This window comes from Nycticebus coucang, chromosome 24, assembly GCF_027406575.1.
Source record: "Nycticebus coucang isolate mNycCou1 chromosome 24, mNycCou1.pri, whole genome shotgun sequence".
In the NCBI taxonomy this organism is placed as follows: Eukaryota; Metazoa; Chordata; class Mammalia; order Primates; family Lorisidae; genus Nycticebus; species Nycticebus coucang.
In genome coordinates, this window is record NC_069803.1 from 964,703 (window position 1) to 1,036,791 (window position 72,089).

Genomic DNA, 72,089 nt, shown 5'->3' on the forward strand with positions numbered 1-72,089 from the left:
ACCTTAAACAACAATAATTGCCATAACTCATGACCCATAATAAATAATATTTGCCATAACCCATGTCCCAAAATAATATTTTTAATTTAAAATTTAAAAATCTCCTATATCAATTGCCCTAAACTACTCAAGATACACACACACTTGCGCACGTGTGCGCACACACAGACACACACACACACATATGTTAAAGGTCAGTTACCGTAGGAGACCTTGGGAAAGTGAGCAAGGGACTTTGAACAGTGCCCGGAGGTCAGGACTGACATGGTGGGGTGGAATGGAGCTTTCATTGTTCAGCTGAAGGCTAGGTGCAACCATTGTGGGAGAGCTGCCTGGCAGGCTCAGCCCTCAGGATCCTAGAGCAAGGCTGTTTTTAGCACACCTGATAAGCAGGCAGCCACTTTTGGAGAAATCCTAGCAACACACACATTCCTGGGAAACCCACTGCTTAACCAAGGAACGTGGTTTGGAAAGGTCAAGGTGTGTCTATTAAACGGGCTGAGGAGAGATTCAGGTTCCCAACCCTGTGGGGTCTGAGGGCAAAGAAGTCAGCAGACACATCCTGTTTCCCTTTTATACAGCTGAATCAGCATTGTGATTAGCATTTCATACCCCAGAAGATCACCTGTATATATATATATATATATATATATATATATCTCTTGGTTATGTATTTATGTACATATAAACTTTTTTCCCCTAGACTTTTTTCATTTTTCTTGTGTAAATAAAATTTTTCATTGTTGTCTTCTTTAATGATAAGGGCTTCATTTTTGCTACTTTCTCTGTCCCTATTGTTTTTTCCTCCAATTTTATCCTTTAAGGTTTTTTGTTTGTTTTAGTTTGATTTATAGTACTTTTTGTTTTTCTTCTCTATTTGATGGAGGTGGGGCTTGTGTCTGTTCAGACTGTCAAAGAGCTCCAGACCCCCAGGCACCTACCCAACCCAGCCCCCCAGAGGTTGGGATTTGGGGGTGTGGGTGAAAGTACCATACTTTATACCATGACTACTTCTGTGTCTCTCTTTTGGTTCCTCCATTCTCTTTTGTCAGTCTTCCCTTTTACTCCCCCCTTTCCTTTATCTTTTCTCTATTTTTATTTTTTATACCTTCTTGCTCTTCACTCTTCTGGTCCTTTTAAAAGGAAACATTTCAAACAGACACTTCAGCATTTAATGACAGAGACAAAGTAAATTAAACAGGAAGAAAAAATGAAAGGAAAAAGTAAGGCAAGGAAACAGATAGCAAGAAAACATTTGTTTATTCCCATGGGACTGACGCATGGGAAGCAAAGATAACTTTTAAAACAGTCAACATGTCCTGGTCCAGCCACATACTGGGAGCTGGCATGTCAACACACGGCTGGAGTCTGAGGAAGCTCCTGATGGAATTTGCCTTTGGACCTTGGACCTTGAGAAAAGGAGAGGAGGGATATGATCTATGCACCCACACCACTAAGACAAGATAAAATGTGACTCCTTTGTAGCTTTTATGAATGCAAGTGGGAGATTGCACACATAATCACACACAGTACTCTATATGTGACCCAGGGAAAAGTGAAAACTCAAATGTATATAGGCACCCCACCACAGTACAATCAAGGCTTGGGTAGAGAACCTGAGAGGAGTCACAGTTCCTGAAATCTGAAAACTGGTCCAGACCAAAGAAATAGGAAAGCCCAGCCAGTAGACTCCAAAATTTGATGCCTGCAGCACCATACAAAGTTTCTGCAATAGAGGGAGCTGGAAAAGAAACTATTGCACAGATCAGAAATAACTCTATGGCTTACATTTTGTAGAAAAGTAATGTAAAGTGGAATGTGAAAAGTGGTTAATACTGGCTCCTGCAGAAGCAAGCTGATATTGGGAACTCAAATTAAAATATACATGATTTCTCAAAAGGGAGCGATGAGAGATGATACCTGGGAAGGGTGACTTCTAGGTGAACAGAAGTCTTCTCAAGGAGACCCCAAGAATACACCTACAAGGTCCTTTCCATGGTGACTCAGCTCTTAGGAATTTGTACACTTAACTTCTTGGGACCTGGAAATTTTCACTTCTGTGAAATCCTGTAGTTCTGTGGTGGCTGGAATAGCTTCTTCCATTTGATTCAAAATGACCAATGAGAAAGGTACCTGTGGGTTACAACTTTTTGAATAGAGATAAAAGGGGAAATACTAAGCCAGTCAAGGAGCATGGCCATTTTGAATTCTTCTATGCCATTTGCTCCGCTGGCTGAAATAAAGCACTTCCTCTTATAAACATGGTGTTTGGCTGCTCTTTCTGTCCATTGGGCCTCATCTTCCTGCAACATTTCTTTCTTTTGATGCCAAACCATTCTCTCACTCCTTCCTCCATCTTCCCTTCCTTTTGATGATTTTTTTTTTGTTTGTTTGTTTTTTTGTTTTTTTAGAGACAGAGTCTCACTTTGTCACCCTCGGTAGAGTGCCATGGCATCACAGCTCTTAGCAACCTCCAGCTCTTGGGTTTAGGTGATTATCTTGCCTCAGCCTCCCAAATAGCTGGGACTACATCTTCCCTTCCTTTTAATAATACTTATAGTTTTATAATCTTGGCCTATAGAAATTCTTTTCTTGCCCCTCCCCAACAGCAGCACCTACAAGCAACTGAGTACTTCTAAATCTATTAAAATAAACAATTCTTATTAAACAGTGCTGTCCTCAGGAGCCAAACTCACAGAGGGAGAAGCTGTTTCTCCAGAGCAGGAAGTCACAGTTCTGAAATATTGCTCCAAGCAGGGACTGGAGGGAGACAAATATACTGCCACTTTTTTCCTCTCCCTAACCATCCATATTTACAAAAGGCAAGGAAGCATGAAAAATATGGTTCTTGGTAAAACACATCAAAGCAGGGGATGAGGAGGAAATAGATCTGAAATGATTTATATCAGAGAATGTTACAGAATACAAATACAAAGAAATATTGGAATATGTGAACATAAGAGAAAAATATGAAAGAAAGTAGATGATGGATCAAAATGATGTAATATGTAATTAACAAAGAGAAAATAGAAATAAACAAATCATTGAAGATGTAATATAGTAAAATGTATCAGGTCAGTGTTAATCAGTATCCACATAGAAAGTGCTTCAATATAACAAGTGCATTGGATGACAAAAGCCACTGTACACAGATAAAAAGATCCTAAGTGTTTCTATAGAGAAAACAATGCCATATACAAGTAAATGAGAATAAGAATGGGTTAAGCACACTTAAAATTCCCATGTCTTTTTTTTTAAAACTAAAGGGTATATGTGAAACTTGGTAAATGGTCTGTAAAGCTAGTGAATGATGCCCCATGATCATATCAATGTACACAGCTATGATTTAATAAAAAAAAATAAAATAAATAAATAAATAAATAAAATTAATCTAACAATGTCTTTAAAACATTAAATACATTTTGATGATACAACCCCTACATAAATTACTTTCCATCACTTTTTGTCAGTAATTTATATAATCATGCAATCTATCAAAATGAGTGAGAAAATAATAAAAGAGAAATGCACATATCCCAATGAAAACAAGATTAATTATTCTTAAACCACACCTATGCAACAAGTCTAAAATAGGTCAGTTAAAAGAAATGTTCTCCAGAATGTCTCCAAGGTAGCAAAATGGAATTTCTAGAACATGTACAAAGAGAGCAATTTAAAATTTTATTAAGAATTTTGGAAAAATTCATATGATTATCACATTTAGGAAAAAATAAAAGTACAAAACCAAGTTAATTTTATCTTAGTTTATTATTTGGCTGACTAAAACACAATTCAAGTAGTTTATATGATTATAAAGGAAAAATAGAAGAGGTGGAATGTAGCTCTAATGAGCTCTTAGGATGTTAAATTTGAACTTTGATGATAAGAATAACTTAAATAATAATTTGTACTTGAATAGGACTTCCTATTGCTCAAATCAATAGACTGTGTTTACATAGTCATGGGCCAAGTGCTCTCCTTGTTGAAGCCACCAGGCACCCAGCTCTGCTAGAACTGTGTGCAGTGTCCTCCACCCTGTTGCTGGATCTCAGTGCCCCATGCTCCCAGAGCTGCTCCTACAGCCAGAGCTCCCTGGCTGTGGCAATTACCTGGGAGCTGTGCAGGGTCACTTCCCACAAAGATCCAGCAACAAAAGAGTGATCCTGATGGAGTCTAATCTTGTAGAGACACCTCCCCAACTCTGAGGACTGTCAGAGGAAACCAGAACTCGCTCTATAGGGATACTAGTGCTGCAGAGAGGCTGGGGCAAAGGTGCAGTGGCTGAGGGAGAAAAGCATTTGCTGACTTGTTATGCAGGATTAGACTTAGTTCAAGTGGAACACTCACCATTGGCTATTGCATACCCAAGGCAAGCAAGCCTAAGCTCCCCCAGCCAGCTGGTGGCAGAGGGTAGTGGCTGAGCCAAGGGGGCATTGACCTTCCTTTGACTCTGACAGGAACAAAGCCCCAGCAATCTGCTTATTGGAGGGAGCAGGACCACATTCATCTCTGTGGGGTCACCAGTGACTGGGCGTGAAAGAGGAGCACAGTGGAGAAAGAGACACAGGCCCCTGATCCAACTCTGCTACTGGGTGGGCCTTGGTGACTCCACAGAGCACTGGAGTGAGCCAAATTTTAGCAGCAAGTAGACCTCCACCACCTAGTTGCTGGAGACCTTTCAAACTCTCCCACTTAAGAGTTCGTACTGACTGGGTCAATTGGTTTGGAACTCCTAACCTGGGCCAATCATCCAAGGACCCTCTTGTGTAATAACAGGAAGGATTTATTTTCCTCTTCCAGTTTTTGTCCATGGTGGGTGGGGTGTCTTAGTTGCTTGTATTTCTCCACAGCTAAGACTTCACCAGAGTCACTAATCCACTAGGATCAGACAAGAACCAGCTGAATATAAGACAGAGTCACCTAACCCCACCACACCAAGAAGGTTTACTGTACGGGTCCTTTGCAAAGCTATAGGGGGAAAAGCTGCAGTCATAAGACCCAGATCCTTGACAGAAAAGTCTTATTAACCCCTCCAGGAACTCCCAATCCATTTCATCTTACCAGCCCATCTAGCCAACAGTAAAAAACAATCATAAGGCAGAATCACTGGAAAAACTCTGGAAACATGGATAATCAGAGTAGAACAACTCCTCCAAGGAATAATATGGCAGACACAGCACAAGATCCCATTCATAAACAAATGGCTGAGATGTCAGAAATCAAGGTCAGAATTTGGATAGCAAATAAGATCAACAGAATGGAGGTAAAAATGGAACTAGAATTTCAAGGAGTAATTAAAAAGATGTCTGAAGAATTCAAAGAATTCAAAGAAAAAAATCACCAAAGATTTTGACACATTGAGGCAAGAACTTGCTGCCCTCAAAGATCTGAAAAATATAGTACAAAACCTCAGTAACAGAATGAAGCAGACACAAGAAAGTATCTCTGATATTGAAAACAAAGCTTTTCAACACTCCCAAATGCTCAAAGAAGAAAAAAAGTGGAGAACAAAGTAGATCCTTCTCTCAGAGAGCTCTGGGATAATTCAAAGAGATGCACTATTTGTCTCATAGGAATACCTGAAGGTGATAAGTTTGCTGCAAAGGATAAAGATGCTTTACTTCATGAAATAATCAAAGAGAATTTTTCAGACATGCCAAGGGATTCTGAAATTCAAATAGCAGACAGTTTCAGAACACTGGCAAGACTCAACCCAAATAAAAATTCTCACAGACACATTATAATTAGCTTTGCCAAAGTTAATATGAAGGTGAAAATTCTGAAAGCAGCCAGATGTAAAAAAAAAAAAAAAAAAAAAAGAAAAGAAACATAACCTACAAGGGGAAGAACATTGGAATGACTGCAGATCTCTCTGCTGAAACCGTTCAAGCTAGAAGAGGGTGGTCAGCAACCTTTAATCTCCTTAAACAAAATCAATTTCAACCCAGGATCCTGCATCCAGCTAAACTGAGTTTCATCTATGATGGAGAAATTAAATACTTTAATGACAGGCAAATGTTGAAGAAATTTGCCATAACTAAACCAGATTTCCAGGATATTCTCTGACCTATCCTCCATAGTGAACAGCATAATCCTCCACCACAAAAGTAAACTCACTCAGAAACTTTTGATTAAATCCCAACTTCCATAGTGGCAAAAAGATTAAAAATGTCCACTGGACTTTTGAAAAACTCGATACCCAAAATACTATCTAGCTTATCAATACTCTCAATTAATATGAATGGCTTGAATTGCCCTCTAAAGAGGCACAGGTTGGCTAGCTGGGCAAAAACTCAGGTCAGACATCTGCTGAATTCAAGAACCTCACCTTACCTTAAAAGATAAACATTGACTCAGGGGGAAGGGATGGTCATCTATAATTCAGGCAATTGGAAATCAGAAAAAAACAGGTGTTGCAGTTTTATTCACAGATGCAATAGACTTTAAACCAACAAAAATAGGAAAGATAAAAATGGTCACTTCATATTTGTTAAGGGCAACACTCAACATGATTAGCTTTCAATTATTAAAATTTATGCACCCAACCAGAATGCACCTCAATTTATAAGAGAAACTCTAACAGAAATTAGCAATGTGATTTCCTCCAGCACCATAATAGTTAGAGATTTTAACACCCCTTTTGCAGTATAGAATAGATCCTCCAATAAGAAGCTAAGCAAAGAAATTTTAGATGTAAACTTAACCATTCAAAATTTGAATTTAACAGACATCTACAGAACATTTCATCCCAACAAAACTGAATACACATTCTTCTCATCAGCCCATGGATCATTCTCCAAAATTGATCACATCTTAGTTTACATGTCTAACTTCAGCAAATTTAAAAGAATAGAAATCATTCTTTTCATCTTCTCAGACCATCATGGAAAAAAAAATTGAACTCAGTAACAATAGGAATCTGCATATTCATACAAAAATATGGAAACTAAATAACCTCATGCTGAACAATAGCTGGGTCATAGATGAGATTAATAATAAAATTACTAATTTTTTGGAACAAAATAATAATGAAGCCACAAACTATCGGAACCCGGGATAGCACAAAGGCAGTCATAAGAGGGAAATTTATAGTGTTGCAAGCCTTCCTCAAGAGAATGGAAAGAGGAAGTTAACAACTTAATGAGACATCTCAAGCAACTGGAAAAAAAAGAACATTCCAACCCTAAACCCAACAGAAGAAAATAAATCACTAAATTTAGAGCAGAACTAAGTGAAACTGAAATCAAAAGAATTATACAACAGATAAATCAATCAAAAAGTTGGTTTTATGAAAAGGTCAATAAAAAGGTAAACCTTTGGCTAACCTGACCAGAAATATGAGTAAAATTGCTAATTTTATCAATCAGAAATGATAAAGGCCAAATAACAACAGACTCCTCAGAAATTCAACAAATCCTTAATGAGTATTACATAAAAATCTATTCTGAGAAGTATGAAAATCTAAAGGAAATAGATCAATACTTGAAAACATGACACCTTCCTAGACTTAGCCAGAAAGAAGTGGAAATGATGAACAAGCCTATAACAAGCTCTGAAATAGCATCAACTGTAAGAAATCTCCCCAAAACGAAAAGCCCAGGAACATATGGGTTCACATCAGAATTCTACCAAACCTTTAAGGAGGAACTTGTATGTATATTACTTACCCTTTTCCAAAACACAGAAAAAGAAGGAATACTTCCCAACACATTCTATGAAGCAAGTATCACCCTGATACCCAAACCAAGAAAAGACCCAACAAGAAAAGAAAATTATAGATCAATATCTCCAATGAATATTGATGCAAAATACTCAAGAAGATCCTAGCAAACAGAATCCAACAAAACATCAAACAAATTATACATTACGACCCTGTGGGTTTCATCCCAGTGTCCCAAGGATGGTTCAATACACGTAAATCCATAAATATACATCACATAAACACATTAAAAAAACAAAGACCATGTGATTCTCTCAATGGATGCAGAAAAAGCTTTTTATAATATCCAGAATCCTTTCTTGTTAAGAACACTTAAGAAAACAGGTATAGAAGGGATATTTCTTTAACTCATAGAGGCCATCTACAGCAAACCCACAACCAATATCATATTGAATGGAATAAAACTGAAATCATTTCCACTCAGATGAGGAACCAGGCAAGGATGCCCACTATCTCCACTATTTTTTTTAACATTGCAATGTAAGTCTTAGCCACTGCAATCAGGCAAGAGAAGGCAATCCAGTGGATCGAAATAGGACTAGAGGGGATAAAACTGTTACTCTTCAAAGATGATATGTTTATATATCTGGAAAACCCCAGGGAATCAACTACAAAACTCCTGTAAGTGGTTAAGGAATACAGCAACATCTCATGATACAAAATAACACTCACAAATCTGTAGCCTTTATATATACCAACAATAGTCAAGGGGAAAAGTAATCAAGGACTCTATTCATTTTACAATAGTTCCAAAGAATATGAAATATCTTGGAGTGTATCCAAATAAGAATGTGAAAGATCTCTATAAAGAGAACTATGAAACTCTGAGAAAAGAAATAGCTGAAGATGTTAACAAATGGAAAAATATACCATGCTTATGGCTGGGAAGAATCAACATTGTTAAAATATCTATACTACCTAAAGCAATTTATAGATTTAATGTGATCCCTATTAAAGCACCTTTGTCATACTTTAAAGACTTAGAAAAATTGGGCGGCGCCTGTGGCTCAGTGAGTAGGGCGCCGGCCCCATACGCCAAGGGTGGCGGGTTCAAGCCCAGCCCCGGCCAAACTGCAATAAAAAAATAGCTGGGTGTTGTGGCGGGTGCCTGTAGTCCCAGCTGCTCAGGAGGCTGAGGCAAGAGAATCGCGTAAGCCAAAGAGTTAGAGGTTGCTGTGAGCCGTGTGACGCCACCGCATCCTACCCAAGGGCCGTGAGACTCTGTCTCTACAAAAAAAAAAAACAAAAAGACTTAGAAAAATTAGTACTTCATTTTATATGGAAACAAAAAAACTTGAATAGCCAAGACATTACTCAGAAATAAAAACAAATTAGAATAAGTCACGCTTATAGATTTCAGACTATACTATAAATTAAAAGGGATCAAAAAATTGTACTGGCACAAAAACAAAGAGGTAGATATATGAAACAGAATTGAAGACCAAGAGGTGAACCAGGAAACTTATCATTATTTGATCTTTGATAAGCCTATTAAAAATATAAACTGGGGGAAAGATTCCCTATTCAACAAATGGTTCTGGGTGAATTAGCTGGAGACCTATAGAAGACTGAAACTGAACCCACACCTTACTCCTCTAACAAAAAAATTGACTATCACTGGTTAAAGGAATTAAACTTAAGACATGAAGCTATAAAAATTCTTACGGAAAGTGCAGGAGAAATACTTGAAAAAATTGGCCTGGGTGAATACTTTATGAGTAGGACACCCAGGGCAATTGAAGCAACATCAAAAATACATTACAGGGATCTGATCAAATTAAAAAGCTTCTACACTGCCAAGATCACACTAAGTAAAGCAAGTAGAAAGACCTCAGAATGGGAGAGGATTTTTGCAATATATTTCTGACAAAGGTTTAATATTAGAATCCACAGAGAATTCAAAGTTATGACTAAGAAAAAAACAAGTGATTGTATTTCATTGTGGGTAAAAGACATGAATAGAGGCTTCTCTGAAGAAGACATATGTATGGTCTACAGACACATGAAAAAATGCTCATCATCTTTAATCATGAGAGAAATGCAAACCAAAACCCCTCTGAAATAATATCTAATATCCAGAAATTGTAGCCCTTATTGCAAACCCCCTAAACTACAGATGTTGGTGTGGATGTGGAGAAAAGCGAACACTTCTGCACTGCTGGTGGGAATCCAAGCTAGTAGGTTCCTTTTGGAAGGAAGTTTGCAGAACACTCAGGGATCTAAACGTAGACCTGCCGTTTGATCCTGCAATTCCTTTTCTAGGTGTATATACGAAGGACCAAAAATTATTTGGCAATGAAGATATTTGCACCAGATTGTTCATTGCAGCTCAATTCATAATTGCCAAGTCATAGAAGAAGCCCAAGTGCCCATTAACCCATGAATGGCTTAATAAATTGTGGTATATGTATACCATGGAATACTATGCAGCGTTTAAAAAATGGAGACTTTACCTCTTTTATGTTTACATGGATGGAAAATATTCTTCTTAGTAAAGTATCTCAGGAATGGAAAAAGAAATATCAAATGTACTCAGTACTATTGTGAAACCAATTTATAATCACTCACACTTGCATATAAAAGATAAAACACAACTATAGCCTAGGATGAAGGAGGGAAGAGGAGGGAGAAGAAAACAGAGTGGGGGTGGGTTAACAGAGGGAGGGTTAGTTATGCTCTACACCTATGGAGCATATTGCAAGTACAAGTTGGATCTATCAGGTGTAGAACACAAATGTCTTAATGCTGTAATTGGGTAAATGAGGTGAAGGCTATGCTGATTAATGGATATAAGCACTCCAATTTGTACAATTAATCAACACAGTGATTCCCATAATGGCATAAATGTATTCATGATCTATGTACAAATGACTTAATAAAAAAATAAGAACAATGCACAAAATAATATGTTTATTATGGATACATATATTTATAAAAAAATAGCATAAAATGACAAGCACCAATTCATGACTTATCTTATTTCTTGACCTGGAGGCAACATGATTTTAACTTTCCTCTAATGTCTTATTTCTTTAAAAATCTGAAGCAAATGTTAGTATCTTTGGGGGGTAGTTGGTGAGTAGGTATAATAATCATACTAGTTCATATTATATCCATTCTGCTTAAAATTTATAATTGGATAACATTTTTAAGATTCTAATAATTTTGTCCCAACAAAATAAGGAATATATACATATATATTTATATATCAAGCTTTAAAACACTACCTCTTTAAATTTTATAAAATATAAGATTTAAAAAGTAATAATGCAAAGAAGGATAAAAATTACATACCATAGCAATACCGGCATCATAGTTATTATTGCATATCATGCCAGGAAATGTTGCTCCCACATATTTAGGATGTTTCCTGTAACTACACCATTATAGTATTGTCTTTTTATATCAAATAATCATGCAGAACTATTTAAAAGTTTACAAAATTAAATCTCATAAAATTAAAAAAGACTTTTTAAACACATAAATTTCCAAAATAGATGATATCTAGTAAATTACACAAATGCTCAAATCTTAAAAGTTGTAATTTATTTTAACACCAATATTTTTTTCTTGCCTAACTCATAGATTTGATATGACTCTATTATATTAAAATCAATTTAGGTTGGATATTAAAAGCTAAAAAGAAAATAATTTTTAAGTTGTAAGTATAGCAACCTTACTTGTCTCAAAGCTAATATTTAAATTAAGTGAAATGTTATCAAAATATTACCAAATCATCTTAGTCAAAAAATAAACATGAAATGTAACATCATATAATGGATAATTGTAATTGAATAGTGCTGAGTTTTTACATCATTAAAAAGCTTATGGTTATATGTATTCTGTAGTAAAATCAATACCATAAAAGATCATTAAATGCATATTTTTCCCACAATAATTGTACTCCAAAATATACCGATATTGATATAAAACTATTGCCATTATTATTATATTCCCAACTACATTGTCCTCTCCATGTCAAAATCTGTATTTTTAAAACATTTTCAAGGAGGCCTAAAAAAAGTTGAAGAACATAATAAATGCATTAAATAAACAATTTACTATCACTAATTGTGCATGCTTAACTCTTTAGTAATGTATAATGTTGTGCTTACATTAGCAAGTATGCTATGTCATGGGGCCGTAGGATAAGGTAGTTTCGTTTCCATGCCAAAAATCTTTGTAATATATCTTCAGCTTCTCCCATGGTGGAAATTTGGTTTTTATCTGACCACAATTCCAAGGAGGATAGTATAACAGTCAATTTGAACTGGGTAAACATCTAAAAATAATATTTATGTCATATTTTTAAGTAATATAATGTTTTAATTGCTAAATTAATAACAGGTGCTTGTCACAATGCCTGGCTATTTCTAGAGACAGGGTCTTGCTCTTGCTCAGGCTGGTCTAGAGCTCCTGAGCTGAAGAAATCCACCCATCTTGGCTTGCCAGAATGCTAAGATTACAGGTATGTGCCACTATGCCCAGCCTCAAACTACTTTTCATTAAATTAGAAATAGAAAAAAGTAAAAACTTACAGTGTTGACAAGCCCAATAACCTGTACAATTTTCTGGGTAACAGCCATCATTTCAGATCCCATATAGTCATACTGAAAAAAAAAAATTATGTTTTTTAAAAGATACAAATAAATGAATTTTTAAATGGTGAATATATCTTGGTGATACTAGGCAGAAATCATATGGTTTCTCAAACAAATTAAAGGATACTGCTATGTGTATACGATTATAATTTTTATAACAAAATAAACAACAAAAGAAAAAAGCATACAAGGACACTCAAAAAAATCCTCTCATTTAATGAAACTCTCAAGTACAAAAAATTGAAATCATTAACAAGTAATAAAATAAATATATACATATTTCTCTTTATTATAAAGGGTTTTATTGAGCTATATACACATAAGATAGAATTAAGGTCAAAAACTTTCTCTTGGGACAGCTGCAATACATTATGATAAAGTGGTAAAATCAACAGAAATATATTTAATTATATTCATACACATACACATAGAAAGTTAATATAGAAGCAGTGAACTGGAATAACACCATACAGAAAAATAATACTCCTGTGCTGGGTAAACTAGCTGGTGACCTATAGAAGACTAATATGGATCCTCACCTTTCACCATTAACAAAAATTGATTCTCACTGGATAAAAGATTTAAACTTAAGACATGAAACTAAAAATATTAGAAGAGAGTGCAGGAAAAACACTTGAAGAAATCAGCCTGGGAGAGTACTTTATGACAAGGACCCCTGGGTAATTGAAGCAATACCAAAAATACATTACTGGGATCTGATCAAACCAAAAAGCTTTTGCACAGCCAAAAGCACAATAAGTAAAGCAAATAGACAACCTTCAGATTGGGAGAAAATTTCTGCAGGTTATGTTTTTGACAAAGGTCTGTTAGCTAGAATCCACAGAGAACTCAAACTAATCAGTAAGAAAAGAACAAATAACCACATTTCTATGTGGGCGAGAGACGTGAACAGAAGCTTCTCTGAATATGACAGGCACATGACTTACAAGGATGAAAGAATGCTCATCATCTTTAATCATCTGAGAAATGCAAATCAAAACCACTTCGAGATATCATTTAACTCCAGTAATATTAGCCCACATCACAAAAATCCCCAAACTACAGATATTGGTGTGGATGTGGAGAGAAGGGAACACTTCTGCACTGCTGGTAGGAATGCCAGCTAATATGTTCCTTCTGGAAAGAAGTTTGGAGAACACTTAGAGAACTAAAAGTAGACCTGCTCTTCAATCCTTTAATTCTTATACTAGGTATATACTCAAATGATCCAAAATCATTTTACAACAAAGACATTTGCACCAGAATGTTCATTGCAGCCCAATTCATAATTGCCAAGACATGGAAACAGCCAAGGTGCCTATTGACCCATGAATGGATCAACAAATTGTGGTATATTTACACCATGGAATACTATGAAGCCATAAAAAATGGAGACTTCACATCTTTTATGTTTACCTGGATGAAGCTGGAACATATTCTTTTCAGAAAAGTATCTCAAGAATGGAAAAAATATATATCCAATGTCCTCAATACTATTATGAAATCAATATATAAGCACTTACACATTCATCCGAATGGTAAAACATAACTGTGGTCCATCCAGAAAGTAGAAAGGAAGAGAAGAGAGAGGGAAAGGAATGGAGAGGTGGGACAAGGGAGGATTTTGGTGGGACCTCACCTAATGTGCATGATGTAATGGTACATTTCAAAACTTTTAAGAAAATAATATAATTGTGATGGGTGTGTTAATAAGTTCAATGTAAGTATTTCACATTGTATATTAAATTAGTACACTGAACCCCATAAATACATCAATGTACACAGTTATAATTTAATAAAAATAAATAGTATATTAGGTCATAAATTTTTAACAAGTTTAAGAAGATCAAAATCATACCAAATATTTCCTCCAGTCACAATGAAATAAAAGTAGAAATCGGTGGCACAGAGAAAATGGGAAAACATATAAATATGTGAAAAACAAAAGAGATACCCTGAACATCCACTCTGTAAGAAAGCATCTAAAATGATTTTAGAAAGTATTTCTTTGTGAACTAAAATAAAAACACAATACAACAAAATTTATGGGGTAGTCTAAGAAGGAATTTTGCAGAGATAAAGGATTCCATTACTGCAGGCAGAATGGGAATTGAAGACCCCAATTCTTGGCAAAGGAAAATATCCCCAGAAAAAAAGGGGAAAATAATAAAGTCAGCTGAGTGAGGCAGAACAAAGAAAAGTCAGCTAGTTTGCTGCCTTTAAACCAGCCACTGCTAAATTTCTTATCTGATCAAGTTTCCTGTTTTTTCCTAGAACTCCGGCCTATTGAGGATACAGCTTACAAACATCTCTGCTAGGTCTGTAAGCACACTGAAGAAAATAATGGCCACAGAAGATGCTGGGACAAGGCCTGGCAAGATGCATTAACTAGGACATTTCCTGCCCAGTTAACAGTCAAAGCAAATACCCATTGTGGAGATTTGTGTTTGTCTGGGGCAGAGATCAAGGGAACAGCTCTAGCCCTGAAATATGGGTTGGAGGGCTTTATATCCTCTATTGCAGAGGAAGATCACTATGTGGTAGTGATGAGAGGAAAATTCCCCTCTCCCACAGATTCTTCAGAGGAGATTGATGCCAGTGGCATTTTATTCCACAATGGGATTAAAACCCCCTAAAAATCTGTGTGTGTATGTGTGTGTGTGTGAGAGAGAGAGAGAGAGAGAGAGACCTCAGACAGGAGGCTGTCCCCATACAAGGCTCAGGTTCCAGATTTCTCAGGACTGCTCAGATCCTTAAGATTAATGATTACAGAAATAATAGGAGTTTATATGCTTTCTCAGAGAAACTGCTGGTGTCTATGTTCCCTTCCTCAGCTTACCCTTTGGGCTAATGAGCAAATAGCCTTCAATGAAAGATGAGTGGAAATGACACTGGGTGGAAATGGCCCCCTGGGTTCCCACCTTTGAAAATTCTATTATGTGTGTCTTTTTTCATTCTTTCTCATTGTTTATAACTTTATATTTCTTCAGTCGGTTGTTACCATAAGTCTTCATGAACCCTACCCCCAGAGTGGGACCCCTGCATATTACAATGGAAGAAAGATTTCAAATGAACAACCTTCAACTTTATACATCAAGAAAGCCAAACATAACAGAAGGATAAAAATAAAAAGATCAGAAGAGAAATAAATCACATAGAAATTGAAAAAAACTATTTAAAAAAACAAAAACGATACTAAGAGAGTTTTTTAAAGCCACACAATGTTGACAAATCTTAGCTAGAAAATAAAAGGAAGAAATTAAAGAACCAAATAGGTAAAAATCAGAAATGAAAGAGGAGACATCAAAATGGATGCCATAGAAATAAAAATAATCCTTAGAAATAAAAAGAATCTTTAGGTACTATTTTCAACAATTATAAGGCAATATCTTTAATAATCTTGAAAAACGTTAAGTTCTAAAATGAGGCAGAAAGAAATCAAATAACTTGACCCAGGTTACAAGGCGTCAAGGGGCAATACTACTTTTATGTTAAGAGAAAAGAACAGTATAGAATTTAATCCATAAAATGTGTGGGCAGGGGGGTATAAGGTTCTTAGTACCTTTCCCTCTTTTCATTTCATGCAAAAAAAAAAAAAAAAAAAGAAAAGAAAAGAAAGGAAAGGCTATATATATTCTCAAGACAGGATGGCAGTCATGAGCCACACTCAACCAATCCTGTGTAGAGAGGCCAGTACCCAATTAGTGTGTGGGCAGCTGCTAATTTGAACTGTACTGGCTTTATAATTTATATCTAATTTGAATATTTTGCTTTATAACTTTACAAGAGCTTTAAGAAGAAGGCGGTTCTATCTAGTTCTACATTCATGCATATTTTAAAACATTAAAATAAACAATTTAAATCAGCAAAAAAAAATCAAGAGACCTCTCTTTAACCAAAGAAAGAAAGAAAAAGAAAGAAAAAAAGTTAAGCTCTAGGAAACATACAACCTACCAAAACTGAATCAAGAAGCAAATACAAATAGAAAGCCTGAATAGATTATTACAATTAAAGAGACTAAAACAGCAGTAGAATTAAAGACCACCCCCTCCCAAGAAAAAAGCCTTGCAACAAATAAAAGCTTAGGATAAATTTTACCAAAATTGAGTCAAGAACTAACAACAAATCTTGTTAAACTCTTCCCAAAACTAAAGCAGAGGGAACACTTCCAGGTTCCTCCTAATATTAAGAGGCCAATACCATCCTGATACCAAAGTCAGACAAACACACTACCAAAAAAAGTGAGCTATAGGCTGTCAGGGGGCTATGAATACTCCTGCTCTGGTTCAGGCTTTCCTTGCTAGTGGTTCCCAGAAACTGAAAGTGCTTTGACTCAGCCAGCACAAAACCACAAAGCAAGCAAGCAAGCTAGCTAGCTAATAGCACAGTTATTCTTCTAAGATTTATTTATAAAAGTGAAAGAGGGAACTGGCAGATACTGCTTTAGAGTACTGTTGGCATTACAGCAGCATTGCCTAACTGAGTTAGGAAGTCTCAAAACAGGGTTTCTAATTGTCTTGATCAAAACAGGATGAAGGCAGGGCAACTTCTCATTGGTTAACCCAAGACTGTTGGGGAACACCGCCCCTTCCGTGAATATTTCTCCCTTGTTTAGCCTATAATTAAGCCATTGCTTAAATAGAAGAGCAGCAGAAACCAGGGGCTAGTTCTCTTATGTAAGGAGAAATTGCCTCTACTCTGTCTATGGAGCAGACTTTCTAATTTTCTACAGTTTGTGAATAAATCTCTCTTTCACTTTATACTGTTAGCTTGCTCCTGAATTCTTTCTTGCATGAAGCCAAGACCTACTTGGACTTCAAGTGGCTCCCAGCATCAAAAGGGTACGATGCCTACTCTCAATTCTATTTAATACAATATTGGAAGTCCCAACCAGAGCAATTAGACAACAAAAATAAACATCATCCAAATTTAAAAGAACAGAATTATCCTTCTTTGCAGGAGAAAACCATAAAGATATCATTAAAACAAAAAACAACTATTGCAGCTTATAAATAAATTCAGTAAATTTTCAGGATGCAAAAGCAATATACAAAAATTAGTTGCATTTCTTTACATCAGTAATGATCTCTCTAAAATAGTATATTTGCAATAGCATAAAAAGTATAAAATATTTAGGTATAAATTAATATATTTCAAAAAGGAAAACATATTTTAGGATCCATAAACAAAACCAATAAAAATGTTACTATCACAGAAGTGAAATTTTATTTAGGGATAAAGGTTTAAAAAAATGGTACTTGAGAAAGAGGGATGGAGGAGGAGGGTGGGGCCTTGGTGTGTGTCACACTTTATGGGGGCAAGACATGATTGCAAGAGGAACTTTACCTAACAATTGCAATCAGTGTAACCTGGCTTATTGTACCCTCAATGAATCCCCAACAATAAAAAAAAAAAAAAATGGTACTTGAACAAAAAGCACTAAATCAGTTGAAAACTTTGCAGAAAATTGAAAATAACAAGCCCCTATGCTTTATAAGATAAGGTAAAAAAAAAATCTTGTATGTCCAAAAAATATATATATATATATGACCAGAAAAGCTGGTGCACATTAAAGAGAGGTTCAGGCTCTATTTAGTAAATAGAGATACACCAGGCTGAGCTGGGGCAGGGCAAACTGATAGATTATTCTAGGTTTGTTTGGGCTTTTACTTATTAATAGGTTGCAAAATGTTATTTATTTATTTTTTTATTATTTCATTATATCATCACTATCTCTGTGTACACACTTACATATGCAATTACAGATCTATGTAATACACTGAAAATATCTTTATTTACAAATATTAAAAATTTACATCTTTCAAATTAAGACAAAACTTTCATTAACTTATAAAAAGATAGAGTCAAGAAGGGAAGACAAATAGGAAGGAAGAGGAGAGGAGAAGGAAGGAAGGAAGGGAGGAGGAGAATGACATCAAGAAGAAGGAAATGGAAGGAAGGAAAGAAGGAAAGAGGGAGAGAAGGAGAATGGGAAGGATAAAGGATGAGAGGGTGGGAAGGAAACAGGAAGGCTGAAAGGAATGTTTTACTTACCAAAGCCTTTTCCACTATAATATGCACTTCTAGATACTGTGTTAATAGTTTTGAGAACATTTCTTTCTGGAAGAACAAAACAAAAACAACAGGAGACTTGTCAAATGTGCTGAATTTGTTGAGAAAAAAAATGACATGTAAAGAAGGCAAAATAAAATGATCATGAGGATTTAAGTACAAAAATTAATTTAAAAGCAGAAAATTTCACTTAGAAACATATTCCAGGCTTAAAATTTTTCTAACAAGTCTCGCAAAATAATGTAGAGGTCTAAGTAATCTCTGTTACACTGAATGAGAAAGAAAGTGAATATAAACATATACATGCTGTTGTCTTCATCTGATGACAAATCTATTTTACCATTCACACTTGAGAATACTTCGCTGTCTTCTGAAAGACTGTGGTACATAACACCACTGTGGCTCACTGGAAATCATCTCTTTATTCAGGGGAAAAATATAGGAAATGTTTGAGAACTTATAGTCTACATAGAAATTCATGTAAATAGTGTGCTTTGCCTATTAACCATGTTGGGTAGATAGAAAAGAGTAGAATGTAAAAGAGAAGAAATAATTCATTATCTCTGGAGTACAAAACTTGTGTCTCATTTGATGTGGTATAAAAATTCTTGATTTTGCCAAGACAGGTACTCATAAATCATCAAATCATTATATCATCGCTCAGCACTTTATTGGGGATTTTTACATGAGTAATATGTCTGTCACACTGAAGGACTTTTTCACATATGGAAATTCCAGAGAAACTAAAATATCATGCTTGGTTCAAGCAATATTGGCCACCAAATGCAACAGTAAAGAGAGTGCAATGATTGACTCTGTCACAGACCAATGCTTAAAGAAGCAAACAAACAAAAATGAACTTAATGAATAGAGGCTCTGCTTAAATAAGTTTGTTTCTATTTCCACTAGGAAGTAAAAAATGCCTATTTCCCCTCTATTAATTGCTGTCATATCCATACATCTGTCTATAACCTACCTATATCTGTGTACACACTTATATATGTAGTTTTTTAGGAAAGGAAACTTTCATAACTCTTAAAATCCTAAAATAAGTAAGCTTGGCTTTTTTATAGACTAAAATAATTTTATAGACTAAAATAATTAAACTTATATAAATATTGAAATTTTATATTTAACAACTAAAATGCTTTATTACTTTGGCATATCTAATATACTTCTCAAAATTTATTTTCAAAACTAGAATATTTTTTCTAAAACCAATGTAAATAGTACACAAAGCTAAAACTATAACTGTTTAAGAAAAAGAATATTAAAAATGGTGTTTTTGATAAATTCCTATGTACTTCATTTTTGTAACTGTATCTCCTTCTCATGCTGTATTTCTGCTATTTTTAGAACAATGTATTTATAATAGCATCTTAATTTTTTCATTACATTGCCTATGAATTTTGTACAAAATTACATTTTATGGTTAATACATTTGAAATTGTTGAACACTTTCAATTGATTATTTCCTGAATACTGTGGATTTTAATTAGGTGATGACACCACTGCTAAATTCAGAGCAAGTGCTGTTTGAAAAATATTCATAATTCTAGATGGAGGATAATCATAATTCTAGCTACATTTAATAAAAACTAAAACTATTTTAGGCAAAATAGAGTTTTATTAATACAGTAGAACTTCATTCAAAGTAACTTATTTAATACATTTTTCTTTTATTTATTTACTTTTATTTTTTTCTCCTAACAATTTTTGTATTAAATCATAACTGTGTACATTAATTTCCAGATCCATTTGTCAATACTTTTCTCCTACATGTGATCCTTTTGCTATTTTTTTATTCTTGAGACAGTCTCTCACCTGTGTCCACTGGGCTAGAGTGCAGTAACATCATTATATCTCATGGTAACCTCAAACTCGTGGGCTCATGGGATCCTCCTGCCTCAGCCTCCCGAGTAGTTGGGACTCCTGGGGTGAATCACTATGTCTGGGTAATGTTGTGTGTGTTTGTGTGTGTGTGTGTGGAGATGGGATTCTTGCTCTTGCTCAAACTCCTTGCCTCAAATAGTCCTCCTGCTTCAGTCTCCCAAAGTGCTAAAATTACAAGTGTGAGCCAGCGTGCCATGCCTCTCTAATGTTAAGCAGTTAAGTTAAAAACTATGTCTTATGGATATTGATATTTTTTCTTTGTATTCAGAATTGTTTTCAAAATTAATTTCTGCATTTATTTGTCTTGCTGTGCCTATATTAAAATATAAGCAAATGTGGATAAGCTATGTTTTTTTTTCCATTCTTATGATACTTCATCTAGAATATTGGACTTTTTAAGGAAAGCCATTCTTCCTGGGATAACATGACATCTCATTGTAAGAGGAACTTTACCTAACAAATGCAATCAGTGTAACCTGGTTTCCTGTACCCTCAACAAATCCCCAAAATAAAAATAAAAAAAGTTTACCCCCTAAGAACTGGAACAAAACAGAGATGCCCAATATCACCACTTTTATTCAACACAGTGCTATAAGTAACAGTCAGAATAATCAGGCAAGAGATAGAAATTAAGGGTATCTGATTAGGAAACATGAGGTCAAACTACCATGTTTGCAAGACAATATGATTTTATATCTAGAAAACCCCAAAGACTCCACAAAGAATCTCCTGGAATCAATACATTCAGCAGAGTCCCAAGTGACATACTTAGTGTACCTATACTATGGTAATTATAGACATAATTCAGTAGTACTCCTATGCACCAATAAAACTCAAGCTGTGAATTAAATGAAAGAGTTAGTAATATTCACAATTGATACAAAAAAATAAAATACCTAGGGTACTTAACCAATGAAGTGAAATATTTCTATAAAGAGAATCATAAAACAATGAGGAAAGGAATCACAGATAACACAAACAAGTGGGAAACCACATCATGCTCATGTATAAATAGCATCAACATTGTTAAAATGTCCATATTACCCAAAGAGTCAAGGCAATCCCCACCCAAATACCAATGTCATATTTCAAAGATCTAAGAAAAATAATTCTACACTTCATTTAGAACCAAAAAAAAGCCCAAATAGTCAGAACACTCTTGAACAAAAGAAACAAATATGGAAGCATCACATCACCAGACTTCAACTATTCTACAAGTCTATAGCAACCAATACAGCATTGTATTGGCACAGAATAGAGATGTAGAGCAAGGGTAAAAACCAGAAAACTCAGATATAAAACCATCCATATATAGTAAACTGATCATAAACAAAGAAGACAACACTGAGTATAAGAATCCTATTCATTAAATGGTGCTGGGAAAATTGGATAGGCACATGCAGAAGAATGAAACAGGATTCATGTTTCTCACCATGCCCAAAAATTAACTCAAGATTGATAAGGGACTTAGATGTAAGGCTCAATGTTAACTCTTCCAGATATTGGCCTATGCAAAGAATTTATTACTTCGTCTCCAATGGCAATCACAGCAGCAACAACAAAAAATAAGTAAATGAGACCTGATTACAGGTTTTAAAAGATTTTGTAGAGCCAAAGAAATAATAGAGCAAATAGACAACCTACAGAATGGGAAAATATTCACAATCTCTGCATCTAATCAAGGACTAATAACCAGAACCTACAAAGAAATCAAGCAAATCAGCAAGAAAAAGTCAAAGAACCTCATTTTAAAAGGACCAGAACAGATACTTCTCAAAAGAAGAGAGACAAATAGCCCAGAAACAACATTATTCATCAGATAAATACAAATAAAATTTGCAGTGAGATATCACCTTACACCAGTCAGAAGGACTTTTATTAGATGCTGGCATGGATGCAGAGAGAAAGGAACACTTATACGTTGTTGGTAGTACTGCAAACTAGTATACCCTCTATAGAAACCATATGAAGATTCCTTGAAGAACTCAGAACAGACCTTCATTTGATCCAGCAACCCCACCATTGGGTATTTACCTAAAAGAAGAGAAGTTATTTTCATCAAAAAGACACTTATATTCAAATATTTATTGCAGCACATTTCACAATTGTAATGATGTGGATTCAACACAAATGCCAATCAACTTCTGAGTGGATCAACAAAACGAGGTATCTTTACACCACGGAATACTACTCATCCATGAAGAAGGATGTCTTAATGCCTTTTGTAACAATTTGAATAGAACTGGAGATCGTTATCCTAAGTGAAGTGGCTAAAGAATGAAAAAACACCACATGTACTCACTTTTAAATTGGAACTAATTGATGAACACACATGTGCATAGAGAGAAGTAAATCTCAAAGGAAATCAAGCAGAGATGAGGGGGGATAAAGGTATGGGGAAAAACCTTCTTAACAGGTACAATGACACTTCTAGTTAATGCTCACACATTTAAACCTCACTCCAGCATAACAAAAATGATTCATGTAACCAAAAATATCGGTACCCCCATAATACATTGAAATTAAAATTATTTGTTAAATTTTTTTAAATGACATATTTTGGTACAATTTTCAGTCTTTGTGGAATTTGCTCCAGTTCCTTTCCTCATGAATTGAGAACTATCATCCTGCATTTGTGGTGAATACCAGTGGATAGGAAACATCTGAAAAAAGCAGGAAACATCTACTGAATTTCATTCTCAGAGAACTGTCATCATTTGACCTGGATGATACTGCCTCAGAAACACACTACAAGCTGTATTTGACTTAAGTTGGATCTCACACTAAGTGAGATATTTTTTTCCAAAAAAATATTTGTTACAAATAATTATAGTTTTTAGCTTCACAGTTAGTAAATAACAGTGAATAACAGTGGACCAAACAGTAGACTAATCAAAAACTTAAAAGGAAAATCCCAGAGGACAGGATGTCCCTGTGAGGCTGTGAAAAGCAAAGACAATTTTTTTGAGAATTTAGAAACCCACATACAAGCATAGCGGTGAGCACATGCCCAAGGCAGTCTTAGAAATGATGTGAAAAGATCCTACACTCCCATTGTCAGCTGATCTGGAAGCTCTCTGCAAACAAGAAGTGAAATGAAAAGCAGAGTTGTTAACTGCCTGGCTGAGTGATGAAGAAGTGCTCCAACATGTATAGAGAGGTTCATCCATAACAGAATAGAATAAAGACTTCAGTGGCAACACACAAATAAGAAAATAGACTTATTAGAGAATCAGTTCAGAGAATTCACCAAACTACAACAAATAGCAATAACAAAAATATCTGCAGAGGTAGAACTTGATTTCCAGAATTACAGCATTATTTTATTTGGAATGTCCACTTTCATTTTTTTTTTTTTTAAGAGACATACAATGAACCAAAAGAGTATGGCATATACACACAGAGGAAAAAAAAAAATCAAGAGACCTCTCTTTAAAGAATACTAAAGATGTTGAACTTAATATGAAAATACTTTACATTAGATATTGTAAATCATTTCAAAGAGTTAAAGGACACCATGTAAAAACAGTTAATGGAAAGTGATATAATCATGTCTCACTAAGGAGATAGTATCAATAGAAGGATAGAAATGACAAAAAAAATTCTGGAATTAAGAAACACAATGACAAATTAAGTGTTTGTTAGAGGTATGGGGCAGATATGAAAGGGCAGAAGAAGGAATTAGTGAATTTTATAGATCAATTGAGTTTATATCATCTAAGGAAGAGGGGGAAAAAAGGAATAGAGAAAAATGAACACAGCCTAAGAAACCCATGAGGCACTATCAAGCATATCAGTGCATACATAATGGAAGCACCAGAGGGAGAGGGGGCAAATTAAAGGAATTGAAAAAATATTCAGAGAATTAATGACCCAAACCATTCCAAATTTGACTTCAAAACAAAATTTATAGACTTCAAAAGTGCTATAAAATCCAATAGGATAAACACAGAGGTCCACTTCCAGATACATGATAAGCAAACTGTAAATTACTTGGTAATTTACAAAAGAAGAATCTTGAAGAAAACAGCAAGCAATGAGTCATTATGTATGAGTAATTCTCAGTAAGGGTAATAGTAGATTTGTTTTTAAATCAGGAACTACAAAGCCAAAATAGTGAAGAATTGAAATATTCGAAGTGTTGAAGGAAGGAAACTGAAGAACAAGAATTTTACATCTAGTCTACCAGAAAATTAATAGGTTTAGGTAAAATGTCATGATTGCCTATTTTAGAAAGATTTTAGTGTAAAGCCATATAGAAGAATATTAAAAGTAATTTTACAAAGTACTTAAAATAACAGTGACTCTGTTATCTCTATTTCTAAACGTTTTAAGTTATATGCATTTTATTTGAAAAAAATAGAAAATAAAGAAACATTGTATAATATGTCATAAAACAATAAATGTGAAATATATAATTTTGAAAATATTTTAGAAGTAATTTGCATGTTTTACTTAAAGGTATAGGAGAATATATAGTAGTTAATATTCCTACTCTACAGCTAACTAGATTCCTTTCATAATTAAAGAAAACTATAAAGAGGTAATTTATATTATGTTATAACATCAGAATAATAACAATTACCTGAGAATTTAAATGAACTTTATAGGGTTTGTATTTCTGCCAAATACTGGTGTAATTCTCTGCTAACACTGATACATTTAGATTATCATTTTTCACTTGATAAATTATGTGTTCAAATCTTGCTGATGATTCCAGGGGTTCAATTCCATAGCTGATATTTTCAAACTGAAGAAATCCCCTAAAGATTTAGAAGGTAGTAATAATAAAAATCCTACAATCCGAAATGGCATGAAAAATTAGGGAAATGAGTAATCAACATGCTTTAATTCCCCTTCTACCATTTTCCCTATTTTTTTAGTGTACATTAGTAACAGCTACTACATCTGCATCAATTTTGTTCACATTTTAAAGAACAAAATGCAGTAAAAGTGTATGTTGTAATCTATAGGTAGCTATCACAGTCATTCAAGATATATTAATAAAGGCTAAATTTACCAAGAACCAGGATATTTGTTGAGAATTCTAATAATAAAGTTCCTGTTTAAACAGAGGTTAAAATAAAAAAAAAAAGAGGTATTTAGAGTATCTAAAGAGGTTGATAGCTATAAAAAACACATTCAGAGAATGCCAATTTTCTTAATTCTCATTCTTATTAACCATTTATTAATAATAATTAATTATTTGTTAATAATTATCAATTATTCTCTTTGATTTTAGCTGCCTGAATAAATTCTGGAAATCAGGCAGCTAAACCAAAGGGAAGTTAGACAAAGTTTTTTTTTTTTTTTATTCTGCTCTAGATTCTTCTTCTTACATACTTATTGTAAGTTTCTCAGGATCAATGACAAAAATTACTTATCCACCTTCTTTACTTCTGTGAGATCTTTTTAATTGGCTGCATTATGTGTGACACTAAATCGAGAGCATACGGTATGTGCCTATTATATTCAAATAACTGATTAATATCATTTTCCATAACTATTTGATATTACTGTAGAGAATGAAACAATTATATTTAGAGAGATGTTCCAAAGTTTGCTTTCATAAAACTATGCCTTTCTTTTTTTTGGAGAGACAGAGTCTCACTCTATCACCCTCGGTGGAGTGCCTTGGTGTCACGCAGCTCACAGCAATCTCCAACTCCTGGGCCTAGGCTATTCTCTTGCCTCAGCCTCTGGAGCAGCTGGGACTGCAAGTGCCCACCACAATGCCCAGTAATTTTTTGTTGCAGTTTGGCCGGGGCCAGGTTTGAACCTGCCACCCTCGGTATATGGGGCCAGTGCCCTACCCGCTGAGCCACAGGTGCCACCAAAAGCTATGTCTTTTTTCACAGTATTATTGATATACCTCCACCCAGGATTCCAAGGGATGGCTTCTTTTGAATGGGCACTTGGGTCTAGGTAGTAATATTGATATAAATAAAATAAGGCTAGTATAAAGGAAATTTTCTGATTTGGATTTCCCTTAAACCTTTAACCTTCCCAGATTTGGGTCTGCCAGCCATGAAGTTTAATTTTAAGTATATTCTAAGTTTTCCATATATAAATATCCTGTAAGAAACAATTACCTGAGGCCTGAACATATACTGAGTGTCACAAATGAATTTGGAAATTCTACAACATGTCCTTGGTAATGGCAATGCATCTGAAAAACAGTATAGAGAAGCAAATATAAAATTATTTATGAATAAAAAAGTATTGTGAAACATTTCACAAGACTCAAAACCTTAAAATATTTAAAAATAATAATAATAATAAAGATTATGAATCAATGCAAATTTGTAAAAAAAAAGCTTTTAGGCACCTCTCATTACTTTGTACCACCTGAGTATTCTCCTGTAACTGAGTTTCATCTCTATCATATGTCATTTGTATGTTGTAAGTTGATCATATAACAAAAAATATTTTATTAAACTGTTAACATGAAATAAACACACTCTAATGTATGTCCAGCTAAAAAAGAAATATATGATAATAAGTGTCTAAGACATCTAACTTTACCGTAAAATATGAAGATTCAGAATGCAAAGATCCAGTTTCATCATATGTATAAATCATAAAGTTGTGAGATAAAAATGAGCTAAAAAACAAAAAACATTTAAAATATTTGAGTCATACTTTAATATGAATATGTATAATATAAAAACAATTGTAAAGCATGTAAGATTAATATAATAACATGATTTAATTAGAATAATTTTAGTGTGGCGTAACAGTTGAAATTCACAGAATTGGTGAATCAGGAAGGTAAGGCTTTCTTAACATTAGAACACGCGCATGGCTGTGCATGATGTAATTCAACAAATATTTATTGAGTATCCACTATCAGAGAGATCCTCTTTTGGGTGCTGAAATTCAGCATTAAGCAAAAAACAAAAACCCCTAGTTTGCATAACAGTCAGTAACATATACTACTACTTGCATGTTAGATGATAACAAAAAAGGCTGGCTGTGGGGGTGGGTCGGGAAGGTGTTTATAGATTGTATGCCATGGAGATGCTCTCTGAATAGATAATTAGAGACCTGAAAGAAAAGCCACATAGATTTTTCACAGAAATGTTTTTCCAGACTGAGTTACTACAAAATGCAATAAGTTTGAGGCAGAAATGGGCTTTGGGGAGATATGACCGGAAGGGAGTGTGGAATGATGAAGAGAGATACTTATTAGGTTAAGAGATGATGCCACTGAGATGTGAAGCCATTGGAAGGTTTGAGGAGATAAAAACAGTATCAGACTAATGTTTGGATATAATCGGACTGCATGCTGTGCTGAGAATAATCAGTAGGTAGTTTTGCAAAAGCAAAAGTACCATTATTATCTAAAAATACTTTGTGGAGTGGTAGGGGCATGAAAGGCCGTCATGAAGTTAGTAACCTTCATTGACTAGGGTAGTAGAAGTGAATTAAGTGGGAATAATTTTCTTCGGCCTTATTCAACAACAAAGGTGCAAGCAGACACATTGTTATAAAAACATGTATGTTCAAACATGCTCTCATAGAATATAGACTGTTTCATCTTATTTTTATAAATTGTTGAGAAAATGAAAATCAGGTGAATGACTATTTCCTAGAACTACAGGTGGGAAAAGAGATTATCTATGAAATGACATGAGGGTTCCTAGTGGGGAAAAAAATATTCTTTTTTTTTTTTTTTGAGACAGAGTGTCACTATGTCACCCTTGGTAGAGTGTCATGGCATCACAGTGCACAGAAACCTCAAACTCTTGGTCTTAAGCAATTCTCTTGACTCAGCTTCTCAAGTAGCTGGGACTACAGATGCCCACCACAATGCCCAGCTAATTTTTGTTGCAGTTGTCATTTGTTGTTTAGCTGGCCAGGGCTGGGTTCAAACCTGCCTGCCGCCATGTATGTAGCCAGCACCCTTACCCACTGAGATATGGGCACTGCCCCAGAAAAGAATATTCTAAAACTGATTTATAGCTGATGGCTGCAACATTATATAAAGTTATTAAAATTATTTAAGTGCACACTTCAGAAATTTTATGTATAAAGTATATTTGATAAAGTTGTTACAAATAAATACATACATAATTAACATACCATCTTTGCATTATTATTATTAACTAATATTTCAATGTAGCAATTGTCTGATTCCTTTTCTGAATGTATTTATGTTGGTTCGTTCTTTACAAGGTTTTTGTTTCTAATCCTTATCTTAAACATTGTTATTGTTATTAAATTTTAAGTCTTTTTAATTTTATGAAGCCAGAAAAATTCAAACCTAATTAACACATGTATATGTAACATTAAAATTAAAATTAAAAAAATATGTCAGTAGTTGAATTTCCTACCAATAATCACTTGATGTGTAACTATGTTTCATTTCACATCAGACATACTTGCAGTTTTGGGGTTCAATGGTTTAAAATTATTTCAAGATTTATAAATATGTGGGTCATTTCTTAACTTCAAAACACCAAGATGGAAAATTAAAATGTAAGAGCCTCATAGGTCTAATATTTAAGGCCTAAGTATCCCAAATTGAAAAGTGGAATGATAAAGCCACTCTACATTCTACTTTATCCCTGAATTTAAATAATTCACAAAAACTTTAAAACTGTAAAATATGAGCTAAAAAGATTTCCCTAAAATCATTAAAAGGAAAAAAGTCATATCTTACTGTTTTTTGAGATGCAGGGTATATGGTTTTCCATCAATTTTAATGACATAAATCACCTAAAATAAAACAAATCAATAAACATGATATAATAAATCAGAAAATTAAAAAGTAAAATAGTATTTTTCACTCAAGTTAAAAAAGATTAAGTTCATTTAAAAATGTACATATTCTTTAGACTATATTACTCTAAATAGTAAGCCTTGCATTGACCACCTCCTTAAGTTGGTCTAATTTTTATAGACTGGACATGCACCACATGTACGATCAGTATAGTAGGCCTAGTTTCTTATGTTGAGTACCTTCATATTTTACCCTGTTTGTTACAGTTCCTTTGGTAGTCAACTTACAGAGGTTATACTGTAAAAGAATCATGGGTGTCACTGAGAGGGAAGAGGACAATATAGAGGGCTGAAAACTTATTTGAGTAAATAAGTGAGGAAAATTTCTGTGGTCTTGTTAAGGATTTAGACAACCAACTACAAGAAGCTTAATGAACACTTGAGATATTCATTTTAAAGAGTCAATCACCAAGACTGATAGCCATCAGACTGGCCAAAGTCAACATGAATTATGAACTCCTGCAACCCATGAGGCAAAAACATCCAGTAACTTGCAAAAAAAAATCAGGCTTCTTAACTGCAGGCTTCTTAACTGACAGTTCACTAGCTAGGAAGGACTGGGACCCCAACTTCAGTCTTCTTAAACAGATCAAGTATCAGTCTATAATTTTTCATCCTGAAAAACTGTTTCATATATGAAGAAGAAATATAAACTTCTCCAGATAAGCAAACACTGAGGGAATTTGCCAAGACCAGACTTGCCCTGTAGGAAATACTAATTATACATGTATCATCATGATAGATACCCACCAGTTTAAAAACACACAAAAGGTAAAGCTCAGACCTCATGTAAAATAATAGCACAAGAGAATAACAAAAGCAAAAAGGTACTGCTAAATATGTTGTCAACAGAACAGAATCTTACATGTCAATTCTGCCAATCAATGTTAACAGACTCTATTCCCCACTCAAGAGACAAAGGCTGGCTGAATGCATAAAAATAAATACAAGCCAAGTATCTGTTTTCTCCCAGAAACCCATAATGCACAGGGACTCACCTACAATCAAGGTGAAGGTATGGAAAAAAAAAATCCATGCAAATAGAAAAAAGAAAGCAGATGTAGTTATTCTCACATCAGATAAAATTGTCTTTACTCAATAATGATAAAAAAGAGAAAGATAGACAGGGCTGCGCACTTTTGTAAAGCAAATTCTACTAAAGCTAAGCAAAGAAGTAAACTACTGTATCAGATCTGCCCACACTTCAACATCTCATGACAAAACTGGACAGACAATCCCAGAAGAAAATAAATTAAAAAACATAAGACTTAGGCTCAGTGCCTGCAGCTCGGTGGCTGGGGTGCCAGCCACATACACTGGGGCTGGCAGGCTCAAACCCAGCCCAGGCCTGCCATACAACAATAATAACTACAGCAACAACAACAAAATAGCCAGGCACTGTGGCAAACACCTGTCGTCCCAGGTACTTGGGAGGCTGAGGCAAGAGAATTGCTTAAGCCCAAGAGTTTGAGGTTGCTACGAGCTGTGATGCCACAGTACTCTTCTGAGGGTGACAGTGTGAGATTGTATATCAAAAAAAAAAAAAAAGAAAAGAAAGAAAACAACAATAAGAATAACAAAAAACAAACAACAACAACAACAGCAAAAAAAAAAGACTTAAACATAACTCTAAGTCAAATGTGCTTAATGGAAATGTACAGAATATTTTACCCAAGAACAACTGAATACATGTTCTTCTCATCAGCACAGGGAACATTCTCCATGACTGATTAAATTTTAGAATAAAAAATACATCTCAACAAATTAATAAATATAGAAATCATAGCATATTTATCTCATATAACAGAAGAAAAAACAGAAATTCCAAGAATATACACAAAGTCGTGGAAATCAAATAACCTGCTGTTAAACTATTATTGGGTCAATAATGAAATTAAAATGGAAATCAAAAGATTCCTTGAAGTGAATGACAAAGGGTACATAAGCTATTAAAATAATTGGAGTCTTGAAAACAGCCCTACAGAGAATATACTTTACCTTAAACACCTAGATCAAAAAGAATATCACTGATTAACAATATAATAACACAATTTGAGGAGTAAAAAAGGAAGAACAAACCAAACCCAAAGCCAAAAGAAAAAAAAAGTAATAACAAAGTTCAGAACAAAACTAAATTAAATGGAAAACAAAACAACAACAACAATAGCAATAACAATAAAACAAAATGATCAGAGAAGTTGGTTCTTTGAAAAGATTAAAAATATATATATATATATATCTTCCAAGATTAGCCAGAAATAAATGATAAAGAACACAAACTCAGAAATGAAAGTAAGATATTACAACTGATACAACAGAAACACAAAATATCATTTGTAAATACTATAAAAGATTCTACAGCCCAAACACAAGAAAATGTAGAGAAAATAGACAAATTTCTGGAAACACTAAACTTCCCAAGACTCAATCAGGAAGAAAGAAGAACTCCTGAGTAAACCAATAATGAACAGTGACATCAAAGCAGTATTAAAAATTTCCCCCCCTCCAAAAAAATACCCAGGGACATATGTATACACAGTCAAATGTTACTAGAACTGCAAAGAATAGCTTGTAACTATACTGCAAAAACTATGCTCCATAACATTGAGAAGGAGAGGATCCTCCCCAACTCATTCTATGAAGACAGTATTACCTGGATACCTAAGCCAAGAAAAGAAACAACAACAACAAAAACAAACAAACAAACAAACAAAATACAGTAAAGCGTCTCAAGAATGGAAGAAAAAGTACCCAATGTACTCACCCTTATTATGAAAGTAATGTAGGACCTTCACATGAAAGCTATAACCCAGTTACAACCTAAGAATAGGGAGAAAGGGGAAAGGGAGAGGAGGGAGGGGGGAGGGAGAAGGAAGGAGGGTGATTAAAGGGATTACACCTGCGGTGCATCTTACAAGGGTATATATGAATCTTAGTAGATGTGGAATGTAAAGGTCTTAGCAAAATAACTAAGAAAATGCTACAAAAGCTATGTTAACTATGTGATGAAAATGTGTCAAACGATCTATGAACCAAGTGTATGGTGCCCCACGATCATACTAATGTACACAGCTATGGTTTAATAAAAATAAATAAATAAATAAATAAAAACTACAGACCTATATCACCTATGAATATAGATGCAAAAGTTGTCAATAAAATACTTGTAAAGTGAATTCAAGAGTACATAAAAAAATAATCCACCATGACAAAGTGGTTTTCATCTCAAGAATAGAAGGATGGTTCAAAATAAATAAATCAATATATATGTAATTCACCACACATAATGAAGCAAAACCAAAGACCATATAATCATCTCAATGGATGTACAAAAATCATTTGACAAAAATCACATTTTCATGATTAAAAATTTTTAATTGGGATGTTTAGCCCCTCTCTCCCAAGTCATCAGGTGAGAGGGAGGGGGCTCTGGATCTTTTCGCCATGTGGATTATTGGTGTAGATAAGACAGCTGAAGATATGCAGCTAATTGGCAGATTGCTGTATTTGAGGTGTAATCCATAACCATGGACTCTGCTGTAGAAATTTCCCCTGCCCGGCCAGCAGCTGGCAGCCAGCAGCCAGCCCCTAACCCACGGAGGACAGCAGTTTGCAGTTCCTGGGAAAACCTAGGTAATTGATGAAAATTTTGGTGAAGTGTGGATTCCCCAGCGGAGTTTAGCAACCAGAAAGGGGTGCCGCTCCGAGCCATGGGGGCTAGGCAGCCCCAAAAAAAATTAAGGGGAGGGGATCCTGCCCAGCAAACAGAGACATTTTGAATTGTCTGAAATGGTGAACGACTTTTCCCAGAACAACAGAAGTGATTAAATAGACTGGACCATTCCTGGTGGGGAATATTGGTGTGGACTGGTAGTTCAGGGAGTGCAGCAGTTAGGAAACAGACTTTTATAGAAACTCCAGAAATGGCGATGGGCCAGGTAGGGTGGTTACCATGGTAACAATGTAAACTGTGAATCAGTATAAGTTTGGGAACCACTCTCAGCACCACCTGGTGCCCTGAAAGTATTTTGCAATGTAAATATATTCCTATTAAAGTTAACCCCTATGTCATATGTATAGTTCTATATATATAGAACTATATATATAGAACATATGTATATATATATATATTATATACACACACACACACACACACACATATATGAGAATAATCTTTTTTTGGTTGGTGCCTTCTTTTTTTCTCTCTTTTTTTTCATCCTTTTCTTGGAGGAGTTATTGTTAATTTTTTTAGTTTTAATTTTTTTCTTTCTTTTTTAACTTTTTTATGAATGCTACTTTTTTTTTCTTTCTCTCATTCTCTTCTTCCCTTCTTATGGTTTCTGAGAGTGCTTACCTCAGATTTTTAGAGGTTTTCTGTTTTCCAATTATTTTACGATTATTATTATTTTTATTGTAGTTTTTTTTTTTGTCTGTGTGTTTATATGTTTCTGATTGTTTGTGCATCTGTGGGCTTGTGTGTCTGGTAGCCTTTTTATGAGTTTATTTGCTCATTTGGTTTCAATGTGTTTTGTGTTTTGCTAAATCCTTGGGTTGGCTATTTTCTCTAACTTCAATTTTCACATTCAATAAAAACAAGGGGGAATGAGGGATGATGGCTGATTGGAGCCAGCTCTCAACAGAAGCTCCAGTCCAGAGGAAGAGATGACAGCCAGAAATAACGCAACAAAGCTGAAGGAGGGGAGCCAAACTGAGAGATTAGATAGATAATTGCTCGTCTTCCCGGCTGAGGCAAGCTTCAACTCCAAAGAAACTATTTTCAGGTACAGATCTCATCCCAAATGGGTTGTGTGGTTGTCCCCCCGCCCAAGAGAGTTGCTTGCTTACTGTGTGATCTCTGTTGGTTAGTGATAAAATGAGGCTCTCTTTCCTCACCCCACCAGAGGGAATTGCTGGATGTTGGGACTCCTTCTTAAGAGAGTCCCTGCTGTGAGTCTAGGAATTCCCTTGTCTGGCAGGAAATTTGAACAAATATTTTCTTTGCCATCTTGAACCTCCAGTCTACCCCTCCCCCCTGGCCTGGTAGTCTATAAGTCCAACTCTTCCAGAATCCAGAATGTCTGCACTTCTTGGCTAGGACCAGGCATTGCACAGACAGAGGCACTACAGCTGTGCTGTATCTGTGAATCCAGTAAATATACAGAAAGACATAGTGGGAAAGGTGATGGACCTGGCCCCAAAAAAGTGTATCTCAGGAACAGACAGAGGCTTGGGTTCCTGCCCTGCGGGTGGAGGCTTGGAAACTGCTGAGGTGCATGAACCCAAGAGGAGACACCTCCCAACCAACTTCAGCATTAGTAGAGTGATCCTGCTGGGTTGTAATTTTGGAGAGTCATCTCTCCAACTCTGTGGCCTGCCAGAGGGAACCAGACCTTGACCTATAGGGATACCAGAGCTTCAGAACAGCGTCAACAGAGGTACAATGGCTGAGTGAGAAATTCTTTTGCTGTCTGGATATCCTCAGTTTTGGACTGCGCTCAGGTGGAAATTTCTTCAGCTGCCATTGAGCACCTGATGCAGATAGAACCCAGCTTCCCCTGCTGGATGGTGGCAGACTGTGGTAACCATGAGGAGGAGGCAACAACCTTACTTTGACTCTGTCAGGCACATAGCCCTGGCGCATTTGCTTATTGGACAGAACTGGGCCACAGAGACTAGGTTAAAAGAGATGCTGGTGGGAATGTCAGAGACTGGGGTGACCAGAGTCTGGTGGTGAAGGACAAGCAAGGTAGAGTAAGAGGCATCAACCCCCTGGCTCTAAACCTCCTATCAGATGGGCCTTTCTGACCCCTCAGAGTATCAGAGGCACTTGAATCACACTTCAGCTACCAGTAGACCCCTAATGTCTAGTAGCTGGAGTCCTCTTGAACTCTCCAGCTAGAGAGTGGGGGCTGTCTGGGACAATTGGTCTGGAACTCTTGAACTGGACAAATTACCTGAGGATCTTCCAAGTTGGAACCCAGGTTTTGCTGTAGTGGGAAGGTTTGATTGTCCTTTTCCAGATATTACCAGTGGGGGAAGGGATGTCCTAGTTGCTTGTATTTCTCCAAAGCTGAGACTGCAACCCAGAGTCACTGATTCACTAGTATTGGACAGAAATCAGCTGAATACAAGACAGAGCCACCAAGCAGACCTCCAGAGTCACAGACTGTAGTACTGTACAGGTCCTTTGCAAAATTGTAGAGGAAAAGCTGCAGTTACCAGTCCCAGTTCTTAGGTGAAGGGCTGGTCAACCACAACCACAGATGTCTTCAGTCCAATTTCACTTTACCTGCTCATCTAGCTAAACATGGAAAAACAATCATGGGGTGGAATCAGTGGGAAAAATCTGGCAACATGAATAACCAGAAGAGTTCAACTTCCCCAAGGTATGACAAACCCGCCAAACCAGAGGATCCCATTCACAAATAGATAGCTGAGATGTCTGAAATCAATGAAAATGAAGACACAAATTATCAGAACCTCTGGCATACTGCAAAGGCACTCCTCGGAGGGAAATTTATAGCACTGCAAGCCTTCCTCAAGAGAACAGAAAGAGAGGAAGTTAACAACTTTATGGTACATCTCAAGCAATTGGAAAAGGAAGAACATTCCATTCCCAAACCCAGCAAAAGAAAACAAATAACCAAAATTAGAGCAGAATTCAATGAAATTGAAAACAAAATAATTATACAACAGATCAATAAATCAAAAAGTTGGTTTTATGAAAAGGTCAGTAAAATAGATAAACCTTTAGCTAACCTAACCAGGAAAAAAAAGAGTAAAATAGCTTATTCCATCAATCAGAAATGGTAAAGATGAAATAACAACAGACTCCTGAGAAATTCAAAAAATCCTTAATGAATACTACAAGAAACTTTATTCTCAGAAATACGAAAATCTGAAGGAAATCGATGAATACTTGGAAGCATGCCACCTCCAAAGACTCAGTCAGAATGAGGTGGAAATGTTGAACCGGTCTATATCAAATTCTAAAATAGCATCAACTATACAAAATCTCCCTAAAAAGAAGAGCCCAGGACCAGATGGCTTCACATCAGAATTCTACCAAACTTTTAAAGAGGAACTAGAACCTATATTACTCAAATTTTCCAAAATACAGAAAAAGAAAAAAATACTAACCAACACATTCTATGAAGCAAACATCACCTTGATCCCCAAACCAGGAAAATACCCAACAAGATAAGAAAATTATACACCAATATCACTAATAAATATGATGCAAAAATATTCAACAAGATCCTAGCAAACAGAATCCAGCAACACATTAAACAAATTATACACCATGACCAAGTTGGTGTCATTCCAGGGTCTCAAGGATGGTTCAATATGAGTAAATCTATAAATATAATTCAACACATAAATAAATTAAAAAACAAAGACTGTATGATTCTCTCAATTGATGCAGAAAAAGCTTTCAATAATATCCAGCATCCCTTCATGGTCAGAACACTCAAGAAAATGGGTATGGAAGGAAAATTTCTTAAACTAATAGAGACCATCTACAACAAACCTACAGCCAATATAGTATAGAATGGAGTTAAATTGAAATAATTTCCACTCAGATCAGGAATCAGGCAAGGTTGCCCATTGTCTCCACTGCTCTTTAACATTGTAATGGAAGTTTTAGCCATTGCAATTAGGGAAGAAAAGGCAATCAAGTGTATCAATGTATGGTCAGAATAGATCAAACTTTTGCTCTTCACAGATGACATGATTGTATATCTGGAAAACACCATGGATTCTACCACAAAACTTTTAGAAGTAATCAAGGAATACAGCAATTTCTCAGGATACAAAATCAACACCCATAAATCTGTAGCCTTTATATATACCAACAATAGCCAAAATGAAAAAACAATCAAGAACTCTATTCCATTTACAGTACACCAAAGAAGATGAAATATTTGGGAGTTTATCTGGCAGAGAACATGAAAGATCTCTATAAAAAGGACTATGAAACTAAAAGAAAAGAAATAGCTGAAGATGTTAACAAATGGAAAAAATACCATATTCATGGCTGGGAAAAAATCAGCATTGTCAAAGTGTCTATACTACCCAAAGCAATATGCAATTTTAATGCAACCCCTATTAAAGCTCCATTGTCATACATTAAAGATCTTGAAAAAATAATACATCATTTTATATGGAGTCAGAAAAAACTTCGAATAGCCAAGACATTACTTTGTTGGAATTTTTTTATAAGGAATCTCAGTTGGACTTGAAGCCTTTCATGAGCCCAGGTTTCATCTGTGCCATTTTATATCTGTATCTATTTTTGATTCCTGGACCCATCAGCAAGTGACCTTCATTACTTACCACAGATCAGGAAATGTTACTGATGGGTATCTGGACAGTTTTACAAAGGGCTTTTTTTTTTTTTTTTTTGCTCTATAAAGTCAATTTTAATTCTTTAGTGCAGTCTTGACATCTCTGGAAATGCTATTCCAGCCAAAGCCTTGGTAAAATAACCAGTGCCTTTATCATGTCCTATAGAACAAAACAGATTCTTATTGAACTTATGCAAATAATTGTATTGTCAGGAATTAAGAATACTTACAATTGGCTTTTAAATTTTAGAGAAATTAAGGAGAAGAAAAAATACATGTTTCAAACTCTGCTCATAAGTAGATACATTGCTTGAAAAGCTACCAATAGCTCAAAAGACAGAAAATTATTTTCTTGACTTCTGGAAAACAGAACACAGAAAGAATCAACAATATTTAAAACAAAAAGCCATTACAAACTAGTCCAGTTCCACGTAACCAATTTCTTTTCTGTTTGAAGTTAGATTAGCAATACTCATAGACATGTTATCTTTTCAGTGAAAGTTAAAGGAAATACATAGTTAACTGGGTTACACGTAAACTTCTTTATAAGTTTTATTTAACCTGCACAGACATTTTACAAATATTTTAGATCCTTTTAACTTTTGTCTTGCCTTTCACTTTTCTATATAACTGTTTTGTTATATTTTGTTATATGACAAATTTATGACATAAGATCTTTTCTACAAAATTATTTTTTATTCTTCCTTATTAAAATTATATTTTTATATTTATGTCTTTTTACACATCTCTCTCTTCTCTATTAACTGGTTCCTTTTTATTCTTAATTCTGAACTCAGAAAAGGAAATTCATATACAAAGTTTCAGTAAAGTTTCTCTAAAAGTCTGTGATGTCAAAGGAGTTAGGTGTTTAACTTACCCTTAAGATTCTATATGAACAGTGGGGGAGGGTAGTTAAACTTCTAGAGGCGAGGAAGTTGTGGAATACACAGAGGGTTATATTTTAGCTTTTACTTCAGACATGGAGTTAATAAAAGTAGGTTAATTGTCAGAGCTTGCTCTTTCCCTGCTTTTTCATTTCTCTATTGGTGGGCTTCTGTCACAGAGGACAACCATGGGACCTTTTTATCACCCTGCTGGGGCCTTCATCTCCGTGTAATTAGTATGAGAGGGCTCTTAGGGAATGGTGTCAATCAGGGTGCTGGGGAGCACTCTCCTCAGGGAACCAGAATGTTGCAGGAAAACAGTGAATTAAAACATACAAATATTGGGCGGCACCTGTGACTCAAGGAGTAGGGTGCCAGTCCCATATGCCGGAGGTGGCGGGTTCAAACCTATCCCCAGCCAAAAACCACACACACACAAAAAATAATACAAATATTTATACTAACATTATAGAGGAAGAAACTTCTAATTGCTGAGAAAAACTAGAACTCAGGTGTCTCAAGTCATAAAATGTTGAGTTCTAGGGAATCTTTTTAAACTCTTTTATACTTTTTTTATTCAGTTTACATTTACTTTCATATTTTCATATTCTCAAAACCAAAACCAGAACTCTGTCTCATATAGTTTTTAACAGGCCTGTGGGTGATATAACACAAGGGGTTGATTGGACACCCACTTTCATTTTAATGGTTCCTGGTGATGGGTGTGAACACACATTTCTGGGAGCCTCCGACTGGTCAGTAGGGCTGAGGCTTCTTATGCTTCCAAAAACTTCTGATAGGCCAATAGCCTGGTAACCTAAGGTCCCAGTCTTTTTGGGCTTCCCGCAGAGGCTTTACACAAATTACAACAATTGAATTTAACAAACAGTTAAATATTTTTTTCTGACAATTCACAACAAATAAGCACAGTGAAAAAAACCATGAATAATCATATTAATGTCTGCTGACATTAGCCAAAATTAGGTGTTCTTACGTCCAGAGGTGGACTTACTGGTGAATTTAGGAGTGATCATCAGCCAGTCTCCCGAGGGCTCCAGGTTCTCTGGGGACCCTGGGATGTTTTCCAGGGGGCGCTTCCCCTCAGAGGGACACAGCCTGTTCCTCTCCTGGAGGCCGCCTGAGGATTGGCAGAATAGGAGCCAAACAGAATAATGCCAAGTGGCTGCAGTTTTAAAAGGTAAAGAGGACTGTTTTTTTTTTTTTTTTTTTTTCTTTAGTTCCAAATGAGTAATGGACTTTGGGTTTTTTGCTGAATGCCAGAACCTTATCTCAAGACTATTTATAACATAGAAACCACAGTTCTTTTGCCAATAAGAAGAATGGTTTTACTAAACTTTATAGTAACTCTTTAATTGCTGGAAAGAGAGGGTCTCAACCACAAGTGGGCTATTTTCAACTCCCACCCGGAAAGCGATGTCAAGGGCAGTGGGAGACATAGGAGATAAAACAAATTGTACATTAACACATTGACAGACAACAAGAAAACAGAGATGTTGACACTCAAACTTGGAATTGATTAATCTTTAAAAAAAAATTCTGACAAATCACTAGAAACAGCAAACACAAATTTGACAAACAACTTGAACACACTAGCCAAACAAACTGAAGACCCACCCACTGTGAGTCCTACGAAGAGGACCTGACAGACTAGGGACTCACTCTCTGTGAGCCTAAAGAAGAGAAAAACTAGACAAAATGAAGACTCGCTTTCTGTGAGTCCTAAACAGAAAACCTTGAGACAGACCAGACCAGAGACTCACCCCTGGGACCTCAGGCATTAGACAGACCAGGCAGACTTGAGCCAGAATAGACACAAAGAAGACTGACAGGTTTCACACAATCTCACTGACATAGAAAGGACCCACAGACTCATTCTCTGTGAGTCCAAAGAGAAAAACCAGACCAGACAGAGCCAGACAAAACCAAACCAAGGACAGTCCAGAGACTCACACACCCTGAGAGTGAGTCCAAGACCAAGCTTGAGCCAAACTCATACAAAACCAAACCAAAGACAGACCAAAGACTCATACACCCAAGACAGACTAAACCAAACTAAAGACAAACCAAAGACTCACACACCCCGTGAGTCCAGACAAGACAGACCAGATGACTCACCCGTGCAAGTCCAGACCAGATTACCCACAAACCCCATGAGTCCAGACCAGTGACCCGCTACAGCATCCTGTGTGGGCCCAGGAGGGCAATTAAATGTCATGTCTGACCTTCCCTCATTCCCCAGACACCAGACAACTGCAGTCCTCAGATGGAAATATAGAGCCAGCTTAATGGGGCAGATGGTCCCTCCCCAAAATCTCTAGAGAACAGACAGATGTTACAAACTCACCTGGTGGCACTGAGTAATCACCAATTTGGAAGCTTTGGGATCTATGCCCTGGTTCCACACGTCTGAGGGCTCCAGGGCAGAGGAACATCTCTCTGAAACCTTCCTCTGGGGCTGTCAGGCGGCATTGGACATAGGTGGGAGTCCAGGGATGGCAAATCTCACTGGCATCTCCAGAAATAATGTAGGCACTTGCCAAGTGGAAGAAAGACTCGGACCCCACTTCACATATAAATCAGATGGTGATTTATTTCACCTGCACAGGGGACCACTGCTGGGATAGGAAATGGCCCTGAAGTGAGGGCAGGCAGTCTTTTATACCACTTTTTGTTGCCATGAAAGCAAGCAGAAACAAAAGCAGAATGTGGTGGTTAGCTAGAGGTGGGGTTACAGTCAGGGGGTTACAGCATGGTGACTGCATGGCGTACATCATGACGGTTAGCACGGAGACAGCTTGGGAGATGCATTAGCTTGGGAATTTCATGTAGCTAAGTTTTCCACCATTGTTTACCCATTGCTAGGGAGTTGGAGTAAGTTCTATCTTTGTTTTACCTGTTGCTAGGAGTCTTCGGGAACTCAGGGAATTTCCTTGTTCTATTCTTAAACCTGTTTGAGGAATTAATCCAAGTGGGGGGTGGTTGAGATGTTCAGGGACTAAGGCTGAGACAGTTTGGGGCCTTTAGGGATCTTTCTGCTGGATACTACAACCTAACAAATGTAATCAGTGTAGCCTTGTTTCATATACCCTCAATGAATCGCCAACAATAAAAACAGTTACTATCCAAACAGTTGTAAATACCTAAAAGTCAAGACCAAAAAAACAAAACAAATAATCCAAGTGAAAACAGACAAAGGTCTTGAATAAACTGCTGTCCAAGGAAGACATGCAAATGAAGATTGGGTATAAGAAACAGTATTCAACATCCCTAATTATAAGAAAAATACATGGTGAAAACCACAAACCACCATTAATTCATACCTGTCAGAATGGCTCTTCTTAGCAACAACTACAACAACAACAACAACAAGAAAACCAGCACTGGTGATGGGGAGGGGATGGAGAGATTGGAACCCTCATAAACTATTGGCAGAAATGGGGAAAGCAGCCATTAAAGAAAACAGAATGGTAGCAGAGCAAGATGGTGGCCAAGTAACATCTTCCTTGCAACTGGGAATGGTGAGATTGGGAAGAGAAGATGGCAGGCACCTGTGTCCTCCAGGCTTTGCCAAGAAACATCCCTTTGGGGACACAGGAAGGTAGTTGGAGGCTTCTGGACCCCCAGGAGTAGGACAAAAGGAGTGGAGAAGTGGCAAGTGGATGTGTTCAGTCTGAGGCCATGGCACCTGCGGCAGCCATAGCTACAACAATAGGAAGATTGCAGACAGGTAAGGCCTTCCCTGGGGTTGTTTTTTTTTTTTTTTTTTTTTTTTGGACTTGGGCACTTGGTTGAATTACCTTGGGAGACAGTGGGTGAGTGTGTAAATGACATTGAGTGCTGTCTGGAATTTGGAACTGATTTGTTGGGCCAAACAGAGCTTTCATTGTTTGGCTGCAGGCTGGGAAACCATCATGAGACAGCCTTCCTGCAGGCTCTGCCCTCAGGGTCCGAGAGTGAGGCCCATGCTGGGAGACCTTGAGCAAGTATGTAAGTGACTTTGAGCAGCACCCAGAGTTTGGGAGTGGGCCTCTGAGACAGAACAGAGCTTTCATTGTTCAGGTGTGGGCCACATGTGCAGCCATTGTGGGAGAGCTGACCTGCAGGCTCTTCCCTCAGGGTCCCAGAACAAGGCCTGTGCTGGGAGACCTTGGGTGAGTGATCTAGTGACTTTGACCAGTGCACGGAGGTGGGGACTAAGCCTCTGGGGAAGAGCAGAGCTTTCAGTTGTTGGCAGTAGGGGAGCTGTCTTGTAGCCTTGGCCTTCAGGGGCTTAGAGCGAGGCAAGTTTTTTCACACCTGATAGGCAGGTTGCCACTTTAGGAGCGATCCCAGGGACACATGCTTTCCTGGGGAAGCCTCTGCTTAGACAAAAGAGGGCTGAGGAGATATTCAGGCTATTAACTCAGTGGAGTTTGAGGGCAAAGAAGTCAGCAGAAGCCTCCAGTCTCCATCTAATACAGCTCTATGAGCATTTTAATTAGAATCTAACACCCCAGAAGATCACCTGTTGCCAAGCAATATTCAACTTTGAATATATTCAAAGATATGTATATGTGTGTATGTTCTTTGTTTTTGTTATTTTTCCTTTTTCTATTTTAACTTTTTACACTTATTCTTTTTTCTTTCTTTTTCTTCATTTTTATAAGTATAAATATAATATTTTATTATTGCCTTCTTTAATAAGAAGAACTTAATTTTTGCTAGTGTTTCTGCACCTGTTATTTGGTTTTTCCCCCAATTTTTATCCTGTAAGGTTTTTTGTTAGTTTGGTTTGGTTTGGTCTATAATATTTTTGTTTTTCCTCTCTATTTGGTGCAGGTGGGGGTACTGTGTCTGTTCATGCTGTCAAAGAGCTGAAGACCTCAAGGGACCCACCAAACCCAGCACCCCCAAAGGTAGGGGAGTATTTAAGGTGTGGATCCAAATACACTACTGTACACTTTTATTAATTCTGTCTCCCTCTTTCTGTGCCTCTTTTCTTCTGTCAGTCTTCCCTTTTATTCACCCCTTTCCTTCCTCTTTTTCCTTTTTAATCTTTTTTCCCTTCTTGCTCTTCATCTTCTCATCCTTTTAGTCCTGTACCAAAAGGACTCCTCAAAACCTTAGGTCAGAAGCATGGAAACTTCAAGAACAGAAAGAAGTGAAAAAACAATTAGCACAAGGAAACAGACAAAAGAAAACACTCATGAAGAAGAAACAGAAGAAAAATACTGGCAACACAAAAAACCAGAACACAACAACCCCTCTAAGGGACCATGAGGTAGCTACAGCAGAGAATTCCACCTATAAAGAAATGTAAGAAATGACATAAGGGGAATTCAAAATACAGATGATAAATACAGAAGGAAAATGATGAGAAAGTGGAAACTAAGCAATTGGAAATCCAAAAACATAATCAAATAAGAGATGAATAATATGAAGAATAAAGAAAGGATGTAGCAGAACTAAAGGAATTGAAGCAGTCATTTAGGGAACTTAAAGATGCAGTAGAAAGTATCAACAACATATTAGACCATGCAGAAGAAAGGATCTCATAGGTAGAGCACAAAGCTCTTAAAATACCTCATATAGTTAAAGAGGCAGAAAAAGGGAGAAAAAAAGCAGAATATTCACAGACAGAATTATGGGACTACATGAAGCGTTCAAACATATGAGATATAGCTATTCCAGAAGGAGAAGGAAGGGGAATAAGAATGTCCCAGAAGAATGCAAGCCATGTTGGAGAATATTATAAATGAAAAATTCCCAAATATCACCAAAGATTCTGACACACTCTTTTCAGAGGGATATTGGATTCCAGGTTGCCTCAACACAAATAGAGCCTCTCCAAGACATATTGTGATGAACCTGTCAAAAGTCAAGACAAAAGAAAAAATACTGGAAGCCACAATGAGTAAGTGCCAATTGACCTACTTGGGCAAAACCATCAGGGTGACTACAGACTTCTCAAATGAAACTTTTCAAGCCACAAGATAATGGTCATGTACCTTTAGTAAAGTATCTCAGGAATGGAAAAAGAAGTATCCAATGTACTCAGTACTACTGTGACAACAATTTATAATAACTCACACTTGCATATGATAAATGAAACACAACTCTACATCAATTTTGAAGCTATGTTTGGCAGGATACAGGATTCTAGGCTGAAAATTATTTTTGTTTAAGGATGTTGAAGGTGAATGACCAAGCTCTCTTGGCTTGGAAAGTCTCAGTTGAAACGTCTGCTGTCAAGCTAATGGTTCTGCCCTTGTAGGTCAATTTGTGCTTATTCCTAGCTGCTTGCTGTATTTTCTCCTTCATCTTGACTTTGGACAGGTTCATTACAATGTGCCCAGGAGAGTCTCAGTTGTGATGACCCAGGGTTCAATATCCATCTGAAAGGAGTGTGTCATGATCTTTTGTAAAACTTGGGAAGTTTTCATTTATGGTAGTTTCCAGTAGAGCTTCCATACTTTTGGAACAATCTTCTTCTCTTTCAGGGATCCCTATTATTCATATGTTTGAACACTTCATGGCATCTCATAGTTCTCTAAGCACCTATTCTTCTCTCTCTCTCTTATTTTCTGACTCTGTTACTACCTGTGGACCAGAACCAAAGTAAACATCTAGAAGCCAAAGGCCAGAATTTAGCTTCCAGAATGGCACAAAGGATTAAACTACACAACAAACTACCTCACAATAAGATGAATAGAATTCTACCACAACTATTGATACGTTCAATAAATGTCAATGGATTGAATTCCCCACTGAAGAGGCACAGGCTGGATGACTGGATTAAAAAAACACAGCCATCCATATGCTGTCTTCAGGAGACACACCTAGCCCTGAAGGACAAATCAAGGCTCAGGGATAAAACAGTGTATCAAGCAAATGGAAATCAGAAGAAAGGAGGGGTTGCAAACTTATTCTCAAATACAACTAGTTTCAAAGCAACTTTAATTAAAAAAGACAAAGATAGACACTTCATACTGGTCAAAGTAAGACTACAAAAAGAAGACATCTCAATACTAAACGTTTACACACCTAACTTAAATGCTCCCAGATTTATGAAATAGACCTTGAGAGGTCTGAGCAATATGATATCCCGTAACACCTTAATAGTAGGGGACTTCAACACCCCTCTGACAGAACTGGACAAATCCTCTAAACTGAAACTAAAGAAGGATACAAAGGACTTAAACATGACCCTAGATCAAATACAAAACACACCATCCCAAAGTAAAAGAATATACTTTTTCCTCATAAGCTCATGGCACAGATTAAAAAATAGATCACATTCTAGGATAAAAATCAAACCTCAGCAAAGTTAAAGGAATAGAAATTATACCATGTCTCTTCTCAGACCACAATGCCATGATGGTGAAGCTCAACTCCAACAAAATTGTTCATCCCCTAAGAAAGTCTTGGAAACTAAACAACCTTATGCGGAATGGTAGTTGGGTTCAGGAATAGATTAAAGAGGAATTTGTTAATTTCCTCAAACACAACAATAATGAAGACACAAGTTACCAAAACCTCTGGATAAGGCAAAAGCAGCCCTGAGAGGAAAATTTATAGCAGTAGATGCATACCTTCAAAAAACAGAAAGTAAACATATCAGCACACTAACAAACCACCAATAGAACTGGATAAAGAAGAACAATTTAGCCCTAAACGAAACAGAAGAAAAATAGCCAAAATTAAATTAGAGATTTTGAAATTGAAAACAAAAATAATCATTCAGAAAATTAATGAAATAAAAAGTTGTTTTTTTGAGAAAGTAAATAAAATATATATGCCCTTGGCCAGCATTACTAGAATCAGAAAAGTAAAATCTCTAGTAACCTCAATCAGGAATGATAAAGTGGAAATAACAGATGCTCCATAGATATGAGAGATTATCTCTGAATACTACAAGAAATTTGACAATGTAGAGGAAATGGATCAATACTTGGAATCAAATCCCCTTCTCAGACTTAATCAGGATGAAATAGACCTTCTGAACAGACCAATTTCAAGTTCTGAGATAAAAGAAACAGTAAAAAAAACTCTCATAAAAAAAAATTGCCCTGATCCAGATGGCTTCACACCAGAATTCTTTTTATTTATTTATTTATTTATTTAGGAAACAGTCTCACTTCCTTGCCCTCAGTAGAGTGCTGTGGTGTCACAGCTCACAACCACCTCCAGCTCTTGGGCTTAGGCAATTCTTTTGCCTCAGACTCCCGATTAGCTGGGACCACTCAGGCTCCTGCCACAATGCCTGGCTATTTATTTGTTGGAATTTGGCCGGGGCCATGTTCGAACCTACCATCCTCAGTATATGTATCTGGCACCCTACTCAGCCACAGGGGCTGCCCTTCACACCAGAATTCTATCAAACCTTCAAAGAAGAGCTTATACCCATATTGAAGAAATTATTCCAAAAAATTGAGGAGGACAGAATCTTCTCTAATATGTTCTATGAAACAAACATCACCTAACACCAAAACCAGGAAAAGACCAAACTAAAAAGTAGAACTTCAGACCAATTTCACTAATGAATATAGATGCAAAAATTCTCAAAAAAATTCTAGATTTGCCTTCCTGGTGATTCTCGGAGGAGACAAGATGGCTGACTGAAGCCCGCTTTCCACAGAGGCTCCTGTACAGTAGGAGAGTTAAAGGACAAAAATTCAGCAAGTAACCTGGTGGATTTGAGCTGCACTAAGAGAGAAGGTTGAAGAATGCACGTCAACCCCGCTGAGGCAAGCTGCGACAACAAGGATACAAAGAAAAGGTACAAAATCCATCACCAAGCAGATGGGAGTCCCCTCTCCCATGAGAACGACTCAGAGTGCCCCACAAACAACCAGGCAGAGTTCAAAGGTCCTCCCACTACACTCCATGGGAGAGCCCCTCTAAAAACAGGACCTACCTCCCCTACTAGGGTGTCACAGCATTCTCTTGCCAGGCATAAAACTGTATAAACTGTATATAGTCTCTACCTGGAATTCTGACCTCCCAGCCATCCCCTTCACTCACACTGAAGTCTGGAGGCCAGTCCCGGTCGGTGGAGAGGGAACCGCACCGGAGTGGCAGTTCCCTGAGGCACAGTGCGACAGCTGTCTTTTGGTGACAATACAGCCAGGCATAAAACTGTGTAAAGCTGTGTGTGTTCTCTGCCCACAACCCCAGGCTCCCAGCACTCCCCACGCTCCCCTCTGTTCTCGTTCCAAGGTCTGGAGGCCTGTCCCACAGGGGTCCAGAATCTTGGGCGATTGCTCGAGGGGTGTAGACAGTGCTGGGCTGCAGCCGGACAGTGCATACTCTGGGGTACGGGAGCGGAGAGAGGATGGTTGTCCAGAAGGGAGCTACACCATAGCAGCAGTTGCCTGAGCCATAAAAAAGCAGCCCTCTTTTGCTAGCAATACAGCTCCCTACTGAATATTCTGAAGCCACACTCTCTGTCTCCCTGGGCAACCAGAGACTCTGAGTATAGGATTTGCCTGAGGCAACTCCAACTTACAAACTGGGGAAACTCCCAGGTCAGGGCTGACCCAGAGGTCCGCTTTACTAAACCTAAGACGCACCTGGCCCTCAGGGGATCGTCAGCCTATAGACAATACAAGAGCAAAGACAAGCTGATTTGGAATTCAATTCAGCTTCTCTTCTGCAGGGGAACTGCAGAATTCTTCTGTCCTGTTCTGTTCTGTCAGTAACATTAATCAGGGGCAAGACTGGACCTGAGTGAAAACCCCCCAAGCTTCATCAAGTGCCCAAGGTCGTCAGGCCTCCCCTCCTCCTGCTAGAGAGAGGAAGAGCGCAGTGGCCTGGCAGAATTCCTTATGATTCAGGCAGGTGCAAACTCCAGGAGTACCAATTCACTACAGGCAACTGGGTCAGCCAACTGCAGAGCTAAAAGTGACTGGGTGTGACAGTGGTGCAAGGTGAGAAGGAGGCAGCAACCTTCCCAGACTAATCTAATGGCTGGGTGGCTCCTCCTGACTCCATGCAGCACTGGAGCAAGCCACACCAGAGTAGTCACCAGACCCCTGTGATCCAGTTCAAAAAGACCTCTTAAACTCTCTCACCCAAGACAGGTGTAGACTGAGACAATTGATTTGGATTTTTTGAACTGAACCAATCACCTGAGGACAAATCAGGTGGTGCCCTGGGTGCACGGTGGTAGAAAGGTTTGATTTTTCGTTTCTTTTTTTTTTTTTTTTTTTTTTTTTATTCTTGGGGATTCATTGAGGATACAATAAGCCATGTTACACTGATAGGTTTGATTTTTCTTTTCCAGTTGTTTGCCAGTGGGGGACGGGGTGACTTAATTGCTGATATTTATCCACAGCTGAAACTTCAATCCAGAGTATCTGTTTCACTAGGGTGGAACTGAAGAAAGGACAGAACCACTTAGCCCCAACACACCACACAGGGCCCCAGGTTCTCAGGCCACAACACTGTACATGCCCTCAAAAAAGGCCCAGGGGAAAAATAAAAGGGAGTAAAACAGCCATGGGGCGGAATCAGTGGAAAAACTCTGGTAACATGAATAACCAGAATAGATCAACCCCCCCAAGGAAAAATATGGCAGATGTAATTGAAGATCCTATTCATAAACAAGTGGCTGAGATGTCAGAAATCGAATTCATAATTTGGATTGCAGACAAGATTAACAAAGTGGATTTAGGAATTCAAGGAGAAATTCAAAACTTGTCTCAAGAATTTAACGAATTTAAAGACAAAACCACCAAAGCAAGAATTTGCAGCCCTCAAAGATATGAAAAAAAAACAGTAGAATCCCTCAGCAACAGAATGGAACAAGCAGAAGAAAGGATTTCTGACATTGAAGATAAAGCCTTTGAACACTCACAAACTCTCAAAGAGGAAGAGAAATGGAGAGCAGAAATGGATCATTCTCTCTGAGAGCTCTGGGATAATTAGATGAAGGCAAATATCCGAATCATTGGAGTTCCAGACACAGATGAAGTGGCCTCACTGAGCACAGAGGCCCTTCTGCATGAAATTATGAAAGAGAATTTTCCGGACATGCCTAGAGATTCTGAAATTCAGAAAGCAGATAGCTTCAGAACCCCAGCACGACTCAACCCCAATAAGACATCCCCCAGGCATATCATAATTAACTTCACTAAAGTTAATATGGAGAAAATCCTCAAAGCTTCAAGGAGAAAGAAAACCATTACCTTCAAAGGGAAGAATATTAGAATGACTGCAGATCTCTCTGCTGAAACTTTTCAAGCCAGAAGAGGGTGGTCACTGACTTTTAATCTCCTAAAGCAAAATAACTTTCAACCCGGATCCTGTATCCAGCTAAACTGAGTTTCATTTATGATGGAGAAATTAAATACTTTAATGAGATTCATATGTTGAAGAAATTTGCCATAACCAAACCAGCTCTTCAGGATATTCTCAGACCTATACTCCATAATGACCAACCCAATCCTATACCAAAAAAGTAAACTCACTCAGAAACTTCAGATCAAACTCCAATCTCCACACTGGTGAAAGAATTAAAAATGCCCACTGGACTTTTGAAAAACTCGATACCCAAAACTTCACCAGACTTATCAGTATTCTCCATTAATGTGAATGGCTTAAACTGTCCTCTAAAGAGGCATAGCTTAGCTGATTGGATACAAAAACTCAGGCCAGATATCTGTTGCATACAAGAGTCACATCTTAACTTAAAAGACAAATACAGACTCAGGGTGAAAGGATGGTCATCCATATTTCAGGTAAACGGTAATCAGAAAAAAGCAGGTGTTGCAATTTTATTTGCGGATACAATGGGCTTTAAACCAACAAAAGTAAGGAAGGACAAGAATATTTTTTTTTTTTTAATTTTCATATTTGTTAAAGGTAATACTCAATATGATGAGATTTCAATTATTAATATCTATGCACTCAACCAAAATGCACCTCAATTGATAAGAAAAACTCTAACAGGCATGAGCAATTTGATTTCCTCTAGCTCCATAATAGTCGGAGATTTCAACACTCCTTTGGCAGTGTTGGATCGATCCTCCAACAAGAAGCTGAGCAAAGAAATCTTAGATTTAAACCTAACCATCCAACATTTGGATTTAGCAGACATCTACAGAACATTTCATCCCAACAAAACTGAATACACATACTTCTCATCAGCCCATGGAACTTATTCCAAAATCGATCACATCTTAGGTCACAAATCTAATCTCAGTAAATTTAAAGGAATAGAAATTATTCCATGCATCTTCTCGGACCACCATGGAATAAAAGTTGAGCTGAGTAACAACAGGAATCTGCATACTCATACAAAAACATGGAAGTTAAATAACCTTATGCTGAATGACAGCTGGGTCAGAGATGAGATTAAGAAAGAAATCGCCAATTTTTTGGAACAAAACAACAATGAAGACATGAACTATCAGAACTTCTGGGACACTGCAAAAGCAGTTCTAAGAGGGAAATTTATAGCACTGCAAGCCTTCCTCAAGAGAGGAAGTTAACAACTTAATGGGACATCTCAAGTAACTGGAAAAGGAAGAACACTCCAACCACAAACCCAGTAGAAGAAAAGAAATAACCAAAATTAGAGCAGAATTAAATGAAATTGAAAACAAAAGAATAATACAACAGATCAATAAATCAAAAAGCTGGTTTTTTGAAAAGGTCAATAAAATAGATAAACCTTTGTCCAACCTAATCAGGAAAAAAAGAGTAAAATCCCTAATCTCATCAATCAGAAGCAACAAAGACGAAATAAAAACACACCCCTTAGAAATCAAAAAAATCCTTAATAAATATTATAAGAAACTTTATTCTCAGAAATATGAAAATCTGAAGGAAATTGACCAATACTTGGAAGCACGTCACCTTCCAAGACTTAACCAGAATCAAGTGGAAATGTTGAACCGGCCCATATCAAGTTCTGAAATAGCATCAACCATACAAAACCTCCCTAAAAAGAAAAGCCCGGGACCAGATGGTTACACGTCAGAATTCTACCAAATTTTTAAAGAAGAATTAGTACCTATATTACTCAACCTGTTCCAAAGGTAGAAAAAGAAGGAAGACAACCTAACACATTCTATGAAGCAAACATCATCCTGATCCCCAAACCAGGAAAAGACCCAACAAGAAAAGAAAATTATAGACTGATCTCACTAATGAATATAGATGCAAAAATATTCAACAAGATCCTAACAAACAGAATCCAGCAACACATCAAACAAATTATACATCATGACCAAGTTGGTTTTATCCAAGGGAATCAAGGCTGGTTCAATGTACATAAATCTATAAATGTAATCCAGCACATAAACAAATTAAAAGACAAATGCCATATGATTCTCTCAATTGATGCAGAAAAAGCTTTTGATAATATCCAGCATCCTTCATGATCAGAACACTTAAGAAAATCGGTATAGAAGGGACATTTCTTAAACTGATAGAGACTATCTACAGCAAACCCACAGCCAATGTCATATTGAATGGAGTTAAATTGGAATCATTTCCACTCAGATCAGGAACTAGACAAGGCTGCCCATTGTCTCCATTGCTTTTTAACATTGTAATGGAAGTTTTAGCCACTGCAATTAGGGAAGAAAAGGCAATCAAGGGTATCCACATAGGGTCAGAAGAGATCAAACTTTAGCTCTTCACAGACGATATGATAGTATATCTGGAAAACACTAGGGACTCTACTACAAAACTCTTAGAAGTGATCAAGGAATATAGCAGCGTCTCAGGTTACAAAATCAACATTCATAAATTGGTAGCCTTTATATATACCAACAATAGTCAAGTTGAAAAAACAGTTATGGACTCTATCCCATTCACAGTGGTGCCAAAGAAGATGAAATATTTGGGAATTTACCTAACAAAGGACGTGAAAGATCTCTATAAAGAGAACTATGAAACTCTAAGAAAAGAAATACCTGAAAATATTAACAAATGGAGAAACATACCATGCTCATGGCTGGGAAGAATCAACATTGTTAAAATGTCCATACTACCCAAAGCAATATATAATTTCAATGCAATCCCTACTAAAGCTCCACTGTCATACTTTAAAGATCTTGAAAAAACAATACTTCGTTTTATATGGAATCAGAAAAAAACTCGAATAGCCAAGACATTACTCAGAAATAAAAACAAAGCAGGAGGAATTACGCTACCAGACCTCAGACTATACTACAATTCGATAGTGATCAAAACAGCATGGTATTGGCACAAAAACAGAGAAGTAGATATCTGGAACAGAATAAAGACCCAAGAGATGAATCCAGCTACTTACCATTATTTAATCTTTGACAAGCCAATTAAAAACATTCAGTGGGGAAAAGATTCCCTATTTAACAAATGGTGCTGGGTGAACTGGCTGGCAACCTATAGAAGACTGAAACTGGACCCACACCTTTCACCATTAACTAATATAGACTCTCACTGGATCAAAGATTTAAAGTTAAGACATGAAACTATAAAAATACTAGAGGAGAGTGTAGGGAAAACCCTTGAGGAAATCGGTCTGGGAGAGTATTTTATGAGGACCCTCTGGGCAATTGAAGCAGCTTCAAAAATACACTACTGGGACTTGATCAAACTAAAAAGCTTCTGCACATCCAAGAACACAGTAAATAAAGCAAGCAAACAGCCCTCATAATAGGAGAAGATATTTGCAGGTTATGTCTCTGACAAAGGTTTAATAACCAGAATCCACAGAGAACTCAAACTCATTAGCAAGAATAGAACAAGGGATCCCATCGCAGGCTGGGCAAGGGATTTGAAGAGAAACTTCTCTGAAGAAGACATGACATAGTACATGGTGGGGAGTGGAGGAAGGGGAGAGCAGAGAGAGAGGGAGGGAGGGATGGAGGTGTGGGGGATCACGTGTGTGACACACCTTTTGAGTGCAGGAACAATTATAAGAAAGACTTTACCTAACAAATGCAATCAATGTAACCTGGTTCTTTGTACCCTCAATGAATCACCAATTAAAAAAAAAAGGAAAGAAAGAAAGAAAACAGCATGGAGGTTACTCAAAAAACTACAAGTAGAATTACTATGGCTATTATATGATCCAGAAAAATCTTCTGATTTTATACCCAAAAGAAATGCAATCACAGTCTTGAAAAGATATCTTCTACTCCACATTCATTGCAACATTATTTACAATATCCATAATGTCAAAACAACAAAAATGTCCAATGACAGAGGAGTGGGTAAAGAAAATGTGGCATATAACTATACTGGATTACTATTCAGCCTTATAAAGAATTAATTACTACTATTTGCAACAACATGTAAAATAAGCCATTCATGGAATAACAAATACCATATGACTCCATTTACATATGTATGAGGCATCAAAAATAATCAAACTCATAGAAACAGAGTGGGTCAGTGGTATACAGGAGCTGAAAAATGGGTAATTGTTGCTAACATCTGTAAAGTTTCAGTTACACAACCTGAATGAGTTCTAAATATCTGCAGTACAACATAATATCTATAGTTAACTATGTGGTAACTGTGCACTTTAAAACATGTAGATAGTATAATTACTATGTTCATTGCTCTTATACATAAAAATAAAACAAACAAAAACCCAAATGAAAATGATAATACAATTTTTGGAAGTGATATATATGTTTGATATATAGATTATGATAATGATTATCAAGGGTGAGTGCATGTGTCCAAACTCATCAAAATGTATACTTTAGATATATCCAATTTTGATATCAATAACATTTTTAAAAACATAAAAAATAAAATTGGTTCAAGAATTCCATATAATGAATACTGAAAATGTAGACAAATAGTGAATACTTCATGTCTTAGTAGTAAAACTATTTCCTACTTATTCACCAGAAAAAAGTAATTGGAAGTTTAAGTTGATCATGCAATGACAATGTAAAACAATAGTAAATCTGAATAAAAAAATAGAAGAAAATAACTCTTATGCAAAGAAATTTTCATCACAAGGCAGTTTAGTGTAGTGGAATTGAATTTATAAATCAAAGGTTAGTCTCCATATATGATGCTTATAGATCTGATGCCCTTAATTTTTTTCAATTAATTTCCTAAAAACAAATGTGTGTAGGTATATGTTTGTGTGTGGAGAGAGAGAGAGAGAAACAGGAGAGAGAGAGAGAGGGCGAGGGAGAGAGAGAGAGAGAAAGTTACTTGGAAAGTATCTAGCTATGTGATATGCAGACAGTATGTGTCTGTGTGGTGTGTGTGTGTGTGTGTATGTATGTATCCTACTTCAGGTTATTATGAGGATTAAATGAAATTATTATATTAAAATACTTTCCAATTTCTTTAAATAAAATGATTTATCTTATTGTAATTCCCAAATACAAGTTCACATATACCTTATTTATTTTTATTGTAATTGTTAATTAGTGGAATGTTGTTAGTAGCAGAATATTGTTCAGTAGTAGAACATTATTATAAATTGTTCAGTAGTAGAACATAATCATGGTAGGTTCCAATACAGAATTAGTACATTTTAATTTCTTCCTTTACTCTTAATCTTAAAATTGCTCTTTCAACCTGAAAAAAAAAAATTGAGTTTAACCTACATTAGACCCACCATTTTTTTTATTAGAAACAAAAACCTTGTAAAGGATGAACGAACATAAATACATTCAGAAAAGGAATCAGACAATTGCTACATTGAAATATTAAGCAATAAGAGTATTTCTATTATAGAATGCTTTGACTCTGAGATCAGTTAACTTCTTTTTTTTTATATAATATTTTTATTTTTTATTAAATTATAGCTGTGTACTTTGATATGATCATGGGGCATCATACACTAGTTTCATAGACCGGTTCACACATTTTCATCACACTGGTTAACATAGCCTTCCCGGCAATTTCTTAGTTATTGTGCTAAGACATTTACATTCCACATTTACTACGTTTCACATATACCTTTGTAAGATGCACCACAAGTGTATTCTCACCAATCCTCCTCCCTCTACCCACCTCCCCCCTCCCTCCCCTCCCTTTCCTCCTTCTCCCTATTCTTAGGTTGTAGCTGGGTTATAGCATTCATGTGAAAGCCCTAAATTAGTTTCATAGTAGGGCTGAGTACATTGGATACTTTTTCTTCCATTCTTGAGATACTTTACTAAGAAGAATATGTTCCAGCTCCATCCATATAAACATGAAAGAGGTAAAGTCTCCATCTTTCTTTAAGGCTGCTTAATATTCCATGGTGTACATATACCACAATTTATTAATCCATTCGTGGATCGATGGGCACTTGGGTTTTTTCCATAACTTAGACAATCAATATTTATAAGTAAAAGTAAAAGATAATTAAAAAAAATATCATGCTAATTCTTATAGACAATAGAAAAAGAAGAAATACCTCAAATTCATTCTACCCACCATTTCAAACACATGAAAGTCTAAACTTCTGTATTGTGACTTTTATTTGCAATATAAAATGTTTGACTATGTCACTTTAAAATATTTTATTTTATTTTATTTATTTTTTGGTTTATCAGACCCAAGCAATGTTTGAATCCACCACCCCCGGTGTGTGGGGCCCGTATGCTAGCCACTGAGCAAAAGTGACCAGCTAATTTAAAATATTTTAATCAAGAGAATATTCAAGACTGGATGCCTTCAATTTAATCACTTTTTATATGGAAAATAAGCATTCTTCCATTGCTTTTTCCAGTTAATATTTATTAATTATAATCTTTTTAATCATAATTTGGCAATAGTAACATTTTTTATTTTTTTCTATTCCAGTTTTCTTTCTGTTTTTGGCCATTACTACTAGTATTCTTGCTTGTGGGTCAAATTTTGCCTTTCTAGATTTTGTTCAAGATTAATTCCTACAATTTAGTAGCCACTAACAATTTCTAAAATTTTCTCGCTGAACTATTGTCATACATATTTCATATTGACTCATTTCCTGCCAGTATGATTGTTGAAAGGTGTTCAATAGTTCTTGAAAATTGTGAACAAATAATATGTAGAAAAGAGATGAAGAAAGGGAAAGGGGAAATAAATAGTAGAGATGTGGGAATAAGAGGATTTAATGTACAAATACAAAATATTAATAGGTTAAAATATTGTGCATTGTAAGTGAATACATGTTAGTGTGATCTGATAATATAAAAGTAAATAAAACTAGCCTTAAATTTTTATTTACAAAACAAATATTCTTGATCTCTTACCTTTCTCTCTGATACTTCACTCCCGTTTGACATTATCCTTCGTGGAACTGTGACATGCAGGAATATGCCTTCAGAATCTGCGTGAGAAATTTTTTTTTTTTTTGTATCAACAATCCTCTCCGTCATACATGGATTCTTATCCCAGAGCCCAGGAGAGGTCTCAAATTTTAAGTAATTTTTTTGTATGTGCCCATACACCTTCTTGCCCACAAATTTCACCGCATTGTCAATGGCGCCTTGAAAATGACACATTGAAAATAACTGAGACACAAACAAACAAAAATTAGGCACTTAGGTTCCACAAGAATTTTTAGTTCATTTTTTTGGTTGCCAATTTTTATTTTTTTAATTTTTTATTAAATCATAACTGTGTACATTAATGCATTTATGGGGTACAATGTGCTGATTTGATATATAATACGGAATGCTTACATCTAACTGATTAACATAGCCGGCTCCTTGCTTATTTGTTGTGGCAAAAACATACTAATAGTATAGAAATGTATCATTGCATTATAGAATCACTCCAGGGTTTGTTTCCCTCAGGACTTGGAGGAATCAACTGATGGTCGTGCACCCCCACCTACATCCTCCATCACAGAGTGGGGTGGCCCTGGTCGTGGGGTGCTGAAGCCCTGAGCCCTAAAGCAGTGAGGAGATGCCTCCTCCACTGTCTGTGGTTCACAGGGCCTGGTCAGGAAAGAGGTGACACCGCGGAGGCCCTAGAGGAAATCTCTAGGGAAGGTCTCAGCGCTACCGGAAATTGTTCCCCAGTTAGAACCCAGCCTGCTCTAAAGAAAAAGAAGCCATTGGAGGCTACCGAGGCTTACCTGGGTGGGCTTGCAGGCCTCCAAGCTCAGCGAGAAGTGCAAGGAGAAGGAACATGGCCCCGCAGACCGCAGGAAACTCCGTCAAGCCTGGGACGGTTGACATTGCTGGAACCGTTAGCATCGCTGAGGCTCATGGGCAGGCCATCGACCCTGGGTGGCTGCAGCCCCAGACCACTTGCAAGGGCACTCTAGTAGGTGGGAAAACTTTCACAAGGCAGGCAGAGGATACACAGGACACAAACATACAAGTTTGGGCAAACTGGTTTATTGTGAAGTTTAACTAGTTTAAAACCCAGTCATGAAACAGCAGAATCCCAAGGGCCACTGGGATCCAGCCAGCCCCGCCCATGAGGATGAGATTCTCCGTGGTGTCCTTCTGGGGTTTGGGGGATGGGGATTGTGGATAATGAGAATGAGAGAGTTCAGAGCTCCTGTCACCCAGAGCCCCTGGATGTACACTATCCTCTCCTGTACAGGGCCTGACCATCTGTGCCCATGACTGGAAGTGTCTCCTCACTCAACACTCCTAGGGTCTGGCTTGTTCTATGATAGCCTGATGGTGTCAACTGCTCCTGAGAATCAAAACAGAGGGAAAGGGGACCAGAAGTCCCCGGCTCAGCTCTCCCATAGGCTCTGCATTCTATATTCCTTCATGTCTCATGACATGATTTTAATGGAGCTTATTTTTTATTTCAGATTAATATGAGGGTACAAATGATTTGTGTTTTGTTTTTTAGATAAAGTTTAAGTGGTTGAGACCTTTACTCAAGAGGTATGCCATAAGCCCTGACATTGTGCCCATTAAAGCCAGAGAAGACCCCAAGATGTCACTCCAGAGAAAGTAATGTGTCATCCTGGTGGTCAAACCTTGGAAATAAAACTGATGATCCCAAGACATAGAAATTCTGAAGAAAATCTAGTGCATATGCTACCTGTACTGTCTGTCTGTTGTTTTCAGGGGGAGAGATCAATGTTTAAATGCAGGGACCATTTGCATGGAATGTTTTCAAATAGGACCATTAAATTGTTATACTTTTCTTCTGTTAAAAAAAAAAAATTAAACCCCTCAGCAGTGACAACTGAGGTATATATAAGTTGGGTTTGGCTTTCTAGTGAGGGTCATGATAATTTTTTCTCCACATTGTATTTTTATGGTGGAAGAAAAAGAGGAAAATGAAAATGACAAATATTATTACTAGCAATTGCATGCACGCTACTGCTGACTTAGTAATTTAGTACTTTTGCGAGTAAGGAAAAAATCTAGAAAATGATACATTTTAAATGCCAGTACCACTTCAGTATTATTCACAATATGGAAACAACCTAAGTGTCCATCAAGGAAAAAATGAATAAAGAAAATATGTACATACACACACAGATATTATACAGCTTAAAAAAAATAAAATTCTGTTTTTGCATCAGCATGGATTGAGCTGGAGGACATTATGCTAGGTGAAATCTAGACACACAAAGACAAATCTGACATGATTTTACTTATATGTGAAATCCAAAAGAAACTGACAGTAGAATCATTGTCACCTGAAGGGATGGGATTGGATGTTTACCAAAGGGTAAAAAATGTCAGTTAGACTGGAGGAATATGTTTTAGTGACCTGGTACTACATGGTGGCCATGGTTAGTAATAATGGGTATTTCAGAATTGTTCAGATAGTTTTTTTATAGTTTTCTCCACAAAAAAAGATAAATTAGTGAGATGATGGGTGTGGTAAATTAAGTTTATTGAATCTCTCTACAGATAGACCAAAACATCATCTTCTATCCTGTAAGCATGTGTGATTATTTGTCAATTAAAATAAATTTACAAGAAATAAAATGGAACTTGATCCTGATATGGAAATAAAAAAACACTTTTCATAGCATAACTTGCTGACAATTCTAGTGTATAATCTGCAGAGGAAAGGAAAACTTTAATGCTCAATATGATATTTATTGTCATTGCAAATAAGAAGGAAGAAATAAAATTGAACTTTATCCTGATAAGGTCACTTTTCTTCAATTGTGAACCTTCCTTACACTACTAGATTATAATATAGTGTTGTGATGGAAAAGGAGATCTTTCAAATGCTCCCTATGTGTTGTTGACAGTGACTCTGAACGGTAAGAAGGTATGAGGATGGGATGGTGGCAAGGCAGGAGGAGAGAGGAAAATGAAACCACTGTGTAAGAAGGAACACATAACTGCTTCCACAAACTTTCTGATAAATATCCTAAACTGCATGTCCAAAACCTAACTCCTCTTCTGATCCCACCTGTCACACACTTCTTCTTTTACTTCAGTATGTACTATTGCAAGGAGGAATATTGTCAACAGTTGCGAAAATAAACTCAACTCAGTATTAAAACTTGGACCTGCTAGGTACTGGTACAACTGAGAAACTGATAGCTGAGAAATTATTATTAAAATAAGGCAGGCAAGTGGTCATAATGGCTGACAATAAGTAGTGGGAAAGAAGATGAGGTAGCTATATGTGGTTGAATATCCCTAGCATGTATTTTTAAATAGTCATATTGAGAAACAATCCACATACAACACAATTCACCCATTTAAAGTCTAAGATTGAAAAATTTTTAGGATGTTCACAGATATGTGTGATCATCAGTAGTTAACTTCTGATTAGTTTAATCTCATCAAGAGGAAATCCTATTCCCTTTAGCCATCAACCACCTCCAACTGGTTCTTCATCACCAGTCTCCCCTCCCAGCCCTGAACAGCCACTATGCTAACCTTTATCTCCAGAGATGTCCCTATTCTGCACATCTCATGCAAATGAAAACACATACAAATATATGATCTTGGTGATTGACTTTACTCACTCCGCATAATGGTTTTAAAGCTCAATTATGTTGTAGCAGGATGAGTGCCTTATTCCTCTTTATGGATGACTAATATGCAATTGTTTGAAGATAACACATTTTGTTCATCCATTCTTGGGATAATAGATATTTAAACACACAAGACACACACACACACACACACACACACAAAACAAAAAACCAAAACACTTCTCTTCCCTTTTCATTGTTTTTTTTTTCTTTTTTTTTTTCTCTTTTTCTTTTCTTTTTTTTTTTTTATTGTTGGGGATTCATTGAGGGTACAATAAGCCAGTTACACTGATTGCAATTGTTAGGTAAAGTCCCTCTTGCAATCATGTCTTGCCCCCATAAAGTGTGACACACACTAAGGCCCCACCCCCTTCCCTCCATCACTCTTTCTGCTTCCCCCCCCATAACCTTAATTGTCATTAATTGTCCTCATATCAAGATTGAGTACATAGGATTCATGCTTCTCCATTCTTGTGATGCTTTACTAAGAATAATGTCTTCCACTTCCATCCAGGTTAATATGAAGGATGTAAAGTCTCCATTTTTTTTTTAATGGCTGAATAGTATTCCATGGTATACATATACCACAGCTTGTTAATCCATTCTTGGGTTGGTGGGCATTTAGGCTGTTTCCACATATTGGCGATTGTAAATTGAGCTGCAATAAACAGTCTAGTACAAGTGTCCTTATGATAAAAGGATTTTTTTCCTTCTGGGTAGATGCCCAGGAATGGGATTGCAGGATCAAATGGGAGGTCTAGCTTGAGTGCTTTGAGGTTTCTCCATACTTCCTTCCAGAAAGGTTGTACTAGTTTGCAGTCCCACCAGCAGTGTAAAAGTGTTCCCTTCTCTCCACATCCACGCCAGCATCTGCAGTTTTGAGATTTTGTGATGTGGGCCATTCTCACTGGGGTTAGATGATATCTCAGGGTTGTTTCGATTTGCATTTCTCTAATATATAGAGATGATGAACATTTTTTCATGTGTTTGTTAGCCATTCGTCTGTCATCTTTAGAGAAAGTTCTGTTCATGTCTCTTGCCCATTGATATATGGGATTGTTGGCTTTTTTCATGTGGATTAATTTGAGTTCTCTATAGATCCTAGTTATCAAGCTTTTGTCTGATTGAAAATATGCAAATATCCTTTGCCGTTGTGTAGGTTGTCTCTTTGCTTTGGTTATTGTCTCCTTAGCTGTACAGAAGCTTTTCAGTTTAATGAAGTTCCATTTGTTTATTTTTGTTGTTGTTGCAATTGCCATGGCAGTCTTCTTCACGAAGTCTTTCCCCAGCCCAATATCTTCCAGTGTTTTTCCTATGCTTTCTTTGAGGACTTTTATTGTTTCATGCCTTAAATTTAAGTCCTTTATCCATCTTGAATCAATTTTTGTGAGTGGGGAAAGGTGTGGGTCCAATTTCAGTCTTTTACATGTAGACATCCAGTTCTCCCAACACCATTTATTGAATAGGGAGTCTTTCCCCCCAGGTAAGTTCTTGTTTGGTTTATCGAAGATTAGGTGGTTGTAAGATGTTAGTTTCATTTTTTGGTTTTCAATTCGATTCCAAGTGTCTATGTCTCTGTTTTTGTGCCAGTACCATGCTGTCTTGAGCACTATGGCTTTGTACTACAGACTAAAATCTGGTATGCTGATGCCCCCAGCTTTATTTTTATTACTAACAACTGCCTTAGCTATACGGGTTTTTTTCCAGTTCCATACAAAACACAGAATCATTTTTTCCAAATCTTGAAAGTACGATGTAGGTACTTTGATAGGAATGGCATTGAATAGGTAGATTGCTTTGGGAAGTATAGACATTTTAACAATGTTGATTCTTCCCATCCACGAGCATGGTATGTTCTTCCATTTGTTAATATCCTCTGCTATTTCCTTTCTGAGGATTTCATAGTTTTCTTTATAGAGGTCCTTCACCTCCTTCGTTAGGTATATTCGTAGGTATTTCATTTTCTTTGAAACTATGGTGAAGGGAGTTGTGTCCTTAATTAGCTTCTCATCTTGACTGTTATTGGTCTTTACAAAGACTACTGACTTGTGGACGTTGATTTTATATCCTGAAACATTACTGTATTTTTTGATGACTTCTAGGTGTCTTGTGGTTGAGTCTTTGGGGTTCTCTAAGTATAAGATCATGTCATCAGCAAAGAGGGAGAGTTTGACCTCCTCTGCTCCCATTTGGATTCCCTTTATTTCCTTGTCTTGCCTAATTGTATTGGCTAGAACTTCCAGCACTACGTTGAATAGTAAAGGTGACAGAGGACAACCTTGTCTGGTTCCAGTTCTAAGAGGAAAAGCTTTCAGTTTTACTCCATTCAGTAAAATATTGGCTGTGGGTTTGTCATAGATAGCTTCAATTAGTTTTAGAAATGTGCCACTTATGCCTATACTCCCCCGTGTTCTAATTAGAAAAGGATGCTGGATTTTATCAAATGCTTTTTCTGCATCTATTGAGAGTGATCTTTATTTTTGCCTCTGTTAATATGGTGCATAACGTTTATGGACTTGCATATGTTAAACCAGCCTTGCATCCCTGGGATGAAGCCTACTTGATCATGATGAATGGCTTTTTTGATGATAAGCTGTAATCTATTGGCTAGGATTTTGTTGAGAATTTTTGCATCTATATTCATGAGTGAGATTGGTCTGAAATTCTCCTTTTTGTTTGGGTCTTTTCCTGGTTTTGGTATCAGGGTGATGTTTGCTTCATAGAATGTGTTGGGGAAGATTCCTTCTTCCTCAGTTTTTTGGAATAATTTCTGCAGTACAGGAATAAGCTCTTCCTTGAAGGTTTGATAGAATTCTGGAGTGAAGCCATCTGGACCAGGGCATTTTTTGGTTGGAAGCTTTTTTATTATTTCTTTGATCTCAGTGCTTGAAATTGGTCTGTTCAGGAGCTCTATTTCTTCCTGGCTAAGTCTAGGGAGAGGGTGTGAATCCAAATATTGATCCATTTCCTTCAATTGTCAAATTTCTGGGCATAGAGTTTCTGGTAGTATTCAGAGATGATCTCTTGTATCTCTGTGGGATCAGTTGTTATTTCCCCTTTATCGTTTCTGATTGAGGTTACTAGAGATTTTACTTTTCTATTTCTAGTTAGTCTGGCCAATGGTTTATCTATTTTATTTAGTTTTTCAAAAAACCAACTCCTCATTTCATTAATTTTCTGAATGATTCTTTTGTTTTCAATTTCATTGATCTCTGATTTGATTTTGGATATTTCTTTTCTTCTACTGAGTTTAGGCTTAGATTGTTCCTCTTTTTCCAATTCCATAAGATCTCTTGTGAGATTGTTGATGTGCTCTTTTTCTGTTTTTCGAATGTAGGCATCTAAAGTGATGAATTTTCCTCTCAAAACTGCTTTTGCAGTATCCCACAGGTTTTGGTAGCTTGTGTCTTCATCGTTGTTATGCTCAAGGAAGTTAATGATTTCCTGTTTTATTTCTTCCTGCACCCATCTGTTATTCAACAGAAGATTGTTTAATTTCCATGCTTTTGGGTGGGGTTGAGCATTTTTGTTAGAGTTGAGTTCCACCTTTAGTGCCTTATGGTCTGAGAAGATACAAGGTAAAATTTCAATTCTTTTGATTCTGTTGATATTTATTTTGTGTCCCAGGATATGATCAATTTTGGAGAATGTTCCATGGGGTGATGAGAAGAATGTATATTCTTTATCTTTGGGGTGGAGTGTTCTATATGCGTCTATCAACCATAGTTGTTCTAGGGTCTCATTTAAATGTCTTATATCTTTGTTTAATTTCTGTTTAGAGGATCTGTCCAGCTCTGTAAGAGGAGTGTTAAAGTCCTCTCTTATGATGGTATTATCAGATATCATATTGCTCAGACTGAGTAAGGTCTGCTTCAAGAATCTGGGAGCATTTAAATTGGGTGCATAAATATTTAGAATTGAAATGTCTTCTTGTTGTAGTTTTCCCTTGACCAATATAAAGTGACCATCTTTGTCTTTTTTGACTTTAGTTGCTTTAAATCCACATGTATCTGAAAATAAGATTGCAACTCCTCTTTTCTTCTGAATTCCATTTGCCTGAAAAATTGTCTTCCAACCCTTGACTTGGAGCTTTAATTTGTCTTTTGAAGCTAGGTGTGTTTCTTGCAGACAGCAAATGGATGGCTTGTGTTTTTTAATCCAGTCAACCAATCTATGTCTCTTCAGTGGGGAATTCAAGCCATTAACATTTATTGAGATAATTGATAAGTGTGGTAGTATTCTATTCATCTTATTTGGTGAGAGTCCATTGCTTAGGTTTATCTTTTGCATCAGTGTGGAGATTTTGTTCTGTCCTTTGATTTCTGAGTTCTTACTTTGCTGCTGATCCAGTGTGGTGGTCAGTGTGCAGAACAGGTTGAAGTATTTCCTGTAGAGCTGGTCTCATTGTGGCAAATTTCCTCAATGTTTGTATATCTGTAAATGATTTGATTTCTCCATCAATTTTTAAGCTTAGCTTAGCAGGGTACAGAATTCTGGGCTGAAAATTGTTCTGTTTATGTAGATTAAAGGTAGATGACCATTGTCTTCTTGCTTGGATAGTTTCATTAGAGAAGTCTGCGGTCACTCTGATGGATTTGCCCCTGTAGGTCAACTGGCGCTTACTCCTGGCAGCTTGCAGAATCTTTTCTTTTGTCTTGACTTTGGACAGGTTCATCACAATGTGTCTTGGAGAAGGTCGAATAGAGTTGAGGCGACCTAGGGTCCGATATCCCTCTGAAAGCAGTGTGTTAGAATCTTTGGTGATGTTTGGGAAATTTTCTTTTATACTATTCTTTAGTATGGCTTCCATTCCTCTGGGGCATTCTTCTTCCCCTTCTGGAATTCCTATAACTAGTATGTTGGAACGCTTCATAAAGTCCCATAATTCTGACAGTGAATGTTCTGCTTTCTCTCTCTTCTTTTCTGCCTCTTTTACTGTCTGAGTTATCTCAAGAACTTTGTCTTCTACCTCTGAAATTCTTTCTTCTGCATGGTCTAACCTGTTGCTGATACTTTCCATTGCATCTTTAAGTTCCCTAATTGACTGTTTCAGTTCCTTCAGCTCTGCTATATCCTTTTTATATTCTTCATATCGTTCATCTCTTATTCGATTCTGTTTTTGAATTTCCTTTTGGTTATTTTGCACTTTATTAGCAGTTTCCTTCATTGTTTCCATCATTTCTTTCATTGTTTTCAACATGTGTATTCTAAATTCCTTTTCTGTCATTCCTAACATTTCTTTACAGGTGGAATCATCTGCAGTAGCTACCTCATGGTCCCTTGGTGGGAGTGTTCTGGACTGGTTCTTCATGTTGCCTGGAGTTTTCAGCTGATTCTTCGTCATGAGTGATTTCTTTTATCTGTTTCCTTGCCCTAATTTTCCTTTAAGTTCCTCTTGCTCTTTAAGTTCTCGTGCCTGTGGACTAAGGGTTACAGGACCAGAAGGGTGAGAAGGTTGAAGAGCAAAAAAGGGATGAAAGAAAGGAGGACTGAGTGATAAGAAAAAAAAGAAAGATAGAGAAAGGAGAGGGGGTTGGTATAAGGAATATTGACAAAAAGAAGAGAGGCACAGAAAGAGGGAGACAGGGCAATATAGGTGTACTAGTTGGGTACTTTGAAACAACCTTAAAAAAATCTCACCTTCTGGGGGTGCCCAGTTGGGTGGTTCCCTTGAGTTCAGCAGCTCTTTGCTAACCAGATCAGACACAGTATCCCACCTCCACCAAGTAGAGAGGAAAGACAAAAATGCTATAAATCAAACTAAAACAAGCAAACAGAAAACTTTACGGGGATAAAATTGGGTGAAAAACCAAATGATAGCAGTAGAAACACTAGCAAAAACGAAGTTCTAGTTATTAAAAAAGGCAGCAATGGGAAATTATAATTAAACTAGAAAAATTGAGAAAGAAAAAGGGATCTGTATGGAAAAGATTGAAATTAAAAAACAAAAGAACATCAACAATGTCAAAATAAACAAAAAAAAACAACAAAACAAAAAAAAAGAAAAAAATACACAACCAAAAACAAAGCAGTTTGTATATGTTATTGAATATTGTCTGGGCAACACGTGGTCTTCTGGGGTATGAGATGTTAATCACAGTTCTGATACGACTGGAGGCTGCTGATTTCTCAAACCCCAGCAGGTAGACACCCTAATTCTCTCTTCAGCCCACTTAAAAGGCACTTTGAACTTGTAAACTTGCTGAGCAGAAGCTTTCCCAGGGGAAGTGCTTGTCGCTGGAATCACTGCTGAAGTGGCTATCCACTTACCCAGTGTGCCAAAACCGGTCTCACTCTGTCCCTGAGGGTTAGGGCTGCAAGATGGCTCAGACCCCACCCTTAGGCTACTTGGTTGCTGGGTTACCAGCTCCCACCCGTTTCTAGCTCTGCGACCCTGAGGGCGGAGCTTGCCGGGGCAGATCACTGACAATGGTTCCGTGTGACCCACCGCCAAACACTATTTGCTCCGTCTGGCTCAGCGGCTGAGACTGGGGCCCTAGACAACGGCCAAAGTTCTCCGCACGCCCGCTCAGGCCCTCCCCAAGGCAGTTCAACTCAGTGCCAAGTCCAAGGACACCAAAACAGTTCACAGGTAAGGCCTTTCTGGTTTGCAGTCTTGCTGCTACTGAACTTACAGTTGTGGGCGGGTTTAGACGGATTGAACACACGCGACCACTTGCCAGTTTTCCACTGTTTTAGTCCTCCTCTTGGGGTCCAGAAGTCTCTCGCTGACTCCCTGTATCCTCTCAGGGGTGATGATAGGCAGATCCCACCAGCCAGAGATGCCTGGAGTCCTATCTCCCCAGACTCATGGTGCCCAGATGCAAGGTAGCTGTTACTCGGCCGCCATCTTGCTCCGCCTCCCTTTTCATTGTTTTTTGATGGACACTCTGTAGATCTCAAACAGACTCTAGATGGTCTAGAAGTTCCCTAATCTGAGTATGATACTCTGAGATGTGTAGAAATTCACCCATCTCAGCAAGAGGGAGATGGGCAGGGGAGGGTGACAAGCAAATTTTACCCAGAATAGCTCAGGCTCAGTGAAGAGTTCAGGGTCCGTCCAAAGACAATAAATACTCTAGACCTCAGGTAATATAGGGCTAAGGAAGTGTCATCTAGTGATGGAACTAAGTGACAGAAATTCAATTTGGGGTAGAGTGGATGATATTAACTATATGACAATGTTGAGGCTGGGCTTTCCCAGCTATTCTTCTACTCAATATCCCAAAGTCTGGAATAGTTAGGGGAGGGCAATCCTAAGCTTTTGCAGAGGTATGAGCTGTAGGTGTCTTCTCTTGAGATGGGACTAGTCGGCATGGTCTTAAGAATCTGAGGAATCTGAAGGTTTCAACTTCAGATGTAACAATACTCTGGGTGAAAAGGAAGCAAAGTTGTTTATTTCCTCCCAAAATATCACAGTGGTTAGAATAATAAGTAAATACAAGCAGGTATACTTTCAGTCATAGGATTTATTTTGGTTTGTAAAATCAAAAGTTTTAAGCTATAACAAAAGGAGGAAAAAAGCAGGTTGGTTTTTCATTCATGGATCAAGATAGTTAATGGTGAGTTTCTTCCTAATATCTTTTTTCTACCTTATAGCTGTTTGATATGACCATGCAGTTACTGTTGTGAAAGTAAGACAGAAAAATAGACATTTTCAATTTTCACTGTTAATAAAAATTACCTAATTAATTATCTGTAATTAAACAAGGGACTGCTTACACTTTTAATCTATGCCTTATATGCAGGAAATTTTTAAAGCATGGTTTCTTTTTCATGAATAGTTTGTGATAACCACATTAAAAGTAAATATAGTAAACTGTTATATATATATATATATATTTTATTTATAATCTCTAAACTTCACTTTGAAAATCACCAACAAGAAAATAGAAGGAAAAAACTATGTTAACCTGTAAAGGAACGGAAAAGAGTTATACTAATTTGTACATTTGCATCTGAAGCAGAAGAGTACTTCCAAAAACCCTGTGTCCATTTCCCTGCACATGCTTAAATACAAACTTATTCTTTGCTCTTCTCCAATACCTGACCCCAACCTAAACCAGTTCTTTCCTTTCTATACAACATGTTATTTGTAAAACGTGTAAGTAATCATTCTGACAGAAAAGGTGGTACCCTTGTAGTTCACATTCTTATTCTAACATAGAGACATCTGTTCAGTCACCACTCCAATCTATTCAACCTCTATCATTTTTCTCAAATATTTTTGTCCTTTTCCTCTACTCCAACCCTTGCCTTATTCACAGTAGTCTCTGTTAACGTGTCTCCAGTTCTGAGGGAACCCATTTTCCTTACTTTATTCCATTGAAATTTGTAAAAGGCAAATACTATCATGCTAAATATACCTCCTACCATCTAAAAAATACTTTATCCATACAGGAGAACAGTCAAACTCCATATCGTGGCCTTCCCAACACTTGTCTTGGAAAATCCTTACCTATGTGGATTTTATCTGTCAATATTAATAAACTTAAAAATAAATCTTATTTTATTTTGAATGGAAACATCATTTTTATTGATAGTCCAGGAACACAATGGACAGTTTCATGAAATAGAAATAAGATAATCCCAAGAAAATGGAGTGTAAAACTTTAGCAGACAGGTAAATACTCTTCACTCCCATCTTCTCCACTAGTACTATCTGATCCAACTTCATTATAAGCCTTCTCAAGGGCAGCCATGTCCTCACGGGCCTCATAAAACTCTCCTTCCTACATCCATTCATCTGCATACGACTGAATAAAATCACATTTGGCAAACATCAGTTCACACTTATAGTCCAGGCAAGCCAAGGCTTCAGCAATGGCTGTGGTGTTGCTCAGCATGTGCACAGCCCTCTGTACCTTGGCCAGGTCTCCAACAGGTAGCACCTTGGGAGGCTGTGACTGATGCCAACCATGAAGCATCATGGTCCACAAACTGGATGGTACACTTGGTCTTGATTGAGGCAATGATAGCATTGACATCTTTGGGAACCAAATCACCATGCTACTACAGAGCAAGCCATGTATTTACCTTGGCAATGGTCATATTTCACTAACTAGTTAGCTGTCTCAGAGCAAACATTGGTGATCTCTGCTCCATTAAGCTGTTTATGGTAGGCTTTCTCAGCAGAGTTCACAGAGGCATAAGTGGCCAGAGGGAAGTGCATTGGGGATAGGGCACCAGATTTTCTGAAATTCTGTCAGGTTAACATTCAGGGACACATCAAATCCTAGTAAAGCACTGATAGAGGATATAATTTGGCTAATAAGGGTGTTCATTTTAGTGTAGGTCATAGATGGCCTCATTGTCTATCATGAAGGCATAATAAGAGTGCTGGGGGGGTATAGGTGGTGGAGATGGAGTTGTAGGGCTCAACTACAGCTGGGAAAACCTGGTGGGCTTGGTAAATAAAGAATTCCAGCTTGGACTTCTTGTCATAATCAACAGAGAGGGGTTCCATCAGCAAAGAGGTGAACCCATAAACAGTTTCTCCACTAAAGTTGTGGAAAACCAAGAAGCCATGAAGACCTGTGACCTAGCCAGCCAGCTTGTGAATTTAGTCAAAGATGAGCTCAACAGTCTTCTCACTAATGATGTAGTGCCTGGAGGCCTAGTTATTGGCAGTATCTTACTTGTGTAGCTGCTAGGGTGTAAGAACTGGTGGTAGGGACTTCATCAATGACTGTGGATTCCAGGTCTACAAACACTTCCCTGGACCCATGCTTACCAGTGCCTATCTCACTGAAGAAGGTTTTGAAGGAGTCGTTTCCTCCCCTAATGATATTGTCACTTTGGCATTGGGCCACCAGGCTGGATGCTGTGCTTCAGATAGTAGAGCTCCCAGCACGCATTGCCAATCAGGACACCAGTGTGGCAAATATGAATGGAGATGCACTCACTTATGATGGGAACTTGTAGCTAAGAGTACAAACTTTGGAAACAGAAAGCCATGGTTCTATATTTTGCCTTTGGTATCTTCCCGCTTTATATCAATAACTACATTATTTAAGCACTTTTCTCATATTCCACATCTGAACTATCAATGCATTCTATTGGTTCACCAGCAAAGTTATCCAGAAGACCATTCTTACCTTCCCTAGTCTGAAGTACTGTCTTTTCTCTTAAGGATTTTTTTTTTTTTGCAGTTTTTTGCCAGTGCCGGGTTTGAACCAGCCACCTTCGGCATATTGGGCCGGCTCCCTACTCCTTTGAACCACAGGCACCACACTTTTCTCTTAAGATTATTTCACTTCCACTCTTGTCATCATAGAAACTATTTTCAACAAATTAGCTTTTTAAAGTTTAAGTCATGTGTTTGGAATACAAACCCTCCAGTGACTTCTCCCTTCACTCAAAGTAATAGATACATGGCCCCCAAAATCTCCAAGACTCTATAGGAGTTTTACTTCTCTGAGCTAATCACTACTGAAGCCCTCTTCTTAGCTTTGCTCTAGACAAACTGGCATCACAATGACTCTTCAAACATTCCTGATATATTTTTGTATCATAGCCTTGCTGTGCTAAGAAAGCTATTATTCACCTGTAACTTCATGACTGGTTGCTGTTGCCACTTCTCTCTTCTGATGTAGATCTGTATAAAAGAGGTAACACTGGTTTTAGACTTAAGAAATATATTAATATTAAGCAAAGAGAAGAAAAGTAGATAAGCAAAGTGTGTGGTAAATAATTATATATATCGATATTCACCTTTTCACAATATAAATATCACCATTCAAATTATCATAGATAATTGTGTCAGTTCAATTCTTGTGTAGGATAAAGGTTTGTAACTATAATTGAAAATCTCAATCTCAATATCTCTGGAAGAGCCTGGATGTATGGTTTTGACTTTTTTGTCAATATGAAGGCTGTGAGCTTTATTGTTCTAGTGACCTCAAGTCTCTGAATCATCGTTATTGCTTTAATCTCTTCTATTAAGAGATTTATCACCTTTAAATTCACTACATAATTATGAGTCTATTATACAAGGACCAATAGAATAATACTCTATTTCAAATTCTTGAAGCAAGACTTAAATGTAACCATAAGGTATTGTAGCAGCAGAAATTTGTGGGGGAAAAAAAGAGAGAAACAAAAGTAAAGTTGATGACTTAAAAGTTTATGAGTGGGAAGAAGTCAGGGAAATGTCAAGCTTGATATTGCTCCAGGACAGTGTTTTTCAACCTTTCTTTGTTTCATGGAACACTTGAACCACACTTAAATTATGCTGATAAGAAGAGCAAAAATAAAAAATAAAAAAGAATATACTTACTATGTCCTAAACCTCATTTGAAAAATAATTTAATTAATGGTCTTTAAAAATTTCATGGCACACCTAAGATCCCCTCATGTCACACTGGTGCCATGGTTGAAAATCACTGTTCTGGGATAACATAAGTGAAACAAGGAAGTGGTTCAGGTAAAGACACACATTAGGATGGTGAGACCATGATTGAAGGACATGAGAAGACAGCCAAGGAACAAGGTCCTCAGCTAAGACATGGCTTTTAATAAAGTTATCAAAAAAGAGGTCGATATCGATCTGGGCAGAAATAAAACTACTTAACATAGAGGTTAACATAGAGGTTAGGAGTGATGACTGTTTTGTTTGGTGGTAGATAAGGAACAGAGACCCTCTGACTTAATTAGTAATCAAAGTCAGATAAGGAGAAATTGAAGATAAGTAATTAATTGGATGAACTCTAGATATCATTCTTGGTTGAATTTTTAAGTTTTTTGATTTATTCCAAGTTATAGGCCTAATATCTAATATGTCAAGTATAATTATTTATTTACACATGTACATTAGAACTTCAAACAATATATAAAGATGACTTTTCTAACCCATCTTACAGTAAAAAAAATTGTCTCTCTGCCTTAGAAGGGTGGTGAATATAGCATTTGACCTGATATCTA

General features: G+C 36.8%; 2 protein-coding genes across 2 annotated transcripts; both read right to left on the minus strand.

Moving 5' to 3' along the window:
* Positions 1–10,811: 10,811 nt before the first annotated feature.
* Positions 10,812–24,955, minus strand: LOC128576467 (disintegrin and metalloproteinase domain-containing protein 18-like). Its single transcript, XM_053578638.1, has 5 exons — positions 24,872–24,955; positions 18,376–18,441; positions 12,259–12,330; positions 11,836–12,002; positions 10,812–11,096 (listed from the first exon to the last, which is right to left on the minus strand). Exons 2-5 carry the CDS (start codon positions 18,433–18,435, stop codon positions 10,952–10,954), a joined length of 444 nt encoding a protein of 147 aa, XP_053434613.1. The 5' UTR covers positions 18,436–18,441; positions 24,872–24,955; the 3' UTR covers positions 10,812–10,951.
* LOC128576466 (disintegrin and metalloproteinase domain-containing protein 18-like) lies at positions 24,845–57,378 on the minus strand. The gene is made up of 6 exons (XM_053578637.1): positions 57,324–57,378; positions 56,494–56,570; positions 28,952–29,007; positions 26,812–26,890; positions 26,379–26,455; positions 24,845–25,049 (listed from the first exon to the last, which is right to left on the minus strand). Exons 1-6 carry the CDS (start codon positions 57,376–57,378, stop codon positions 24,845–24,847), a joined length of 549 nt encoding a protein of 182 aa, XP_053434612.1.
* Between the last annotated feature and the right edge of the window lie 14,711 nt (positions 57,379–72,089).

Coding starts and splice junctions, on each gene's coding strand:
- LOC128576467 (XM_053578638.1), bottom strand. CDS start 18,435: ATGTTCTCAAAACTATTAACACAGTATCTAGAAGTGCATATTATAGTG. Junction 12,003..12,258: donor TTATTGGGCTTGTCAACACT/GTAAGTTTTTAC, acceptor TATTATTTTTAG/ATGTTTACCCAGTTCAAATT. Junction 11,097..11,835: donor GACATAGCATACTTGCTAAT/GTAAGCACAACA, acceptor ATAATGGTGTAG/TTACAGGAAACATCCTAAAT.
- LOC128576466 (XM_053578637.1), bottom strand. CDS start 57,378: ATGTTCCTTCTCCTTGCACTTCTCGCTGAGCTTGGAGGCCTGCAAGCC. Junction 29,008..56,493: donor GTGAAGTATCAGAGAGAAAG/GTAAGAGATCAA, acceptor GTTTTATTTTAG/GTGATTTATGTCATTAAAAT. Junction 25,050..26,378: donor AGTATATGTTCAGGCCTCAG/GTAATTGTTTCT, acceptor CTAAATCTTTAG/GGGATTTCTTCAGTTTGAAA.